Source organism: Mytilus trossulus, chromosome 4 (genome assembly GCF_036588685.1).
Source record: "Mytilus trossulus isolate FHL-02 chromosome 4, PNRI_Mtr1.1.1.hap1, whole genome shotgun sequence".
Taxonomy (NCBI): Eukaryota; Metazoa; Mollusca; class Bivalvia; order Mytilida; family Mytilidae; genus Mytilus; species Mytilus trossulus.
This window is the reverse complement of record NC_086376.1, coordinates 92,256,982-92,329,070: the sequence shown is the minus strand read 5'-3', so window position 1 is coordinate 92,329,070 and position 72,089 is coordinate 92,256,982. Positions and strand designations below refer to the sequence as shown.

The window sequence follows — 72,089 nt, the reverse complement described above, 5'->3', positions numbered from 1 at the left end:
ACTGATAGAAGAAGAGCGTCAAATATTAGAGTAGAATTTACTTGTAGGTCATGCATGCTTGATTAATGCAAAATCTGAATCAAAATAATTTGTGACAAATGTCACAAAAAGAATCTATTTTTAATGCTATAGAAAAACAGTGTTTTGTGTAAAGGTGTTTTGATAATTTTACACTACAACGCCGTAAATTTCTTTTTACCACATAAAACTTACTCAGAGTGGTAATGAAGTAAAGTAGCAATTCCAATACAATATCGATGTACATCCTATACAGGTGATTCTATGATATTGCTTCTTAAAAATGGAAAACTCACAAAGGGAACTTGGAGTCATCAGTGTTGTCCTTAAGTTTAGTTCTCTACTGACTTTGTCGTGAAATCGAGATACAAGTAAAATAAAGCAGACTTTGTTGTATCTAGGGTATCCATAATTGCAAATTCCATGGGATAAATACAATCACAATAGTCACCATACTTTGAACTCTTTTCAATAATTTGTTATATAATACTAGTACATTGTAGGTTTGAAGAAAATCCTCCGTTGTCAGATTTAGAATTTTATATTTTTTTTCACGTTTTAAAAGTTTTTCCTTTCATACATAAAGAATAACAAGCACAAATTTTGTATACATTCCATTCATTAAATTATTGGAAAGTAAGCTAATGAAAAAAGAAAAGATAATTGTACAGGAATGAGTTGTTTCCAATTTGATTCGAAGACGGTTACTTTGACCCACATGATATATTGTAACATTATACTTTTATCTTTTTTCTAAGAAAACCAGACATGTGGTCTTTAATTTATTGTCTTGTCATGGTACCTGTTGTATCAGGAATTTTACAGTTCCGCGAAAAAGCATATATTAAACTACCATACAACACTGCTGGGGATTATAGCATGTTCAAAGATGGAGCGACAAAGGCTAGCTATCATGCTTCGACAAGAATGTTATATGTTATTGGTATGTTTACAATGTAGTTGTGATAAAATTCTTAAAAGCTACATATTATGTCAATGTTCTTTCAAACCTCCTCGGTGGTATCGTGGTTGAGTATTCGCTTCGGGTGCGAGAGGTCGAGGTTTTAAATCTCGATCGGGACAAATGGAAGACTTGCTGCTTCTCCGATAATCACACAAAACTTAGGATTTGTGTAAAAAAGACTGGTCGGCTCAGAGTCAGAATAATGTGGCCGAGTATGGTGGCACGACTTCCGGCAGCCTGTCACTTTGTGAAATACCATATTCAAAATTCGGCTGAATGTGTCGGTCAAGTACAAAACACGTTTAATTTTTATATAACATTAAGATGCTCTCTTCTTCAATAGGCGTTAATGTGTTACATGACTGTAAACAGCAATCCATCATTATCATCAATGTTCCTTTGTGAAGACTATACATTTAGTTTCGCATTATTCTTTTTCATTTTTCCTGGAAAATGTTCTTCCGTTAAATATAGGTTCAAAACTGATATGTTCGTTTTTGGTGCAGAAACGTCAATTATTAGTAATTTAGTCACGAATAACACATGCACATGTCAGAAGTGACAAAAAGAATTTGTGATGGAGATAAATTGTAAAAACAGCATTATTATACAGTTAATAACATTATTCAACCATATAGAAACAGTGTTAGTTTTATTGATAAACGAACAAGTCGATACTAGTTTAATCTGGACACCTTATTGCTAAATGGTCATTTGTGGTGTTACTTTGTTGTCATGAACATGTCGAAATTGACATATATGATCCTACAATGGTCATTTGTGACAAACTAGAACAGAATCAAGGAATTATTAAAGAAGATATTTCAACATATTAAAACATTTTTGTAAAATATATCTTTTAATATGATATTTTTTGAACGAAGCTTTTAAATATCTGCATTTGTTTATAAAAAATAATTCAAAAATTATTATTAATATACAAATTTGTAATAGTCAAATGCACATACTTTTAACGTTAAAAGCAAATATCAAGAATCATAATATATTGTTATTACCTCAAGCCGTATATTCGAATGTTTGATTGACAATAGTTGGTTGTTTAATGTCCAGTGGCAATATTTCATGCCGGTTCAGGACGCTAAATTTGATTAAAACCATTTTTTCTTTCCTGAGTTGTGAATGTTTTAGAAAGGATGAATACGTGTAAAAACGTTTTAATCCCCCCCAAGATAAAATCCTACAACAAATTCTAATTGAAAGAAAAAAATATGACATATATTCTATTTTCCTTCATACAATGACAAGCATTGCTCAATTGACATAAACTTTAGTTTCTGTGTTGGTAATGTTGCACTCCTGAAAATACATATATTTTAGTATGGCGTTCATTATCACTCAACTAGTATATTTATATTTGTTTAGGGGCAAACTGAAGGACGCCTCTGGGTGCGGGAATTTCTCGTTGCATTTAAGACCTGTTGGCGACCTTCTGCTGTTGTCTGCTCTATGGTCGGCTTGTTGTCTCTTTGGCACATTCCCCATTTCCATTCTTAATTGTATATATATTATAACAATTATAGGTGGTTCTTCGTCTACTGTAATTTGTTTTACTTGTTGCTCTTTTCTCTTGGACTCTCGACAGACGAACTGCATCTATGAGAGCTGATTTTGGTATCTTTACATGATGGGGGAAACTAATCTTGAACATCTTGGTGGGGGCCCGGAACTAGCTGGAAACAATGCCTTTGGTGGTGCTTTGCATTGCTGCCGATGTAAAGGCAGGTCGGGCGTAGTTGCCGATGAAGAGACTGGCCGGGATCGACTGACACCTATAAGTTTCAAAATTCAAACTTTTTTAATAAAACAAATAAAAGCAAAAATAACACAAACAACAATAAAGTAAAACAAATATTTTCAATTATTTCCATAACAGAAAACAATTAATATGTTGAATAAACTTTATTTATGATTACTTTTATTGCTAACCCAATGATAGTTTTCCATAGATTCACCTGCAAATTACCTGTCAATTTAAACTTTTGTAAATTCTATTGTCCCAAATAACAAATACAACAGGTATTGTTCTCTGTATAGTTTATTCACCAGGACCTTTAAATTTCTTCCAAGAGAAATCAATCACTCATTGATAAATTTTCCTGAACAACAAATTGAACTGTCAATGATGAAAAAATACTTATACCAATAGTAAGTAGGGACTCACAAAACTGCATGTGGTGTTGTATTTATTCAATACCAATAACTCGTTTTTAATGTGTTCAATATTAATACTGATTCAAAAATTAAAAGTTGACTTCTGATCAAATATTCAATATTTTTGTGTGTTTTATAAATAAAAATTTGAATATTATTATTTTTAAATTAAAGTCTTCATAAACACAAGTCTATAAATTAACAACAACATAAACATGCAAATTCATTGGAAAATACTAAAAATTGTGTCTGAAATAAACTTTTTATATATCATATTCATAGACATATAGTATGTATTATATGTATTATTATGGATTTAATATTGAACAGATTGAAAATATATTAATGATATATTGAATAAATACAATATTGCATACAGTTTATGTGAGTTTATAGAAGTATTTCAATAAAAAAGAAGATAATGTCAGGTAAATTAATCATTGAGTGATAGATTTCTCCTAGAAGAAATTTAAAGGTCCCATCAAATAAACTAAACAGAGAACAACACCTGTTGTATTTGTTAGATGGAACAATAGAACCTACATAAGTTTAAATCGACAGGTAACTTGCAGGCAAATCTATGGAAAACTATCATAGGGTTCGCAATAATTGTCTTTATTTTAGTTAAACTTATTAAAAATATTTTACTTTAAATCGTAATACTTTTAAAATCATGACTTACCTATAAGTTTCAAAATTCAAACTTTGACGTCTCAAAGCAGAATTTCTTCTTATATAGCAATCATTTTATTGATGTTATGCCAACGTGGCTTTCTTTGTTACTAACTAATTAGAAATTACCTACTATGGGTACTGTCCGAAATAAAGTCAAAATGTTGCATAAGTAAATGTCCCATATATAATAGAGAGGTCACTTTGACTTTGGTGATAATAAATAATCTTTAAATGACCAGAGAACTGTTTGCATTATCCTATGGTATACATATTGATTAACAAAATCATTACCTTTCTTTTTAAAATAAAATTTAATTAATATTTCTAACGTCAGCTATGTCCAAAATGCATGTCAAATATCTGTCACAATATATACCAAATGAATATTTATGAAATAAGACTTGTTGAACTTTATATATATTTCTAAACATATGTTCATAGTTGTCTTAAAATAAGGAGATGTCACAGTGATATGATTGTCAATGAGACATACATTAACAAAAAAACCCAAAAGTACAAGAATAACTGTAAAGTTAGATTTTATTAAAATAGCCTCTAATAAGTCATTCAAAAATTAAACTGATAAGGGCTTCATTTGAATGTACGGGATGTATGCATACGCAGCCACGTCCGATCGGATGGGGATGTGTAAGGAGATGGCAAAGCTTTCTCTGTGTTATTAAAGTTATAAAAACCCTTGCAGCATATTTCTGAGGTGTCGGTTAGTGGTTTGTTGCAAGGCAGAATTTCTGACCATATCCTAGCTTTACAAGTACTTATCCATATTATTTTCCAGAGTTCATCGAAATTCCTGCCTCAATAGTAGACCGACCTACCCTGAAGAACCTCCTTAATTAACATGTATCTATTGTTATCTTATTCTCGCCCTGAATATGCCTGCGATTTACATATACAATAGTGGGTCAATGTCATAAAAATATAAACTTTTTTGTATTCGGCACAAAACTGTGAAGGGCGAGGTCCCAGTTTTGAGCCGAATACAAAAATGTTTATATTTTTATGATATTGACCTAAATTAGATATATTGTTTTTTTACTGCAACTAAAATTAATACATTGACAGCTATTTAAATTGTATCACAAATTTGAAATTTATTCTCATCCCTTAATGAACCCCTGATTGTAGAAAAAGTGTTCCATGATGAAATTGACATTGCACAAACTATAGCTGTGTTACTATATTTAGGAAATAAACACAACTAGTTGCAGTTTAAAAAACCAGGTTAAATCCACCATTTTCTACATAAGAAACTATCTGTATCAAGTCAGGAATATGACAGTTGTTTTCCACATGGGATGATTTGTTTGAGCTTTTGATTTTTTCCTTTTGCTTAGCGGCTTTCTGTTTAGAATTGTCCTCAGTATTTTTGTTATTTCACCGTTTTTTTCAGTTTATTTACTGATTCTATGTCTTTGGGGAATATCTCATATTCTTTGTTGTCCTATTATGTTGTATTAAAGCGAATCCAGGATAATACCAAATAACCGGACAGGTGAGGACAGTAAGAACATTTTTCTCATCAATTTTAATTTGCAGGAACTGGAACCAACTTGATGCACATTATTGACTTAACCAATAAGGACAATCCAATCATCTTGCTCACTCACCATTTTAATACGGTTGGTGATGGTCCAATAACAGATGTTGAGGCATGCGCAGACACAATTGCTGTAGCCATTGAGAGTAACACAGTGGCCGCTCATGGACATGTAGAACTATTCCTTCCCTTTACGAAATTTGATTCCCAATTATCAAAAATTGGACGTGTTCCAGGTATGGGGTTTATATAAATTTGACATTGAATTTCACCTAAACATACATTCGAAATGACTTTTTTCTAAGTAGTGTAATATTCCGAAAAAAGAAGTTTAGTTTGTTCATTTATGAATAAATATATTTGTATCTTAATCTTCTACCATTGGTGTCTAATAATTTTACTGTCTACATGTATATTACAACATGTTTCATCTTATATTTAGTCTTATTTCATACTGAAATCATATGTCACGACTTACCTCTTTCTATGTTTTTCTTTTCTAAGCATGAAGTAACTGTATTTGGCTTTTAATGTCACAAACAACCTCCATCCATGTCCTCATTTCTAAGCCTGCAGTACAATATAACTGTTTTATGCGTTAAATGTCGTAAAAGAGGGACGAAAGATACCAAAGGGACAGTCAAACTCATAAATCTAAAATAAACTGACAACGCCATGGCTAAAAATGAAAAAGACAAACAGACAAACAATAGAACACATGACACAACATAGAAAACTAAAAAAATAAACAACATGAACCCCACCAAAAACGTCACTTTCACAGATAACATCCTACCTCGTTTCCTTTTCCATGCCTGCAGTAACTGTATCTTGTGCTTTATATGTCGCAAATAACCTTCTTACATGTTTTCTTTTCCAAACCTGAAGTAACTGTATTTTGCCTTATATGTGTCGCAAATTACCTTCTTACAAGTTTTCTTTTCCAAACCTGAAGTATTTGTATCAGGCTTTATACGTGTCGCAAATTTCTTTCTTAAATGTTTTCTTTTCCAAACCTGAAATTGTCGCAAACTACCTCTTTCCATGTTTTCTTTTCTAAGCTTGAAGTAATTGTATCTTGCTTTATATGTCGCAATCACGGGGGGGGGGGGGGGGTAACTTCTATATTTTTTTGGTAGGGGTGTGCCATTATTGCCTAAAAAAACGTACCCATTTTAATATAACATTCACTGAAATTCAATACCTATAGTTATATAAAAATTTAAGAAAGAATGACATATACTTATATACAATATATATAAAATATATGACCCATGCTTATATAAGCACTAACTCATCATCACTCATAATTCATTAATATACCAGCTACCCTTAAGATTTTATATATAAATTGACATCGTTTGTTGCACATATATTTTATAATGTAAGATTCTCAATTAAGAATATTTATATATGATATGTAGATCATACCCCAAATCAATATACAGAACATCAAACGTAAATGCATTTTAATATAGGGTGTCATTAAAAAGGAGGATCATTCTTATATAAAATCTCGTAAAATTATGACCCATATTTTTGGCACATCCCCGTATACCCAATAATAGGAAGTTGACCCCCCCGTGGTCGCAATATTCTTTTCTAAGCCTAAAGTTACTGTATCAGGCTTTATGTGTCGCAAAACAGGTGCATTCTTCCATGTATCTTTTTCTAAGCTTGGTAAACAACAGAATGCATTCACAAAATGCGCATGCTCAACCATTTCAGCCGGACATACTCCAAAGGATATGGCATTTACGTCCGACTGTTCCAGGTTAGTTGTCGTAAATGAAGGCAGACCAGGATTACTCCACAGTACGTTTGAAGATCCACGTGGTTCAATCTCTGTTATCATAAAAAACGACCAAGGATTTCCTCCAGAAATTAATACTAACTTTGATAGCTTTAATGATAGGTATGATTCTATGCTGTTTGTATCAGTGGTTTATAAATAACTTTTTGTCTAATGTATAAATTATTGAACAGATTTAGTAACGCAGTTATAATCGTACGATATAAAGGCTTGTTTACTAGTACACTGTTCTTGATTTCATCAAAATGAAACACGCATTAACTCGAAACTTTCATAAATGAATATCTAAAACTTGTAAAACTTATGTAAAACTTCATTTAACATTAAAAAGAAATAAATGTATAAAAAAGGATGTAGTAGGATTGCCAGTGAGACAACTTTCCATCAAAGACCAAATGACGTAGATGGTTACCAACTAAAGGTTACAAAATATCGGCAATGAACAAAACACACCGCCCAGCAAGACATATATGGCCACGGAATGACAGAATGACAGATGTTAAACAATGTAAACGAGAAAAACCAATGGCATGAAGTATGTACAAAAGAATAAACAAAAAAGCAAATACCGTATGATATACAGCAACAAACAAAACCACTGAATCTCAGGCTCTTGACTTGGGACAGAAACTTACATATGGTATTGGGTCAAACATGTTTGCAAGATTCCAACCCTCCAAAAACATGGGACAGTGATGTAAAAGCACAAAATAAGAACAAACTATAAAAATCGATTGAATATTCTGTTAAGAAAAATTTATATGCTTGTCTCATTTCCTTAGGTGTTTGCATAATTGTAAGATCCTTAATAGCTTATGCCATCAATGTCCTCGATTATAATAATGTATTTATATATAGAATCATATTTACAGAGTTAACGAATATCTTAGAAACGGAGTCCGTTACATATTCCGAGGGGACCAAAGTGCCAACGTGGAAACCACATTTTCTAAAGATTTAGAACCAGAATCTGTAGCTATAGATCAAGACGACCGATATGCTTACATATCTCTTCAAGTATGTACCTTTGACAATTCATTTTACGTATCACAATATTCGTTGTAATCATAGAGTAATTTTACACAGAAATCGTTGGTATATTTTGTAATGCAAACTACATTTGTTATTTTTACTTCGAACTCTTTGTTTCAGAATTCTTATATTTACAATGGTATGAATTCGTTAGTCGACACTTACCAATTCGCTTCTGTCTGAAGCGTATAATTATGTGTTATGACAAAATGGGCCTCATCACAGTATTGTTACATGCGAATGGATAATATGGCGGCTGTCACTAGTAAAGCGAGAACTGCTGACCCTTCTTAATCACATGGGTTCTCTTCTCGGTGTTTGGTTTAATTTGTGATGTTCAAGTGTACTTTTCTCTGTAAAATGACACAGAAGTACGACGTACGCTAGTTGTATTTCAATAGTTACTCTTATTCAGAGTTACAACGTTGAAACATCAGCGATAAATGCTCGTTACACAATTGTTAACTTCTCCCAATTTTTATTTTAAAGTAAAATGTCATAAACGAATTAAACATATACTGCCACCGAGGAAAATATTATGTTGTTCTTCAATGAGTAAGGGGACGACCATTTGATATTCTGGGGGGGGCCAGGAGGATTTTGAAAATAAATAACTCAGCCTTGATAATCAAAAAAATAAATGGTTTGTTCTGTGGTAGTTTGAAAATAAATAACCTGACTTGCAATGTATTGAAAATAAATAACTCAGCAGGTCTATAGCTTCTTGTGCCTTCAGCGGTTCCAAAACCATTCAAAAAAAATTTTGCCTCGCTCCGCTCGGCAAAGTATGTTTGACAATACTTTTCAAAGAGGCTAGGTCAAACTAGTTCAACTTTAATACTATGTAGGTATGTAATACATGTATATTGCTTGGGAACATTAATGATTCATTATTTGGTGAAGAAAATTATAAAATACTTTATCTAATTATAAAATTGTCTTTTATAATATTATTATTACTATGTATTTGTGTTTCGTTCCTCCTGTATCGCTATGTATTATCTTAAAATGTTGGTATATTATATTGTCGAATGTCCTCTTGTACACATGCAAGTATGTGTCTGAGGTTATCATGGTTATGAATGATATCTTGAATCTTAAAATTTCTGCAGGGGATAATGATATTTTCTGATTAAATGGTACATTATGACTTGACTATACATGTATTGTTCATAACTAACAAATATCTAAAAAAATGTATGTTTTCGAATATCATAAATATTGTTGTGAAAATGAATAATCAGTCCCTTGCTTTAATGAAAATGAAAAATCTAGCTTCAATAGTGCAGAAAATGAATAATCTGTCCTCTCAGGTTACAAAAATAAATAACTGATCAAAAACAAATCCTCCTGGCCCCCCCCCAGAATATCAAATGGTCGTCCCCTAAGATAATTACTGAAGAAAACAAAATATATTTTCTAAATTTCTAAGGCACGGTGTTTAATAATTTTATATTGATAAATGGATCACGTATTGTAGGAAAATAATGCTGTGGTGAAGTTTGATATCACACAAAACAGGATTATAGAGATATATGCACTTGGTGTCAAAAACTGGACGAATTTCGACATGGATGCTAGCGATAGAGACGGAGGTAATGTTGTGAAACTCTCCTTAATTGCATTACATTATGGTTCATTCGAATCCGTTATTTTGATTGGCTGACAACGTTTGTGAGGGTTTACTGTATCAAATTTTATTTTCATATACAAATTCACAGGTATTTTTTTGTATGACTGCACGTGTTACCCGTCAAATATTTAAAACAATCCATGGAAAAGCAAACTAAGGTGGTATCTAACACTACAGGGTGATAACTCTGTAAAGTCAGCTAAACGTTTTAATTACGTTGTTTTGTAAAAAGAATATTAAGCTTCTCAATGATTAAAATTAGTGTTTGTCAAACTGCTATATATGTATTTTTCTGACAAAACGGTTGGTTCAAACATTTTTAAATTTTTATAATTTTGTTAAAGGGTCAAAGTAAATACTTTGACAACATTTTATGAAAATTAAACGATTCAAATTAAGTTTAGTCAAAGTGTTGGGTACCACCTTAGCTCGTCTTTGTCGTGGTTGTTACTCCATACAAATGTTATGACAAGAATTGAATGTTTTTAGTTATAGGGTTTGTTTGCATTGATCGCACGCACATTTTTAGAATGAAGCGTTTCGTGCAATATATGTGCTTTGATCAACGCTTTCATACACAAGGACGATTTCATTTCTTAATTGAAATAAATGTATGCTCGTCATGACTCCCTTTAATGTTGCGACAATATGCCTCCGATAATACATCATTATATAGAGTGTGACTAGTATACAGTGATCTCTTCTAACACAATAAAGTGCAGTGATCTTGAAACAAAGTAATTTATAAAATTATAACGCAATTCGAATCAAAAGGTTATTTACTTTATCGTCGAAGTTTTTGTATTATCTAAAATAATGTTGATTGACACGTGGGTTTGAAAGAATTTGCGAAAATTTTAAAATTGATAATAGATTTGGGGAAAGTATAAAAGATACAAAAACTGGACAAAGGACCAGAACACATCCCAACCACCCATTCATTTTGATTTTTTTTTCGAATTTTACACAAATTATGGTAAAAAAGAACATTTTTAAACTATTATCAGATACTATTGGAATTAAAAATAAATATTGGTATGGTATTGCAGATGATATACAGTAGATTATATATAACGATGCGTATTGCATCAAAATTTTACAAATTTAAAACTTTGCATTTTTGTTTCAAAATTGTATTCTACAAGATTGTTTATAAATTGCTTTATTGTATCACTATGTAAATATTTTATTGTATGTTATGCATATTTTTTTTTTTTATTGTTTTTGTATATTAAAAAAATGTCTGTATTTAACCCTATAGTTGAAACATGTACAAGGGGGATTTGTTTATTGGTTCTACCATATTTTTTCTTTCCTTGATATATACGTTTCGGGCACAGTGCAAGGCGGTTTGGTGCCATGGTATCTCAGTAGTATGAGTACCAATTCCGACCAGGAAAAATTAAAATATTTGCTTCCGCAAATTACCAATCTAACATTGTTGGGATGTTATTTAGACGAATTGTATATAAAAAAATAATTTCAGCCTGAAGGTGATTCGATGGATAACATCTGTCGTAGAGTTGGCACTGGTTCAAAAGTTCTTATAATATAATATGTGACTGCATCCTACATTAATTTTATTTTTTTTGGATTCGAGCGTCACTGATGAGTCTTTTGTAGACCAAACGCGCGTCTGGCTTATGTACCAAATTTAGTCCTGGTATCTGAGATGAGTTTATTTACAAATCACTGGAAATTTAAAGAATTATTTTTACAAATTCCCCAATTTAATTTCATGGATAACCAATAATCAATAGTATTAAATATCCTTTGCTTGACAAAAAAAATTAGTTAAACAAATAAAGACAATAAATCATCTTATTGCTTACTTTTGTAAGGTCTATTCTGACAATTTATCAAATCTTATTTGAATAATGAAATGCACGCCTCAGAAACAAAAAAGTATTTAAAATTGAAATGAATAATATCAACATTCTCAATGATATTGATATTTGCATATGTATGACATGAATTAAATGTCTGCCAACAACAGCGTCAAATGCACTTTCATGTTTTGAATGTAAATGCACTATGCATGTAATTTGCTGTAAAATAATGACGATGTAGGTTATTGAACATCTGTTTGAAGTTTTTTATACTCTAATGAAAAAAAAATCAAATTAAGCAAACTAATTCAACTAACTTTTTGACAGACTAAAAACATTTTCATATGAGGCAAATATTGACATTTTTCATGAAACGTTAAATTTAGCTTTGGTCATACACAAGAAATCAGTTGAAACAAGCAGATTTACTCTTTTTGTGGTACCATTAGATGTTTCTGACGCACACTTTCTTCTTTTCAACGTGAGGTAAAATAATAATTAATTATTTGAAGTCAAAATGGGTGCTGTAAAAAACAATTAGGAAAGGGGAACCTGCAAATGGTTAATGTCATCCACATTTTGTACGCAGTTTTACTTTTAATATTCATTATTCGATAGATGTTTGAATGATTTTACAGATTAAATACTTGAATGAAAATTACAAAAAAAAAAAAAAAAAAAAAAAACAACATTGTAACTGGTTCTGAATCTTTATTTGAATTCTCTGATCCTCTGAAAATCCAAAGTGCCTCTTCTTTCTAGTTATTATGTATAGTTCCAGACACCTTTTTCTAGAGATTATGCATAACTCCTGAAAATTTTAGCGACTAAAGTGACCAGAGATTATACATAATCAATGAACATTTTAGGAATATACATAGTCCTTCATTGTACATATTTACTGTAACATATACATGTATTTCATGTATAGCGATTATTCATACAGTCATATAAATATGATTTTTTGTTTGATATTTCAAAATATCAAAGAGTGACTAATTACTACAAATCATGACATAGTGACTTATATATACTACATGATAACAAAATCCTTCAAAATCAATTTTAGATTTACAAATGAATTCGAAATTAAAATTTACACGTGCCTTTTAAAAGCAAGGACCAATTCTTTATAAATATTGTTACTGATTATCCGGTCTCTTCATATCCTTATTCGCCATAAATCTAATTAAGTTATTTGAAAAAAAACCCAGTGAAATTATTACTTCGAGTATTCCAACACAGGTAAGTTTTCTAGATTTAATGTACTTTTCTCTCTTTTTATTTAAGGTCCAAACATGAAACGTCATCATATATATTCCTTTTACCAACCACGCGATATAAAGATTGGAGTTGTTAACGGCCAAGCATATTTATTCACTGCAAACACTGGTGCTATTAAAAGATTTACTCAGCAAAACGAAGGCTTTGATTTCACAGATGCTGCAAGAGCAAGGACTCTTCATAATAGTAAGTAAGAGAAAAATAAAATGAACTTCATCAAACAGGCAATGCATTGATATTTTGTATCAGTGTTTGTTTTTATGCAATCTTTACACAACAGGTTAAAGGAAGAAATAATGCTTGTTTGCTTTGTTTTACAAAAACATAAATAAATACCAGAAGCAATCTTTACAAAACGATTTTGTGAAGATAAAGAATTAAACGTCTTTTTTACTTTCTTTTCGCAAAAAAAAACCACACAAATATGCCCTAATCAATAAATTACAATTGTGTCCTGTTAAATATTTAAAAACAATGACGTGTGAAGAATACGCTGAAGGTCATTGTCATAATCCATTATTCTGATGTGTGTTTAAGTTTTGTAAGCATATTCAAATTAACTTAAAAATTTGGTAACCCAACATGCAAGTTAACTTCTTCTGTGGTAGACCGGACATAGATCTGCATTTTGAGTAGGGCTGAAGACTTATCAAAACGTCTGCCAAAAACCAGACCTATGGACAGGTCTGCTTTTGTCCAGTCCTGAGTATAGATTTGTTCCAAACCCGACAGGTAGATAGGTATGATTTTGACCTGTCATGAGGACAGGTATCTTGTTGAGGTATTGTCGTGTTTTTCACTTTTCATATAAATTTTTACCTTTGATCATTTTCACGATAACCGTTTTGTTCTATTTTCTTGACTCTATATATACACATACATTCATTCCACATAAATGGATACTTGCATTTGTTGATCGAAAACAAATGATAATGAAGAATTATATTAAAATTACAGGTGGCGCTATTGATGAAGCTTTAGTAGGAGCTGATAATAACTTAAAGATAAAAGACGATGCTGATTTAGGTAAAAATAAATGTAACTGTATATGATTTTTCAACCTTTATAAAGATGTTTATAATCATATTCAGATACTGTTACGTGCAAAGATGAAAACAAAACTAAAAAGGAAAAATGCAGCGCATAATTCAGTTTTATACAGTTAACTAATTTTGAACTGCATATACTTTTTATTAGAACAGCTGTTAAAGGACAGCACAATAAAATATAGTAAGTGATGTAAAGATGTTCAATAGATATGAAGTCTTAACTACTGCGGCAAATTTAGTACTGATCAGACAATTTTCTAGCAATCAATTAAAACCTGTTCAGTTGACGTACAGACTGTAATTTCACTGCACAAATCAACACCATATTATTTTGTGAGAAAAGCTACTGACAAGTACTGAATTAACAACATATTAAAAGTCTAATCAGTTTTGTATCGAAAACAATAAAATAGAAAAACAAATATTAACTCTTTACAAGACTGAACGTTTTGAGTTTTTAAAATATCAGATGATTATCAATCAAATCGTTTATGAATGACGTTCATTTTGCTATTGTTAAAATTGTTTACTAAATAGACCAACTTCATTCCCTTGTTAATTCGTTTTGTTCTTAGTATTTATTTGATTAAAATTCAACAATGCACTTCACTCACAAATAATTTACATTACTTCTTGTGTCGTATCGCTAACTTGTAAATGCAGAAAGAAATTCCGAATAATGACGTCACAACAAAACGAGATAATCGTTTCTGATATCACCAGAAAGAAAACATGACAATGTTTGTTCAAATCTGATTTCAAAAGAATAAGTGCGAAACTATTTTTCTCAAATGCATGACTTACGATACTTTAACTGTCATGTTGTTAATTTTTGTTAAATATCTAAAATTTGGCTATGAGTCAAAATCATTTATAAAAAATGAACGAGTAAAGAAGGACAGGTTTCTAGCTACGACAAATAAAAGCATAACCATGGTCATATCTAACACTGATATTCGATCTGCAAACGGATAATGCAAGCATGATAACATCTTTTTTTCTTCTTAAAAATGATAGTTTTTTTTTGTACAATATGCCTTTAAATGTTAAATGTCAAGGAATCTATAAATAACGTTATAACTTTCCTGCCATCTTGATTTTAAAACAACTTCATTACTCTGAATAATAACGGTTCATAGAACAGTCACAGAGGAAATTACGCAAAACAAATTTTTCGACATGAAATAAGTAACAGTTATGTACTCCCTGTTTTTTTGTTTGTCTATTTCCAAGTTTTATATTATTTAATTTGGAATACCGTGTGTTGACATTTCGGTTGAATATTACGTTATGGTGCATTCTTTTGGTAACTATTACCAGTTTTTTAAACTATAAAATAATATTATAGCATATACAATAACTGCGTTTTTGTTGTGTAAATGTATAATAAGATTCATGATACAGTCTTTTGCAAAAATATTTACTATATTTACTAGGTTAAGGTAAAATAATAAATTATACTGTTAAAAGTATGTACTCCAAAGAGTTTGTAATATTAAAATACAAATCATATCTAGTAATATATCATATCATAGGCCGTTTACATATAAGTGGATTGGATGGTGTAAACAGTCAGGGTCTTATACAGAACCTTCATGCATATGGCGGTCGCAGTGTTTCCATGTGGAATCCAGCCACTTTTCAACGTGTTTATGATACCGGCGATGACCTGGAAAAACAGGCTAAAAACAAGTACTCTTCTACATTTAACGGCGACTGTAACAATTTAAATTTATCACCAGCTGGTGAAATGGATCTCAGGTCGGATGACTATGTGAGTAAATAGAAGCTTCTCAAAGATTGGAACTTGTCACGACGTTAATATATATTACTGATTTATGTTACATGGCGACCACGGTGACTATGTAAGTAAAAAGTAGAAGAAAATGAGCGACTATCTAAATTTGTGAATCTGTTTGTTACATACAAACCTAGATGATGGTGCGAACGAGACCAATGGATACATTCTTGGTTTGTTTTTTTAAGTTTTTTTTTTTACGTAGTTGTAGTCCAATGCTCTTTAAATCAGTGCTTAATTTTTTATTTTTTTTTATTTTCATGGGTTTGAAGGTTACTAATATAGTATTAATGTATGGACTTTTTCATATTGGCCCTGTAACATGCCCGAGGTGTTAATAATGGCCAAGGATGGTTGTAATGGTCCTGAGGCAACGCCGAGGGCCATTACAACTGTCCGAGGCCATTATTAATATCAAGGGCATGTTACAGGGCCAATATGAAAAAGTCCATATATTGATACTTTTATTAACCAACTATAAAGGCAACTTCATTCAAGAACAGTCCTCGAGTCTCGGATACAAAATTATACAGCTATCCACACACTACAACAGGACCAGTACAGAAAAGCCCGTTTCATAACATTTCTTTTTTAAAAATGGTTTTAATTCTTCGATTAAACAAAGAGTAAGAAACTTACCGTGAAGAAGATACAGGAATTTCATAGCTGAACTTCAACTTGTCTTTTCGCATGGAATTTTAGTCAACATTGTCATTGTGACTGTCAGATGTAAATTCTGATTTCTCATCCAAGTACTTAATTTTATGCTATTTAATATCATTTCATCTAGCAAATAAAAAGAAGCTGGGAAGAATAAATCAGACAGTTTAACTATTTAAAGTCTGCATTCTGAGGATTGAACAACGGAAATGAAACAGTGATAATAATCGGAAGTCGTACTCGAAAAAGGCTGTGAAATATTTCCGTTTTAAGTCGTTACAAAACAATGTCAATGAACATCATTTAAACTTGTTTTTATGATATTAAGTTTAAAAAAGAATAAAAAAAAAATGTCACACTTATTTAAAGAAATAAAACGACATTTTGATTTAATCGATGTCCCGTTTCATCTGTTCATAATGCATGACTGTGATTTCGTAATGCACGGGTGTGATTTCGTAATGCATGACTGAGATTTCGTAATGCATGACTGAGATCTCGTAATGACTGGCTGCAGCAATTTCTCCGTTCATAATGACCAGATGTCGAAATTTTCCTTTTATAAAGCATGGGCATTTCTATACATATTGTAGTAAGTTGGTTAATAATGAGTTGTTTAAGACAAATAAACGCGTCTGCATGGCGTACAAAATTAATATCCTGGTAGATTTGATGATTTTTAAGCAGAATATCAACGCTGATGTTTTACCTAAACGACATGATATATATTTGTAATGCGAATGACAAGTAAAGGATCGCAATACATTGAGATAAGATGTCATGTATAGCAAAGGATGCACTTTTATCAGATTGAACCTACCCTTTTGATCGGGAAAAGACTGTACTAAATCAGGAATATCAAAGCTAGTTAACATTCTTCCCCTTGAATGATGAAGAAAGGCAACAGTAGTATATCGCTGTTCTAAATTCATCAATTGATTGAGAGAAAAAAACCTTAAACTGAGGAAACACATCAAATATAAGATAATAGTTATCAAAAGTACCAGGATTATAATTTAATACGCCAGACGCGCGTTTCGTCTACATAAGACTCATCAGTGACGCTCAGATCGAAATAGTTAAAAAGCCAAATAAATACAAAGTTGAAGAGCATTGAGGATCCAAAATTCCAAAAAGTTGTGCCAAATACGGCTAAGGTAATCTACTCCTGGGGTAAGAAAATCCTTAGTTTTGCGAAAAATTCTAAGTTTTGTAAACAGAAAATTTATAAAAATGACCATATAATAGATATTCATGTCAACACCGAAGTGCTGACTACTGGGCTGGTGATACCCTCGGGGACGAAACGTCCACCAGCAGTGGCATCGACCCAGTGGTGTAAATAGTTATCAAAAGTACCAGGATTATAATTTAATACGCCAGACGCGCGTTTCGTCTACATAAGACTCATCAGTGACGCTCAGATCGAAATAGTTAAAAAGCCAAATAAATACAAAGTTGAAGAGCATTGAGGATCCAAAATTCCAAAAAGTTGTGCCAAATACGGCTAAGGTAATCTACTCCTGGGGTAAGAAAATCCTTAGTTTTTCGAAAAAGATAACTACGACACAACACTAAAATGTAACACACACAGAAACCATCTATAATATAACATTGTCCATTTTCCTGACTTGGCGGAGTGTAACGATTATTTGAGTAAGTTTAATGGACTTCCTTCTTGTGAATGTACCTTGAATTTTGGTATTTTATTATACTTTTCTACTATTATGATAATCTTTACACTTTAATATTATTCGACAATATATAATGTGAATGAATTTTAAAGGGTGTTGAACCTACAGCTGTTGTCTTCGGTACCCATAATGGAACTCCACTGATAGTCACAGCATCAAGATCAGGAATGATATATGCGTTTAATGTTATTGGCACAGCTCTATCATTCCAATCCGTACACCGAAGAGGAAGTACAAATCAAGCATGGAACGTGTTATATCAGAACAATTCTACTGGGGATTGTCTCATCACAGATATAGGGTAAATGTTTGGTCACATTAGTCAAAGAAAACGTTTACTGACAAAAATAATGATGACAATGCAGTTTACTAAAAGAAAAATTTGTCTAATCCGGTAGACAATCGTTAGTCCACGAAATATACAGATCACATTTTCAAATAATAAAATATACAAAACGACACACTAAAACACATGAGAGTCAATGAAAACTGCACAACAAACCCGATTCGCATTGAACATAACCAATATCAAATAAAGTGTATACATTGTGAAAGGTGAATTTTGTCATACAAATGTGAGATATAGCTAGTTAAAAAAACAGGTTTCATCCAATATTTTCTTTTGATAATGTCTTAATCAACTCATAAAAATGGAAATTATGATTTACTTGTTCTGTCGAGTGATAGCAGTTGATTTTGTCAGGGTTTTCCGGACATCCTCCTTTTGCATTTACCTTTGAGTTTGATTTTTGTTATACTGTTTTGCATGATTTTTGCATAGTTTTCTGTTATTTAGATATCGATTTTATAAGTAGATTATATATTTTTGACTATATTCATTATAACATTTTTCTGATTAGACTAAATAATTTGAATAAATGTTAATATTTTTTGTCTATATTTCAGTTATGTGGATGGAAGCGCAGCGGGATTAGTTTATGTTATTGGTTCTGGATCCAGCTCTGTTGGTCTTTATGAAATATATGATGACGGCATTACAAAAAAATAAATACACAATAATGCTTTAGTTTTATAAAAAGTTTCTCAATATACCACTAAAAAATACTGAAGTCCAAAAGTTGATATATCGATGTTTAATCTGTCGAAACATTTACTTGACAAACTTTCTCTACAAGTTGTCTCATTGGCACTCTTGTCACATCTTCTTATTTCTATATCCTAACTTCACCATCTCAATCTTTATAGAAGTTCCCTTTTTTCTGTTTTCCTGTATAATTATTGAGTTTATGTGGTAATGTTGGCTTGTTGACACCGAAACTGTGTCTCAATCATATTTTCTTCTTAACTCCATATATTTAAGTAAGCGTTTAATTTTTATTGGAAATAAAAGGAAACACAAATATAAATATACAGTTACAAGCAACAACTGATATACAGGCTTCTGACGTAGGACAGTTCCACAAATGTGCCTTGGACAAAAACCTTTAAAAAAGTCATAAAAGATGTTCCTTTCATGATTTCGTTCAGATGTTTGATTTTCTTTCTAGTTGTATGACAGAAAACGAATATGAAAATAGACTCATCATAGAGACCAGTATTGAAACTCATCATAGAAACCAGGATTGAAACTCATCATAGAAACCAGGATTGAAACTCATCATAGAAACCAGGATTGCAAATTTGTATTTGGCAAGCCGCGCGTTTCGTCTACAAAAGACTCATCAATTAAGCACGAATACAAAAAATTAAAGGTCGGAAAATGTTATTAGTTGAAGAACATTGAGGACCAAAAACTTCTGAATTGAAGGTTGAAAAAAGAATAGATAAAAACGCAAGTCACTTAAATCACTTTTGGACTGCCAATAACACAGTACTTTGATATTATTATGATTTTTTTCTTCCCGTTGAACTTATTAAAACATTTAGAACAATACACCCTTGAAAGTTCATTCACATTATAATCCTGGTACCTTTGATAACTATTAACACCACTGGGTCGATGCCACTGCTGTTGGACGTTTCGTCCCTGAGGGTATCACAAGCCCAGTAGTCAACATTTCGGGGTTGACATGCATATCAATAATGTGGTAATTTTTATAAATTTCCTGTTTACAAAACTTACTAGAATTTTTCGAAAAACTAAGGATGTTCTTATCCCAGGCATAGATTATCTTAGCCGTATTTGGCAAAACACTGATGAGTCTTATGTAGACGAAACGCGCGTCTGGCGTACTTAATTATAATCCTGGTACATTTGATAACTATTAGCTTTCGAATATCGCTAGAGTAATAAACCATCGGTAATAATGCTATCAAGCCATTCATTCATCAAAGAAAAAGCACGTAAATGTAAAAACACAGCTTCATACTTGTTTTCTTTCTCTTCAATATGTTGGTTTTTTTCATATCTATTCAGGTGTCTGATTTTACAAGAGTTAATTATGCTTTAAGTGGTTTTGAAATGAAAGGGTCTTATTTGCTAAAGACGTAAAGACTTACCTTTTGCTGAAGAACAAGACAATGATGGTAAATTCCTATAAATGATACACTTTACAAAATCTGAATCGGAGAAGGCATAAAGTTTTAACCCTTGCCCATCTGTCAGTACGTCCAAAAGTTGGTTTCCGTTCAATTTTTGATTAATCGAAAAAAATAAGTTTTTTTTATTCAAAGGTAAATATCGTTATAGATGTATTTTGCACAACATTTGTACTTTCGGTTTGCAAAGCTTCACAACGTTGATTTGATTTGCCCTTCATAAGTTTTAAAAAGTGAAACCACAAACAAATACTGAACTCGGAGGGAAATTCAAAACGGAAATTCCCTAATCAAATGACAAAATCAAAAGCTCAAACACATCAAACGAATCGATAACAACTGTCATATTCCTGACTTGGTACAGTCATTTTATATGTAAAAACTTCATTATATTGACATTAATGTTTGAACAAAACAAACAGACACAATAGGTAAACATGTCACAAATAGGATCACAGCAAAAACACGAACCCAACAAAAAAGGGGGAACTCTTGGGTGCTTCTGCAGGACAGGCGGATCCTGCTCCACATGTTTAACCCGTTAAATTCAAGTTTCACTGATGAGAGATGTTTTAGGGAAACAATTATAATCAGAAACCGGGCACCTGCGTTGAGCTCTTTGTACATTTCTGGCTTTTAAAATGCTTTCAAACTTAATAATTTTCTTTTAAAGGATGCCAACCAGTACCCGAGTACTCTGTTCATGATCTGATTTGAGTGTTTAATTATTTTTCAATATTTTGTTTTTTAAATAAGTGTTTATATTGTTGTTAACACAATTATTAAATGAAGTAAATAATTAGTTATCAAAGGTACCAGGATTATAAAAGAGGGACGAAAGATACAAAAGGGTCAAACTCATAAATCTAAAACAAACTGACAACGCCATGGCTAAAAATGAAAAAGACAAACAGAAAAACAATAGTACACATGACACAACATAGAAAACTAAAGAATAAACAACACGAACCCCACCAAAAACTAGGGGTGATCTCAGGTGCTCCGGAGGGGTAAGCAGATCCTGCTCCACATGCGGCACCCGTCGTGTTGCTTATGTGATTACAAATCCGGTAAATAGTCTAATTCGGTAGGTCAAATTCATGAAAGGGAAGGGGATTGTAGTTACGACGTAAGGAACATATCCGATATCATTTGTGAAATGGTTATTCCATAACGGTCAACCAACTCGTGATGGCGTCCGTAAAATTTACGAAGGGATGATTTCAACTTCACCATTTGGAACTCTTGATTTAATAGCTTCCTTGTGAGCAGTAACCCTCTATCAAGAAAATCATGATAGGAAATGCAAGCACGGGAATATCGTATCAATTGAGAGATATATACCCCGTATGCAGGTGCTGCTGGAATGTTGCTACTTAGAAATGGAAAGTTCACAATTGGAAAGCTGAAATCATCTCTTTTGTCGTAAAGTTTTGTCTTCAACCGACCCTCATTGTCAATTTCTAGATGTAAGTCAAGATATGAAGCTGACTTAACTGTATCTGTAGTATCCTTTATCTCCAATTCGATGGGATAGATGCGTTCCACATAGTCACCAAATTTTTAATTGTTTAGTGAAATAGCGGAAAGTAGAGTTAAAGGATATTGCTAACTTCTTATCTTTCTTCCTAAGAAGTTCCTGCATGAAGTCAGCCTCATTAAAATAAAGAAACAAGTCAGCAAGTAGAGGGGCACAGTTTGTTCCCATTGGGATGCCGACAGTCTGTTGAAAAACACGTCCTCCGAACTACGCCAGACGCGCGTTTCTTCTACATAAGACTCATCAGTGACGCTCATATCAAAATATGTATAAAGCCAAACTGATGAGTCTTATGTAGACGAAACGCGCGTCTGGCGTACTAAATTATAATCCTGGTACCTTTGATAACTACTTACACCACTGGGTCGATGCCACTGCTGGTGGACGTTTCGTCCCCGAGGGTATCACCAGCCCAGTAGTCAACACTTCGGTGTTGACATGAATATCAATAGCGTGGTCATTATTATAAATTTCCTGTTTACAAAACTTTGAATTTTTCGACAAACTAAGGATTTTCTTATCCCAGGCATAGATTACCTTAGCCGTATTTGACACAACTTTTTGGAATTTTGGTTCCTCAATGCTCTTCAACTTTGTACTTGTTTGTCTTTATAAATATTTTGATATTAGCGTGACTGATGAGTCTTATGTAGACGAAACGCACGTCTGGCGTACTAAATTATAATCCTGGTACTTTTGATAACTAATTAAATAGGTCATTTATAAAATAATAACATTCTACCTACAGTAGTATACGTTTGTTTGATGAAAATAATCCTTTTTTTTTGCACATGTCCGAAATATTTTTTAGATATAATTTTATCACGGAACAAAACAAACGCTATCAAAACTTGTGGCAGTTCTTTTCTTCTATTCAATAAATACAATAACTGTTGTTAACTGTGTAGTATATTCATTGGGACCTTTGAATTTCGTCCAAGTGAAATCTATCACTTATTGATTATTTTACCTTTATTTCCATTCTTTGTAGGTTTGAAGAAATTTGTTTTTTTTCTCACGTATATCAATCAATGAGTGAACAATAGGAGATAAAACTGTGGAAAAGTTTTATTTTGTTTGCAATACACCTTATCGCTAATCCCGGCTGACCCGGCAACTTGAACTTTTGACGCATACAACAATCACTGTTCCATTGTGGCGTCAGATATTTTGTTTTGTGACGTCAAAAATTTACGGGAACCTGTGTGATATCCAGTAATGGGGGACAAATAGCGATAAGGTGTATTATATTATGACTCCCTCAACACAACAAAAATGTGTTTGCTTACACTTTTCTTTATCCATACATGAACACTCGTTTAGTGTAGAGAAAATCATTTATTTCACATGTCAACAATCTGAATAAATTAGTAAAAAAAGAAACAAATATAAATTGAATGTCTCAGCATCCTAGGTTCATGTAACATAATGGCAAACTTAATAATATTTCTACGTCGTCATATCGAAAAAGAATGATTTCCTGAAACTGCATAAATCCATATGCAACATGTGTTAAATGCTCAAAAATCAAAAAGAATAAATTAAAAAGTTAATGAATCTGAAGACTTGATTACTATATCCTTATTTCTTCCATCATACAGTTGGTTTAATATTTCATGTATAATGAACATAATGATTATTACAATAACATATACTTAATAAATACGCAACATTAAAATGTAAAAACCGAATGGCTTAAAAGAAATTGTTTTAATGTAAATCGGTTTCAATGTATCGATGCAGTAATCATACATATGTCATCGTATCAATGTACTTGAATTATGAGAACAATTTTCCTTTAATTATTTTAAATGAATGTGCATTATTCTTATATTAAGTATGTATGACAAGAGTATAATTGAAAAAAGTAACAATCACTTTGAACTTTTTTTTTCGTTTATATATCTTTTTACCTAACTTTATGACTCAAGTGATAATGATATAAGACTGAACTGATCTCATTAAGATACAACAACCTAGGGACAACCAAATTTCAATAAGATTATATAAAAAATTACTTTAGACACCTTATACGTGTAGGATGCAGGTATAAATAATCTACAGGGTCTAACATATAAATCCGCGAAAAAACATTGTTTGTTTTGAGCGCACAAAACCATAATTTGTTCCAACAAATCTCAAACTGGAAGAACTTAACAAAGTACGTTTCTATATTACAGAAATCTTTTATGAAGGAAAATGGAATGATTAAATAAATAAAATCTATAGATTGGATTTCTCACGTGACAATGTGATTTTCTGCTGGTTTTTATGTTCTTTGTAAATCTAGTATGATAGAATGGTCATCATGTCATTATCACAGAACTTGTATACATGTTTGTTTAGGGGCCAGCTAAAGCACGCCTTTTGGTTGTTGTCTCTTAGGCAAACTCTCCATTTACATTCTCAAGTTTATCTAAATCGTTCAGAATCCAAAGGATGTTTCCAAAAGAAAAGAACGTCATTGACAAACAAAATTCATTTAAATTTAAGATCCAATGCGACGAATTTAAGTGTGTGTGTGTGTTGGTCTCTGATGTTTTTCGAGATAGCTACCACAAGCTTGAAATCTGCAGATAAAATTTCCATACAGACTAAAATGATAATTTTAAAGTCGTGGTTGTTATCTACAATTTGAGACTAACATATTAAAGCAAATATGTCAACATAAGGTGATCGCCATCTTTAATGAAATTCAATTAAACATCCCGTTTTAAAATAGACAGTGACGTGTGTCCATGCTTTATATAATTAAAAAAAATTGTGATCACACATACCAGGAAATGTGCATTAAATAACACTTTTCAATTTGTTTAGGAATTTGATATGATGAAGTTTCAATTTGGTCTAAATAAACCACAAACTACTTTTATAAGTATTAAAACATAAACTCATCGTTAAATGCATTGGCATATTTGTGAAAAGATTGATAACTGTCATTTACGTATTCTGTAGGATAACTTGGACGTAAATTTGCAGAAATACTATTAAAATTCTTCTTCCTATTCCAGCTTGCAATCTTTTCTTTTTTGACTGTCGGTGCTATGAACATCTTAAGTTTTGGTGCGAATTGCCCTGTATTTTTTAGTCCTAACATATCTAGACTAAGAACACTTTCTGGTGCCGTATGGTGTCTATCAATATTTAACCTTTGACTACCTATGCCTTTTTCATATCCTTTTCGAAGAAACTGTGATGCCTGCATTGTTGATTTTACTGGTCTTGTATTTGAAATTGGATTAACTCTTTTATAAGTGGGATTTTTTGGCTTGATAAAAGTATTGGTTTGCTTCCCAGGCTTAGGTTCATATAGTGCCAAATTTACAGAATGTTTTGGTTGTACCGTCAAAGATTGTGCATCTATACTTTCACTTTTTATTCTATCAGCATTAATCTTCTCAGCTGTCATATGAAAAGTGTTGATTGACCCAGCAGAAATGCTATTGGCCTGCAAAAGTCCGTCCGTACTTTGTTTTGTAAACTCATCTTGTTCAACAAAGTCTAACGGAGGATCAGTTGGTCTATATCGAGGTTGTTTTGAACGTTTAGGATTTACGAAAATATCACCGCTTGGAAGAGCATCAATCGTTCTATAAGATGGTTGTCTGTCATTATTTCTAGAAGGGTTACCTGACAAATTCTCGCTTAGAACCCTATTTAGTCGAGATTTTCGTCTAGAATTTTTCCTACTGTGGTGACCAGAATTGCGAATAAATGATGATGGGCGTCCAGTTACGTCTGTTTCTTGAAATCTGTTTTGTTCAGGGTTATTCTTACCATCTGTGAATGTCTGAGGAAGTCGTCTTTTCCTTTCCGTTGTAGACGAAGTTGAAGTGATTAGTTTTTCGTTGATCGTTGAATCTTGATGTGTTCTAAGGGGTGGAAATAACATCGATTCACTGTTTCTACTTGACGACACTTGAAAGTTGCTGTTTGCATGATCAATTCCGTCGTTGCCAAACGACTCTGTTTGTGTTTGAGGAGGTCGTCTTCTCTGTTTTCTATTATTACTAGATCTAGTGGAAAAGGTTGACTGTTCCGTTATTCTTGAATCTCGTTCTGGTCGTATGGGTTGCAGTGTTAATGATGTCAATTTATCATTTGACGACAATTGAAAGCTACTGCTGGTACCTTCATTTTGATCTAACGACTCTGTGTTTGTCTTGGGAAGTCGTCTTCTACTTTTTCTTTTTCTTTCTTTCTTATATCTAGTGGAAGAGGTTGCCTGATCCCTTTCCCTTGAGCCTCGTCTTGATGTTAAGGGTTGCAATGATTCCATTTTATCATTTGACGACAATTGAAAGTTACCGTCTGCAAATTGATTTTGATCTATTCCAATGTTACCATTCAACTCTGGTGCTTTATCACGTGATCTCCTTGGAGTTTTAGATCGTGTTCTTGTCATTTGATTACCTTGTGTATCTTCAAACGACCTTCTTTCAACAAGTTTGTTTTTATTTGATCTCACGTCGATATTTCCTGTTATCACAGTATCACTAACAATGTTATCTGCTGTTATCCTGTTTGCCCTTATCCTGTCTGTTTTCATAGTCTTTGCTTCGATATGCTTCGCTATTAATTGTCGTTTTACTCTAAGTCGTTGTTGTGGTTCTTCTTCTTTCATAACATATTCACCTGGATATGCTGTTCCAAAACTATGTACTTCTTCTAGCTGACCTTTAGAAAAATAAATTAATTATTTTATTTTAATAATTTATTAAAACCATACTTCATCACTTTTAAAAGCTTTCTTTTTAACCTCAATACTTTGTTTTGTATGCAAATAAATCAAAATTCATGGTACTTTATTAATATATAATTTGAAACATGTGATATTGGCCCTTTTGGTTCAATTTCTTCCGTTTGTTGATAATTGAAAAATATAAATTATATCAAATTTGCAGGTAATATTCAGTAGCCTTTTCCCCCGTGAAGCATTTAATAAACACGTCTTCAAAAACTTTCTCTGATGGTTGTTGCATAGTTGATTCTTAGGTAAAAGTTTCTAAACTTAGACTTTTCACGAAGTAGGGAAGTTGAATAATGCCGGACATTCAAGAGACAACAGGTGAAATAGTGACCTTAACTATGAGACCACTATGGAAAAATATACCATCATGTCTCTTTTAATTCCCTTATCTGTTGCGCTTTCAACGTGTTGTTCGACGTGTTGTTTTCGGTGTTTATCAATATCGCGATCCGGTAAACTTCTGCCACAAAACTCGATAGTTTATTGCCTTGCAATCAACAACCACTGCATGCAATGTTATTGGTTGATTATACGTTAAAGATGCTTAATAAATGTAAAAACAAAACGTGCATGCATAGTAATTTATCATATACGTATGCATTGGTCCAAATATTTCAATAACATTGAAATTTCAAGAAAGTCATTTACTTTAAACAATATTTATTCAGATAAATCAATATTAAACGATAGTATACAAAGGAAATAAATATAAGGGTTTAAAAAACAAGCAATTTGCTACTACAAATCTGTCTCCTTTTACACAAATAATACACTTATTGAACAAAACGTATATATAAATACTGGCATGCTCTGTGATATATATATGAATGTGTAAAAGATGGAATACTTAGAGAAGAAGAAAAAAGTTATAAAAAACATGAATTTAATTATGTGAACAGAGTGAAGAGCTTGTGTTCCTATTGAATAACGAAGCATAAACATGAATATTTTATCCGAAAAAGTCACATAAGACCATTAAAGTTGTCAAACCAATGTCTCGTCATTAAACTTAAAGATAACGCATTAAAATATCTAAATATTATTCATATGTTAAATTGTGCATAAATATAACCTGCAGGGTCAGTATATAACAAAGGTTAACAATTAAACACCGCTTAACTAAATTGTTATTTGATTTATATGTGTGCATATACTTTTTTTTAAAATTGTTATTTGGATGGAGAGTCGTCTCATTGGTACTCACACCACATCTTCCTATATCTATATAAATAAAAACAAAAAAAAAGTTTGTTTTAATGATGTGAAATTAAAAAAATCTAGCAAACAAATCACAAGCCCTGAATAAAGTCTCAGACAACCATAACCACGATGAACGGTCTCCAACAGTATGCCGATTTTAGAATGGTTTGTGCGTGTGTCTAGGGTGTCGAAATTTTCAATTTTAGAATTTTCTTTAACTTCTATAAAATACTGCAGTTTTCATGTTCTTGTAAATTTATAAAGTTTGAGGGTCACTTTTTTTTTTTTGTTGAGATAATTGATTTTCTACAAGAAACATTAAACGACAGAATTGCGTTAAACATAAAAGGCTTGCTAATTTTGTTATAAAACACAAAAAGCCTAGTTAATTTTGTTATAAACACAAGAAAGGCTAGTTAATTTTGTTTTAAAGCATGAAAGGACTAGTTTATTTTACTAAAACATCATAACATAAAAGGCGGGTTAATTTTTGTTTTTAAGCATAAAAGGCGGGTTAATTTTGTTTTAAAACATAAAGGGCTTGTTAATTTTCTTATAAAGCATAAAAGGCCAGTTAATTTTGTTTTTAAACATAAAAAGGGTAGTAATTATTTAAACATAAAAAGGTTATTAGTTTTGTTTTAATTCAAAACAGAAAAAAGGCTATAGTAGGTTTTGTTTTCAACCTAAAAGGCTATAAAAAAGCAGATGTGGTATAATTGCCAATGAGACAACTCTCCACAAGAGACCAAAATGACACAGAAATTAGAAACTAAAGGTAACCGTACGGCCTTCAACAATGCGCAAAGCAAATTTGGTTTTAAAACATACGATGACTAGTTATTTTTTGTTTTAAAACATAATTATGAAAGGCTAGTTAATTTTGTTTTTGAACAAGCTAGTTTATTTTTTTTAAAAACCTAAAGGGCTGGTTAATTTTGTTTTAAAACATAATAGGCATTTTTTTAAAAACACAAATGCTAGTCAATTTTATTTTAAACATAAAAGGTTAATCGATGTAATCTTGTGACTGATGCCATCTGTTATAAAGTATTCTAAATATAACGTGCTTCTTTAGCTTTTTAAAATAAACACATGCTCGAAATCCAATAAAATTTGTTTGCACATGCGTATATTCACTTCTACAAATAATGAATTTGAATGCATTTCATGTATTTCATTTACTCAAAACTCCTTTAAACTCTTTAAAAAGGATGCACAGGTTGTTATGTATGTATATATTACGACTACAATGTGCCACAATTCACAATTCTCTAGATACGACAACGATCATTCTGTCCGTTCAAAACCCCTCCCTTTGTAAAAACACTTTGACAGTCGTAAGCTTGTAAACAGACAAAAAAGGGAGGTTAATATAAGAGCCTACATGAAAGCTCTACACTTACACACATCGGACATAGAAATTACCATAAGTTTGCTAATCAGAATCGAAACAATTGATGCATGCTATACTTTATTGTAGTATTAACATGGGTATCGTTATCGCTCGGACAAAAAATGATCACGAATATATTGCCTACCCATGTTAAAACTACAATGCAGTATAGCTTGCATCAAATATTTCTTAAGCATAATTAAACTCGACAAGATACATGTACTGTGTTACCGTTTCTACATCATGTGATTACACCGCCATCTTCTTATGCCCTTGATAATTTTTAAAATGCTGTCCCCTTGATATCTTATCCTTTTTTGTATAAATAGATTTATTTTGTTTCATTCAAGTTGATTTGTGTTAAGAATGATTGTGTTAGAGAGAACCATTTCTTGTTGTGTTTTATAACATATTTTTCAGCAAACCGGTAACTCACGGTTATATATAGAAGGATCCCAACGGAAAGTAGTTACCATTTTTTTTATACCCGGTGCACTTGCTTTTATTTCATACGTTTTTGATATTTTATTTAAGGGTAAAATAAACATGTATCAATACGTCTGCTTCAACAGAAATCATTAATATCTTTGTAAAGTTATTCAATTTTATATTTGATACAGGAATCATACCAGACAGTTGGTTATCTGGAAATATACACCCTTTATTCAATAATAAAGGCAATCAACAAGACCCGCAAAACTATAGACCTATCACTATTCTTAGCTGTTTTGGAAAACTGTTTACGTCCATCCTAAATGAACGATTAACGAAATATTTCGACACCTTTTCAATAATACATAACAATCAAAGTGGCTTTAGGAAAAAATATTCAACAACAGATAACATATTTATATTACAAAGTCTATTCGACCTAGCTAGATCGCAAAAGAAAAAGTTATTCTGTGTTTTTATTGATTTTGCTAAGGCGTTCGACACAGTTTGGAGAAACGGCCTATGGTTTAAGATGGCATTGAATCACATTGATGGAAAAATGCATACAGTAATACATAGTATGTACAACAATATAAAATCAAGAGTTATATACAATAATCAAAAATCTGATTTTTTCCCATGTAATACTGGAGTTAGACAAGGAGAAAATCTTTCCCCTCTATTATTCTCTTTATATATCAATGACCTCACTGATTTTTTGCTATCACATAATGTGAAAGGTTTGTCATCAATATCGAACTCCCTTGAAACTAGACTCAATATCTATTTAAAGCTGTTCATTTCATTATATGCTGATGATACTGTTCTAATGTCAGAAACAAAGGAAGACCTTCAAATGCAATTAAATTGCTTCAGTTAATATTGTGATACTTGGAAACTTAAAGTAAATACATCTAAGACTAAAGTTTTAATTTTTTCTAAAGGAAGACAGCCTAATAATATTAATTTAATTTATGAAGAAAATGAAATTGAAATAGTGAAAGAATTTAACTACCTTGGACTATTGTTAACAAGATCCGGATCCTTCAATACAGCAAAGAAAATACTATCAGAAAAAGCAACAAAAGCTATGTACAACGTTATTAAAAAAGGAAGGCAGTGTAATTTATCAATTGAATGCCAATTAGAGTTATTTGAGAAACTGGTGAAACCAATTCTTCTATACGGATGTGAAGTATGGGGATTTGGAAAAAGTGACATTATTGAACAAGTTCATCTCAAATTTTTAAAGCATTTACTACACCTCAAGAGATCTACCCCAAGCATGATTGTGTACGGTGAAACTGGGCGATACCCATTGGAAATAAGCATTAAATGTCGAATGATAACATATTGGTGCAGGCTGCTTATAGATGAAAATAAGTTATCATCAATCTTATATAAATTTGTATATTCCCGATATCACATACACAATGATGATATTTTATGGATAAAGAACATTAAAAATATATTGGACAATGCCGGATTTTCAAATTTATTTTATGTGCAAAATACAGACCTCACCAAATGGTTACCAAAAAGTATCAAACCAAGATTAATTGACCAGTTTAAACAAAGTTGGAATTCAGCTATCCAGAGCACATCAAAATGCATTACGTATAGGCTCTTTAAGGAACATTTTGAATTTGAGAATTATTTCAACATCATAAATGACCGAGATATATATACACTTTGTAAATTCCGAACATCGAATTATTCACTGCCAATAGAAAAGGGGAGATGGTATAACATTGACAAAAGCGATAGAAAATGTTCAATATGTACGAAAAGTGATATCGGAGACGAATACCACTATATTTTTGTTTGCCCGGCTTTACAAGATGAAAGAAGAAGATTTATCCCAAATGAACTAATACCAAGACATAACACTATTGCATTAAACAAACTGTTTAATTCAAAAAAACCAAAGACACCTAGAAATCTCTGCAATTTTATAAGATGTATTAATAGTAAGCTCACTCCTTCTTAACAACCATACTTTATATACCATACCTATACTTATAGGAAGTATTTCTTTATACAATTTTAACTATTACACTTGACTATCAAAATCTATATATATATTCTTTAATATGTTATCTCATCCGAAATTTTTGAATTTTATGCATTTTAAATGCATAATTTGTTTTATATGTATATTATTTTTTCAACTTCTCTGTAACCTTTGTACTTGCATGGTTTTATGAGAATAAACTATCTATCTAATAAAATACTACAATTATATTAGAAGATGATTTTAGCTGCCGAATGCGTATATAGAAAGAACTTTTTTAGTCCTTCCAAAAGTGTTTATTTTATGTGTATCAATAAATGAAAAGGAATATTTAGCCTGGTATTACAAGTGCAAAATTTTCTTTTTTGTCAGTTTGACGAATGAATCTGTTACAATTGACAAATTTGACATACATGTAGATCGATATTTGACTTATATTGACTACATGAATGTTGGGTTAAAGAACAATGGCTTTATTGTAATAGATATTTCAAATTTACTCATATATGTTTTTATAAAACACTTATTATAATAACACCAAAGAAGTCTTTTTAGATAAGGCTATTTATTGTACTTTGATGTTTGCTGTAAGAATAGAAAAGTAAATATTTCAGGTAACGTACGTTGAAACCAAAAGTAAACGCTCAAGATATGTTTAAAGCAGAGACATATATACACATATATATATGTCTCTGTTTAAAGGAAATTATTCTGTAATATATCACTAAATAATAATAAACGGCTTATGCAAGTAAACCTCAACTGCAAAAGTCACATCTCGGCAAATAATATTAAAAAAAATATAATCATTGAAATTGGGAGCCGATCGGAGAGTTTCCGGATAAAGAAAAACATATTCATGGCTATGATTATATATGTGTAATACCAAGGAGGTTATATCTCATACAACCTCCTTGGTAATACTAACCAGCGAGATGAATATCATTCTTTTTCAAATATTTCAAAAAAGCATACAAGTTAAATAACTAAAATACCGAATCCCCAGGAAAAATTTAAAACGGAAAATCCTTTATAAAATGGCAAAATCAAAAGCTCAAACTCATTAAACAATTGATCATTCCGAATAAATATTTCCTTCTTTTCAATATATTATAAATCATTAAGAAATAGAATTTAACGAGATGCTATCCATATGGTTTTTACAGATGTACAAAAAATGTTTCTGCTTTTGAAGGAAAAATAATGAAATTCTTTTAGTAAGAAATGTTTGCAAATGGTTTTGTAGAATGTTATATTGTGTAAGAGGGTGTTCTTTTTTCAAATACCGCTTTTTTAGTATTTTTTTTCAACTTCTGACTTTTTTTTACCTTCAATACAAATGTATCCCACATCATAAAAAATTGTCACACTGCTCTAGTGTGTATTTTTTTATTATTATTATTGTTCTTAAAATAGACTAGACTAAGTAATTTCTTTCCCATTATTTATTTCCTTGTCACTAATGAATGAATGTTGTTTATGATAAGTGTTGGACATTGATAAATCTGTAGTCTTGTGCCAGTTTCTTTAATACTACAATTCTTGTATTCATATTCAGGGTAGACAACATTTAATATTGAGAAATAAATGAAATTTGTTGCAATAAATCATAGGAAGAAGGATTTCGTCTGAGCGATCGATAAAGTTGAACCATATTAGGAAACGACCATTCAACTTCCAAAAGTTTTTTTTTCGATAAAATGAGTCTGATCCCAAATTTGATGAAAAATATATTCTGGTCAAGCAGATGAAATATTCTGAATCTAGATATCCCCCATACCTTATAATGTTAAATCATTTGATTGATAGCTTTGAAAAACTAAGTAAAATTGTTCCTAACTCAGAAAATAAACCATAACCTCCCTTGTAGATCATCGGTTGCTCCCTTATTGGTGTAAAATCAATGGCTTAACCTGTGGCGGATCCAGAAATTTTCATAAGGGACCACTGTATGACTGCCATAAGAGAGGGTCCGCTCCAGTCATGCTACAGCGATTACCTAAATAATCAACCAATTTTTCCCTGAAAAAGGTCCATCCACTCGATCCTCCTTGGGTTTTTTTCCCACAAAAGGCCCATCCACTGAATCCTCCTTGGGTTATTTTCCCCACAAAAGGCCCATCCACTCGATCCTCCTTGGGGTTTTCCCCACAAAAGGCCCGGCAATCCAATCGATCCTCCTTGGGTTATTGTCCCTACCAAAGGTCCATCAACTCGATCCTTCTTGTGTTTTTCCCCACAAAAGGCCCATCCACTCGATCCTCCTTTTGTTTTTCCCCACAAAAGGCCCATCCACTCGATCCTCCTTGGGTTTTTCCTCACAAAAGGCCCATCCACTCGATCCTCCTTGGGTTTTTCCCAACAAAAGGCCCATCCACTCGATCCTCCTTGGATTTTCCCCCACAAAAGGCCCATCCACTCGATCCTCCTTGGATTTTCCCCACAAAAGGCCCATGCACTCGATCCTCCTTGGATATTTCCCCACAAAAGGCCCATCCACTCGATCCTCCTAGGGTTATTTTCCCCACAAAAGGCCCATCCACTCGATCCTCCTTGGGTTATTTCCCCAAAAAAGGCCCATCCACTCGATCCTCTTTGGATTTTTCCCCACAAAAGGCCCATCTACTCGATCCTCCTTGGGTTATTTTCCGCACAAAAGGTCCATCCACTCGATCCTCCTTGGGTTATTTCCCCCACAACAGGCCCATCCACTCGATCCTCCTTAGGTTATTTCCCCCACAACAGGCCCATCCACTCGATCCTCCTTAGGTTATTTTCCCCACAACAAGCCCATCCACTTGATCCTCCTTGGGTTATTTTCCCCACAAAAGGTCCATTCACTCGATCCTTCTTGGGTAATTTTCCCTACAAAAGGTCCATCCACTCGATCCTCCTTGGTTTTTTTAAGATATCTTAAATAATGTGATGTGACTTTGTGTATCTTAATTCATAATTTTGTTATTAAAAGAGACAATTAACGAAGCTTTTCATAACTATGAGGAAATTTATAAAAAATGCATATCTCTGCAAATGCAGTATCGTGTAAAAAAGGGACATCAACTTTCTATAATTGTTCCTCAGGGGGGCACCTCTTTGGTCGGATTATTGTCTCTTTTGCATATGCCCTATTTCCATTGTCAATTTTATTTTCATAGTATACGAAGTAAACATGTTTTTCTGAATGGGGGTAAATATTGAACAAAATTATTAGAAAAAAGTTTGATAAACAAAAATTGATTAACATTGAGCTTTTTAAAGACTACGCCTATTGGTTGTATTTTCTTCTATCGTACAGAATGGACTCTGCAATTCATTGGAAAGAAAATCAAACTTACAGGATGTTATGTGCAAGCAAACAAGACTGTTGTGTTCTATAAATAATTTTGTATACTTAAAATAACGTTAACATCAAAATTAAACATTTCTTTTTTCTAATTTCGAGAAAGTTAGTTTTAGAGTTGACAAACTGAGTGATAAATTAGGATAAAATTGAGAAAGGAAATGGGGAATGTGTCAAAGCGACAAAAACCGACCACATAGCAAAAAAAAATATTGTTTTACCCTAAATGGAAAATTAGTTACATTTAGGCAATGGGGAGAAATAAATATATGAAAAATTACAACTGGAGTTTAAAACAGATACATATTAAATTGAAATTGTCATAAGGCTTAATAGAATGAAAAAAATTGATAAAATAGGTATTACTGTTGATAATTTTAAAGAATCATGCGTGGTGAAATTGTAGGATAGATTTTCGTCAAATTAATAGTTTAATCTATGATATCTGACATATACATATGTATAAATTTAATATAGACTTTATCATAACAGCACGGTTTTTTATCACACAAATCATATTGTGGTTGACATGTTAGACATAGATATTACTTATGTACATATATATCTATCTGCTCAGTGAAGCGCTTAAATTGTTGTTTTTAAATTTTCTGTGAGTATAAGACTAGTGTTTAATTGGTGATGCTTTACTTTCAGTAATATTTAATAAAGATAACATTGTTTCCTTTAGACGATGATTACATATAAAATATCATTTAATAACGGCGAACAAATATCACTCCTCTATTTAAAACATGGTTTTAAATTTTCAGCACAGTTGCCAGGAATTTAGAAAAAAATCATAAAACTTCAGTCAACAGACTTTCCGATTTTTTTTATATCATAGCTTATAACTTATTTAATTTAACGCGTTTTTACAAACACATATTGAACGCGTTCGTGCTATTAGGGAGCTGAATATGACCAAAATCACGTTTAATGGAAGAATAAAGTGAAATGATTAAACTTATGTATTAGAAGAAAAAAACTGTATACAAAGTATAAAGATGAAAGATTTTTTAATGCACACCTTTTTTAAAAGGGAAAATTTAATGAAGTATATTCCTATCTTAAAAAGATTCAGATCATCTTTATCAAATCAAAAATGTGCTTTTTGAGTCATGACAAAAAATTACGAAATATATTAATCTGCGAAATTCCATACATAGTTACTACAATAAATTACTTACCTACAAACACAAAAAATAAAACAACTGACACGAAAATATAGTTATCCATTACTGGTTGGTAAGATATCCAAAATATTACTGCATTCCTATCATTCAAATATGTACTTGTATTCCGGATTCTATTCGTTTCCGGATGGTAGACGTTCGAATATTCTCTTTATACTGACTGGTCCATTATTACCTTTTTAAAGTCATAAGATGTGAGTAATTAATTCTTGTATGATGTTGACAGTAAACCTTATTACATAATATGTTTTTAAACATACAAGGACATAAATAGATCAACTTGAATGCCTCTGTAGAACCTAACCACATGTTACAAGCGATGTGTTCTTCTGCGGTTTACCCAGACCTAACATTCCAGGTGGAACGGTAGTACTTACTTTCCGAGAACTTTACTTCCTCGGTTAATATATTTGAATATTGTGATTAGACTTAAAATACAGTATCTATGTAACATGTTTTACATGCTTACGGATGAATCAGATTTAGAAAAATATAAAATAAATTTACATGGAGGGGAAAATGAATATTTGAGAATTGTTGAAAATTTTGTATTTTCTACACTACACTTTTTGTAAAAGACTTTAAAGCACAAGTAGCCTTAGTAATATTGAGATTATAGAAGAACATGCAGACTTTCATATACATGTATGGCTGAATATTGCAATGAAAGCAGTATAATTACTCATAGTCACTCTTAAACCCTCTTAAAAAGAGAAAAAAATGTAAATTTCAAGGTTAAATTACAGCCTATTGTTTGTCAAATGTGGTCCAACTCATAATTATGAGGAAAACTCCCATGACATAATATCCAAGATCCTCTTATGTAATTGCCCATGATAGTATAACGTTTTGTGTTAACATTTTGTCCCGAGCAACACGAAAATATGAAAATAAATGCAATTATAGAAAATAATAACCCTTACTGTATAAGCAAAATATTCATATACAGTTTCTGTGTTGCTTAGTGTCTTTTATAAATGAAGAAACAAAAAGATTACAGCCGATTTCCATGATTGTGTAGTTAAAGGTAATATCTTTGGTTAGCTTGCTTGCTAGCTGAACCGTGAAATCATTGGAAGGTTCGGTCAACTACTCTCCTCTAAGAGTAGACTAGTCCGACATATGACCAATCTATTTGTCTGCAGGACTAGGCTTCTTCGAAAGGAGGGTAGTATACAATGACTTCGCGGTTAAGCTAGCAAGCAAGCTAACCAAAGATATTACCTTGAGCTACACACAAGTTGAAATCGACTGTAAAATACGTTATTCTAATTCCAAACAGAAATGTTTTGCTACTATACATATGCTTTACAATGAATATTGTATATACTAATTTTGAATCGCTTTGTTTGACCCTTCTTCTGATCAATCCTGTGACATTTCAAATAAAGGAGACAACGATGCCACAGGCAACTGACATTGTTATACCTTTACGGACCCTATGTAAAAGTCTGTCCATATTCCAGAATATGGGTTCAAACTTGAATTCATTAGACCACCTTGCTCAAATTAATAATCAATCCTATTCTGAATCTCATTATATTGGTATTCAGCACTTATCTTTCGGACCAATATGGCGGATTTAACTGTACAGGGGAAAAAGAATTTGAGAACCCAATTTCCTAGTTTTCCTACATTTTGTTGTACATGTGTCCATTTTTATATGGTGTTTAAATTAAGAATTGAATGCTTCTCTTTGTAAATTTATTGGGATGTAAAAGCGTTGACCGAAGTACATTTTGTATGAAGCGCGGAAGCGCTTCATTCTAAAAATGTATGCACGGTCAACGATTTTACAACCCTATAAAGTTACAAAAAGAAGAATTCAATACTTATAATTACATTTTTTAGTTAGATCATGAAAACACGATTTTATCCAGTTTTATTTAATTCACCTTTGCACTTAATTGTAGGACCTCGTGTCATCATGCATGATAAATTTTATTGTCTAATGCAATTGTTTACGAAATAACATGTGATGTGCAGTTAGCCAATCAGAATAACGTATTATAATGAAACTTACATCAAATGTAATTATATGAAAATAAAACTGTTACATATTTGTTTTTCGTTCATTTTTTTACATAAATAAGGCCGTTAGTTTTCTCGTTTGAATTGTTTTACATTGTCTTATCGGGGCCTTTTATAGCTGACTATATGCGGTATGGGCTTTGCTCATTGTTGAAGGCCGTACGGTGACCTATAATTGTTAATGTTTGTGTCATTTTGGTCTTTTGTGGATAGTTGTCTCATTGGCAATCATACCTAATCTTCTTTTTTAAATTTATTAGTTTGCTCGACCGAAGCGCTTTTCGGGATTTGTCTCACCAAGAACGCTCCAACCGAAACATTGTGGATATACATTTCCCAACTTATTCGGTATTCAAGAGCTTGCAGATAATACTCAGTTTTTATAAAACATTACAGTGTCTGTACAGAAAGTTGACAATCCAGGGATATGTCAAGGAACGTCTCGTTCTTTTTCCTTAACAAAGTTCATCGGAAGGTACCAAAACCTTGTTGATAAATATTCCTTGTCAACTTCACAAATGATACACGATGGTTTTGAAGTATATATTTTGGGGTACAGACGTTGTTTATCATCTTGATAACGTGTTAAAGTGTTCTTTTATTTGTCTTTATAAATATCACTATTACTTTCTAATCTGTTATGTTTCAAATAACGTGGATGTGTACTTATAAATCCCGTCGTTATGTTATTGTTCTATGATAATTTTTGTATTCTTGTCTTACATTTTTGCCAATGTTCTTTGTCTATATGTCTTTTTGTGTTTCTTTGATACATATGACGTGGCTCTGTACTTATGATACCTGCTATTATGCTATTGCAAAACATTTTGTCGGGACTTATACATCCCGCCATTAATTGGCAATGAAGATTCAAAACTTAGTATGATCTATTCAATTATTATCATAAAATAATATCCGCTCATGATATTTATGAGATAAACTTCATTTGCGATCAAATTGTAAACAGACAGTCGTCTAACTAGAAATTGATTAAGCTAGAAAATTTTTAAGAAGTAATAGGTTCAGAAGAGATAATAAACATTAAACCTACGACTTATGACTCCAACCCTAAAATCTTACCCTAATTGTAAAACACATTTGAAATTTTGAATTTAACATTTCCCCCCGGAGAAACAATATTCAAGACAAACCGGTATAAATAATTTACACAGACTTTAACAAATTAAAAAGTACAAAGAACAATATTGAAAACTTATTTGAATCTCTTTAAAAAAAAAACTAGAAGTGATCTAAGGTGTTCCGAAAGGGTAGGCTGATCCTGCTGCACATGTGACACCCTTCGTTTTGCTCATGAAAAAAAAACCAAATTAGCGACACGTATGATTAAGTGTTGTCTCAATAGAAGAAAAAAGGACGGATGGAGTATTAAACAAAATATGTGTAATAGTTTATCATGTGACAGCGAAATAAAAACTCACTAAGTTTTAAAACATTTGATCATACTATATTAAAAAAAGATAATTATTATAATACACAAAACCATATTACTAATAGAAATAAAGAAGGAATTACGCTTGTGTTATAGTTTTCTATGTAAATATGTTTTGTGTACTGTTGTTTGTTTGTTGGTATTTTGATTTTGGTCCGAAAGCTTAAAAGTTTCGACAATAGCAATTTAAAGAGGTAAAAATCCCCCCTTTCCGCCTTAAGAAAATTGATAGGTTTCGCGTCTCTTTTAATTTTTTTTTGCAATTTCAAGAGGTAAATATTCCCCCTTTCCGTCTTAAGAAAATTGATAATTTTCGCATCTCTTTTAAATTGTCTTGCAATTTAAAATGGTAAACATCCACACTTTCTGCCTTGAGAAAATTGATAATTTTCGCATCTCTTTTAAATTGTTTTGCAATTTGAAGAGGTAAACATCCCCCCTTTTCGCCTTAAAAAAATGTTTTAACTGATAAATTATATAGATTCAATTGTAAACTTTTATAAATGACATGTTTATGGTCATGTACATAATAATTATGATACGTCACATCAAACACATACATATGAAACTTAAACAAAAAAGACACAATTTTATAAAAATAGATATTTTTTACTATTCTGAAAGGTGAAACTTTTGACAAGAAATGCAGATGAAAATGACTAATCTTATACATCTATATAATAATGTATAATTTGGTTAACAAATGTTTATTAAATTAGTCGTTTATGTCTTGTTTCATTGGCCTTTGTAACTGAAAGTTATATTCCATGACATGCTCGGGCTAAAAATATAAACAAGGATGTCTTCAAAATTAGCAAACGTAACGCATAGTGTCCGGTTAACCAGCATAGTACTAGGAATTTAAGGGAAAAAATAATAAATGTTATTTCAACTTAAAAGTTTAAAAATGTGCATGTACTTCTTTTAAATATATATACCTTTTTGTGTAGAATTCTTTTTGCATGACACTTAAAATATAGCGGTTTGAACAATACGTGTTAAGATTGCCAATGAGACAACTTTCAGTTGCCGTTATGCCTTCAATAAATATAAAAGTCAATATCACTGAGGAAGATATAACATGACAATTGTTATCCAATTTAACATTATTTTTTCAGTGGCAGTTCACCCACCCCCCTTTTTCATCCCAATCGACCTCTTTTACAAGATCTACCTAGTTTTAAGTCCGTAACATGTAATTCAGTGGTTGTCGTTTGTTGTTGTATATCATATTTGTTTTTCGTTGATTATTTGTACTTTAATCAGGCTGTAAATTTTTTGTTTGAATTGTTTTACAATTGTCATTTCGGGGATTTTTATAGCTAACTAATTGGTGTGGTTATTGACTCATTGTTAAATACAGTACGGTGACCTAAAGTTGTTAATTTCTGTATTTTTTTGTTTCTTGAATGGTTTGTCAATCCTTTTGTTGATATACAATTTTGAGGTGAGGTATAATTGCCAGGGAGATATATACTATCAAGGGTAACAATGCCATATATGTTAGCTCTTATATGTTGCCGTTTGAGATACAACGATGGGTACAATACATTCCACACTATCAGCTATTCAGCACAAAATAGGAAACAGTTCCAACGGGAATACCAACGTCCTAAATTATGACAATCAAGAAATTATAAGCAGACATGATAGAAGCCGTCAACGACAACTGCTGAGATGAATTTCTTAGTACAGGTACATATAGCATGTGGCGAGGTTAAACATATTTGCAGATCCAACCTCAACCTAAATCGAAAAGAATCGTAGAAATTAGTTGAAAATTGACAAAACTCATTATAGACTCGAACAAAGCACAAAAAAACAAACCAGCAAAAAAACAAATAACATTAAGACAGTTGCAGTTATGATTTGGCAAAACTTTTAGGAATTTTGGTCCTCAATGCTCTTCAGCTTCGTACTTTATTTGGCCTTTTGAACTTTTTTGGATTCGAGCGTCACTGATGAATCTTTTGTAGACGAAACGCGCGTCTGACGTATATACAAAATTTAGTCCTGGTATCTATGATGAGTTTATTTACAACCACTGGGTCGATGCCACTGCTGGTTGAGATTTATTTCCCCGACGGTATCACCAACCCAGTAGTCAGCACTTTTTGTGCTGACATGAATTATCCTTGATATGGTTATATTTCATAAGTTAACTGTTTACAAAATTTAGAGTTTTTGAAATACTAAGGCTTTTCTACCTAAGGCATATATTACCGTAGCTGGATTTGGCAAAAAATTAAGAATTTTGGTCCTCAATGCTCTTCAACTTCTTACTTTATTCGGCCTTTTAAATAACCTTTTTTTGGATTCGATCGTCACTGATGAGTCTTTTGTAGACGAAACGCGCGTCTGGCGTATATACACAATTTAGTCCTGGTAAATATGATGAGTTTATTTACTCAACAAGTTCCAAGTCAGTTTCGACAAAAACATAAAATTTGATCTCCAAGTCTGAAATTATAGGAGAAATAATCCTCAAAATAGTGAAAAAAGGTTCAGTAAAGACGTCATGGAGTTTCGGGAATTGAACGTCAATAACAGAAGAATCACAATCAATAAAGTAGAGAGTAAAAACCGTATTACTCAGCCCCTTGGTTTCTTCGCTCTTTCAACATTGGAAGCAGTTATAGTTAGTTGAACAAACCCAAAAGACAATTTGACTGTAATTGATGCAGAATCTGCTAACCATTCCGGAACACCTGAGATCACTCCCAGTTTTTGGTGGGGTCCGTGTTGCTGAGTGTTTATTTAGCGTTCTATTATTTGTGTTTTTTTCTTTTTCATTTTTAGCCATGGCGTTGTCAGTTTATTTTCGATCTATGAATTTGACTTCCCTCTGGTGATCTCTGGCATCTTTCGCCCCTCTTTTTTTGTAATTTAATCAACGGTCACTGTTAAGCCCTGTCTTTAAAATCGGAAAAACTATCTCATGAATAGCATATAAGTGTATTGTTACCAAACATAGGACACCGGATAAGATAGTGTGCAAAAACCACATAGCAACTGGACTTGTATATGCAGTCTGCAAGATTGATTTTTTTTTGAGAAATATAATGAATAATATAGAAAAATATTCACACTAAGAGCACGAAAAAGAAACAAAACACTTTAATCAAAATTATACAAATAACATCTAACTTCGAAATGAATATGAAGACAACAGGCAGTAGCATACAAAACACAGTTAAACTGCTGTTGTAATAAAAACTCTGAAGCTAACTACTAGTATATTAATAACAAATGCACTGAATATGACAATTAAACACCAAGAAAAACTCATGATTTCATAATACCTACTCTCATCAGACATAAAGGGTACCATTGTGAAGACAACTCCAATAAAGCATTTTTGTCATTCTCTCTCATGTATATATTTTTCCTTTTTTGCAATAACGATATAACAATGCGAGTAAGTATTGTGATATTTGCATTTTTTTGTATCTTTCTTTAATTTTACATTTATGTATATACCGTCAATTTCTTCTTTAAAATAAATAAATTTTCAAGGACTCGCATACTTCGACTTAAAAGATTACCTCATTTATCATTTCAAGCAACAAAAAAATCATGCGATAAAATAAAAAAAATATGAAGTACACTAGCAAGTGAACGAACAGGATTTTCAAAATTCAATACCAGCTCAATTGGTGTATACACTTTTTACTGTACGGAATGACAGTTGATTGTGTTAAGGATGTACACCTCTGAGGAGCCAAATCTTATTTTGAGTGTATATGACTGTAAAAAAACTTGTTGGTGGAAAAAAAATCATATGATGGAGTGCTTATTATTGTAATTTTGCTAAAGGCCTTTTAAAGTACTCAATTTTTATGATTTTCCTATTTGTCATCAATTTTTACCCATTTTTTGGGCTGATATAGTGAAAAAATCACAGTTCCACAATTAAACTTTTTTCATTCTCTCAATAAAGATGAGGTGGACCAATCTGAATAAAGTCAACTAAAAAAAAACTATTGGTAGGTGTTATTATAAGAAAGTTTTATCATATTTTAATGCTTTTTCCTGTCAAATTTACCATGTTGTCAATTTTGTAAATTTGCGATTTTTCTCTCTCTTTTTAAAGAACAAATTGCATATTTTTCAACTTTCTTGTTATATATGATTGCAAAAATACATATCTAAGAAATATAAAAAGAAAAAGTTATATGGGATGTTTATGTTTCTGGTAAAATCATTTTTTTGTACCCCTCACCCATTTTTGTCAAAATATCAGATAAAAAGACTGCCTTGATAAGTAATAAAATTTGAAAATGTTATTACTAAAAAACTACTTATTGGAAATACACATTTCTTTTACAGAGTTGAGTTTGATTATGCTTATTATCAAATTCTTTACTGTTTTCTACTTGTATCACATGTTTTGGAAATAATTCTAGAACGAGATTCAATGAGACTGAATCGTCAGAAGAATACATCCTTAAAACAGTGTGTTAAAAACGACATACCTCCATAAAACATTTGCTAAAAAAGTAAAATAACAAAAATACCAAACTGCATAGTAAATTAAAAACAGAAAGTCTTATAAAATGGTAAAATCAACAGCTCAGACGCATATAAAGAATGGAAAACATGTGTCATATTGCTGACTGGTGCATATAAAAATAGTAATTGAAACTTAACATGCTAGTCTATAATTTAATGTTAGCGCATATCATTTAGCTTTCTTATATTTGAACATTTTTTTCCTATAACACCTTGACGTATACATTGTATACTAGATCTAACTTTTCTTCATCACAAAATTGACTGGATGCTTTTTTACTTCTGGATTTGACTGTATACTTTTTTGATTTATGATCGTTCTATTTTGTTCGATACCGTCTTCGTCTTCGTCGGAATAATATTCATAATCATTGTAATATTCCTGATCGTCTTCGTAATATCCATCGTAATACTCATCATCGTTCTTTGTAGTGGAAACTGTTGGAGGTTTAATAGTTTGAACACTCATATGGTCCTCGTTATATTCCGATTTTTGTGAGTTTACTTGTAGTCTTTTTATTTCAGCCAAGTAATTCTGATAAGCAATGTGACGTTTGCCATTTTCTGCAGCCAGATGGCGCTGTAGATCAATCGTTCTTTTTCTTTTCACTGATTCTAAATATCGTTGAAAAGCAATGTAACGTCGAAGTTGTTGTTCATCAATATTCAATGGGCTATTGGTCGCTTTAAAATTGACAGGTTTATTGGTTCCGGATCCTGTAAGACCTTCCACTTGCTGTTGTCTGTTTGTAAACATCTTATCAGAATTCGTATAAAGGCTGTTTGATTGCAGGTGAAAAGGCTGTATATTTCCCTTTCGTTCGATACTATTGCTATTGTCGACATTCTCAAAATTGTCATTCATGGCATGCTGTAATTTTTTATAAAGAGCCTGTTTCAATGAGTCATGAGTATATAAATCTCCGCCTGATAAAAGTTCATTAGATTGGAAATGATGCATCATTTTGTTAGATGTTAAACTAGGCTTGCTTTTGATAGCGTTATTCATGACCTGTTTTCTGGAATTTTGTGACGGCATGTTATTGAAGTCATCATCCTCGTAGCTTTCAAAGCTATCAAAGCTATCGAAGCTATCAAAACTATCAAAGCTATCAAAGCTACCAAAGCTATCAAAATCTTTGTCCTCGTTTTCATATTCATCAGAATAGTATTCATATGTTATGTCATCATCATTATAATTGCCATTATTTGTTGATTGTAAATGAGAATGCTGTTTACTCGTCATTTTGTGTTGTTGTGCCATCAGCCGATTTTGGTACGCAGTGTTTTTGTCTGAATCCTTTTTCTTAAGATGTGATAAAAATAGAACGCCCTTTATTTTTTCATCGTAATCAGATGATATATCGTCGTAATATTCGTATTCCCCATCGCTTTCGGTCTCATACTCGTAAGATTGATCCTCTGAATGTTTTTGTTTAATATACGATGATTTCAAACTTTTTCGCGTTGATACATTTTTGTTTTTATTCGTCGTTTGGGAATCACTGAACATGCTCCTCTTTGGTGCAATTAAAGAATCAGTGACTTTACGTCCTGTCAGCCTTTCTTTCTTTATAACATGGCTGTTACTATCAAGACCTTCATTCAGGTCTGGTACTATTGTTTCTTCATGATTCGTGAGTTTCGACTTTTTTGTCTTTACGAATTGCAAGTCATATTCATCTGACGTTTGTGTATTGTACACTGAGTCTTCATCATATATATCCTTTTGTTGTTCATTTGGTACTATCGAACTTGTTTCTTGAACCAATGGAATAAAGGTGGTAGTTTCGAAAGAATTAAAGGGTGATTTTGTTTTTAACAAAGCATTGATAGTAATGTCATTAATTTCGCCAATTACAACATTATAAGAGGATGATTTTATAGCTTCTTCTTTTATATTCTTCGGCTTTATGAAAGGATCAATAAATTTGTTTATTTCTTCATGATTTATCTTAGACTCATTTGTTATAGACTTCGAATTATAAGCCGTTTCCTGAAGTGTTGGAATATTAGTTGAAGTTTCGAAAGAATTAACGGGTGATTTCGTCTTTGAAAAAGCTTTGAAATCAACGTTATTAACTTCGTCAATTCCAACATGATTATAGGTTGGGTTTGAAGCGTCTTTCCTTTTATGTTTTGGCCTTATGAACATATTTGTAAATTCGTTTTGAACGTTATAATGAATGCTTCTCATTGACTCATTTTGAATAGATGTCCATTTATCATTAATTTTCTCATTTGTTGATGATGTGTATGTGTCATTAACAGAGTCTTTGTCCTTTTGTTGTTGATATGGTACTGTTGAATTCGTTTCCTGAACTATTGGAATATAGGTTGTAGTTTCCAACGAAGAAACGGGTGATTTTACCGTTGTAATATATTCGGTAGTTATGGTATTAACTTCTTCAATTGTGATATGATTATAGATTGGTTTTGAAGCTTCTTTCTTTCTATATTTCGGTTTTATGAACTGATCTTTAAATTCGTCAATTGGAACATGATTAGAGGTCGATTTTGTAGCTTCTTCTTTCCTATGTTTTGGTTTTATTAACTGATGTGTTAATTTGTGTCTATAATTAATATTAGCAATAGACCCATCTGGTGAAGACGTCCATTTATCAGCCGTCTTCCCATTTGTGGAAGAATCCTTTGACATTAAATTAGTATCATTTGCATGTCTTTTGTTATTTTGATTTATCATCCGCTGGTTTGAATAAATGTCTGCCATTGGCATGGCAAATGCTGGTGTTGTTATATCTGATTGATTGCTTAATGAACCATCATTGAAATTCCTTTCAGGATTTAGTTCAGATGATGTAATATATGTATGATTCTTGGAAACGGTATCACTCTGGGCAGAGTGTAATGTGTCTATTTCGGGTTTATGTCTAATATTTCCTGTTTGAAAAGTATATAAAATAGGCCCATCTGTTTCTTGCAATATATTTATATTTTTGTTTCGAATTTTAGATTTAACATATGTTTCTTGTCTTTTGTATTTTGTGGAATTCCTAGTATAAGTGTGTTCTGTGTGGGATTCATCAACTGGAGATAACTTCATGTCTTCATTAGCGATGTTGTAGTTTAAGCCATTGCCCTCGGTATCGTGTTTTGTTTTGTTTTCCTGGTGTTTGTTCTTAATGAAGACTACACTGCCATCTGTCGAAGTATTGTCATTTTCTTGCATATTTTGTTGAATTTGAATAAGACTTCGGGAAGTTTGACTTTCGTGTGGATCGTTGGTGTTAGATGTATTATTGTGCATCATTGCTGTAACCATAGCGGATTTGTCTTTTGTTGACAAGATACTGAAAATAACTAACAAATACAAACAATTTTAACAAAAATAACAATCAAAGAGCAGTTCAATGATACATAAACCCAAAGGTTCTATATTTATGTCTTTTGCGTTGTTTTTATTAATCTTTACATCGTTTACTTGTATTTGGTTTTCATGTTATATTTGTTATTCTCGTGGTGTTTTGTCAGATGCTTGGTCCGTTTCTGTGTGTGTTGCGTTTCGGTGTTGTGTCGTTGTTCTCCTCTTATATTTAAGCGTTTCGCTCGGTTTTGGTTTGTTACCCCGATTTTGTTTTTTGTCCATGGATTTATGAGTTTTGAACAGCGGTATACTACTGTTGCCTTTATTTACTTAAAAGAAGCTGTAAAAACTAGCATCAACATAGGAATATATATAGAATAACCATACAGTGTCTCGAAATATCAATGTTATTTGTACAAGGCTTAGAACAGGTAGAAAGCGAGGCTGTGCCGAGCAATTAAGATATAAATCATGTAGCAATTAAGATATAAATCGTGTTGCAATTAACATATAAATCATGTATTAGTTAAAATTATTGTGGTTGCAATTTAACTACGTTGGAGTGTATGGATGTAAACATCTTGTCATTATTAACACTATGACTTTATTGCACTTAGATTATTGTGATTTGGCTATTTGTTTATGTTTCTTCAGTCCATATATCTTCTCAACTGTTTTGGATCTTTAACATTCCTATCTTTCATATATTCGGCTTTAAGCGTTCCTGGTGAAGGTAAATCCAGGAAACGTTTCGAACTCATGGAGTTCATAAACTCTTGTTTTCCTTTTATTTTTTATAGCAAATGTCATTATAAAATGGTTTATTCATTGGCATAGATTATGCTCATTTGTGTTGATCCATTTTTCATTTCATTTGCTTTGATATTGAAATATGTAGGATATATTACCTATAGATGCATCAAGTCTATAAATCGAGACTTAGGAAGATTGATCAGCACCTTATTGAATTGGATGAGATACACAATATGTCTGTTTCTTTATTACAAAGTGGCGTTAAAACACCAATAAAGCAAATCAAATTAACTCAATAAAGACATGATTTTGCTGTTATAGATCTTTAGATACCAGAATAGATATCAAATTTGAAATAATATCGATTTTGTCAAGTTCCCAATTTTGTCAATTCGACTGAGTTTTGATTCGTAAAGCGGTTGATGCAAGCATAACATGATTAATTTTAATTTCATTCTGTCGACACATCCGATCATAAGGGTTTATGCGATTTATAGTTTGGTGTTTTCTTGATTAGTCATCGGAGATGTGAACATCGGTAAACAAAATGATAAAGATAGGAACCTACAATGTAATGCCATTTCTCCATTTTACTTACATGTTCGACGTTTAAAGGTGGATCATCGGAATATATATATATCCTCAAATAGTAATATATTATTCTATGCCAAAATGCATTTAACTATAATTTATTTTCAAAAATGGAATAAAAAGTGTCGATCACTTTTTTTTTATTTTCCAAGCTACAAGTCGTGAAAAATTGCCAAAACTTGCAGATTGTTGAAGAAAAATCACATTTTTTTATTTTTGTGTATCCAAAAAAATCTACAAGAGAGAATTTCGAAATGAAATATGAGAAGATAGGATTTGTAATATGCTTAAGAAAAAAGAACTTTTATATTTTCCTGCTACAAGTAAAAATTGAACATTTCCTTATCATTCCGGTATATTTTTGTTACTAAAGGTGTTATCTCAGCTGAAAAAGCAAAGTTGAAAATTGATTCTTATAAACACAAATATTTGATATTGGTTTCAACATTTTGGATAATGCAATTTATAACTTGTTTTACTTCATACACATAAAACGTGTTATTCATAAATTACAAATCTGTCTCAAAATTTGGAGATTAAGGCAAAGAACTAGATTTTGTACTGCTATTGTACAATACAAAATGGCGGTATATTATAAATCTATTTTAATAATGCATCAATTTCAGAAACAACTTCAAATCTAGTGCATTTAAAAATATCTCATTAACTTAAGTGTAAAAATATACGTGACAAAAATAGCAAAAATATAATTGGTTGTTTTGTATGCAAGTGAAATATGCACAAGAAAATATGTTTCTTAGCTATATAATGTTCCGGTCTTGTGAGCATAGTAACAAGTGCTATTTCATTTTAAAACATTTCAGTTTCAGTTATTTCATCAGTATGCTATACTACTTCAAGAACTGTGATAGTTTAATCAAGTTGAGCTATATGGTATAGGACGATGTCTGGATGTAAAAGTTAAATGAAGTGTTATTTTCATAACAGAAAAAGCTCATATACATGGAATAGTACTTAGTTTGATGTCGCAACTTAAAATAAAAAATAGCATCAGCTCAACGTAATTAACATAAAACACAGTGCATCTAGATGTCAAAAGATCTTTTTATGCAATTGAACAAGAATATTTTCATAACTTGTCGTATAGACATACGTATTACATTGATATAAAATACTACTCACATAAAAGATAAACAAAAGTTGTATACATGTTACATTGATGACACAAGAATTCCATTGTTATGCACGAAAAACGTAAATATCACGCTGCAAGTGAAATGAAATATTTTCATTACATATTAATGTTAATTAAGTCCAATAGTTAATTGCGTGTTAAATACATACAACTAATGAAATATATTTGATATGCGTATTTACAGTTTTAAACTGCGTTATGTGGTTACAACTCATTACTACATGTTGACCGGAACATGTATATGCCATGTTCATTTTGAATAATCTGCATCTAAAATTTCTAAGTTAAATTTTATATCCTAAATACATTAATGCCATTCAATGCACAAAAAACTATAAGGTAATATTACTAATTTAAAACAGTCACAGGGCTTTCATATTGACGTATTGACAACTATTATGTTTTTTTTTAATTTCAGAGATACATGTATCAATAGGTTTTTATAACTTTTCATGTCACAAAATTAAAGATAATTTAAACATTAGAATTCAATTTATGCTAATCAGCACTTATACTTTCCCTTTGACCTTTACGAATATGAACGTTTAGTGCTCCTTGTGCCCAAATACTTTACCTTGTATGAATAATTATGTAATTTTTTTTAGATATTGACTCAATAGCTGTGGCATTGAAACAGTCTTCCATGTGCCAAGACGCTTTTATTTATTCCATTAATGAGAGTATGCTTACAAATGCATATTATATCAACACATGCTTTGTTGCAATGATTTTTTTTTCTTTCTTCAATTTAAAACACTTATTAAAAAAAGTACAGTAGTAACTGTGTGTTATATTGTTGAAAATACTGATAGAAGAGAAGCAACTCTTATAATTTATGTATACGTACATTAGTATACACACAGTATACATTCTGTTAACTCTCTTTGGGGAAATGACTAAACACCCACAAACTTTAATGTCGATGGCTAAGGCTGACAATTATTGTTTTCCGTCGTCTGTTAGAATTCCAAATTACAATTTAAGATTCTAACACTGTTGCTGTATTACATCTTCTAATATTTCGTTCCGTGCTCTGATGGTTTGTTCAGATAGATGTATACATTTGTTAATCAATTGTGTTTTCATGAATACAGAATAAGAAACTACAGAAAATGTTTACAAATTTTAACTGCAAATATATTGAATTCATGTTCATATTTGATTTAATAATTTCATACGTTCGTTTAGGGGACTAATTATGTTTAACCATTGTCCGTACGTCAATTTGTCCGTCCATCCGTTATCAAAGAGGGACGATAGATACCAAAGGGACAGTCAAACTCATAAATCTAAAACAAACTGACAACGCCATGGCTAAAAATGAAAAAGACAAACAGACAAACAATAGTACACATGACACAACATAGAAAACTAAAGAATAAACAACACGAACCCCACCAAAAACTAGTGGTGATCGCAGGTGTTCCGGAAGTGTAAGCAGATCCTGCTCCACATGTGGCACCCGTCGTGTTGCTATGTGATAACAAATCCGGTAAATAGTCTAATTCGGTAGGTCACATTTATGAAAGGGAAGGGGATTGTAGTTACAACGTAAGGAATATATTCAATACCATTTGTGAAACGGTTATTTCATAACCGTCAACCAACTCGTGATTGCGTCCGTCAAGTTTACGAAGGGATGATTTCAACTTCACTATTTGGAACTCTTGGTTTAATAGCTTCCTTGTGAGCAGCAACCATCTATCAAGAAAATCATGATAGGAAATGCAAGCACGGGAATATCGTACCAATTGGTAGATATATACCCCGTATCAAGGTGCTGTTGGAATGTTGCTACTTAGACATGGAGAGTTCACAATTGGAAAGCTGAAATCATCTCTTTTGTCGTAAAGTTTTTTTCGACCGACCCTCATTGACACTTTCTAGATGTAAGTCAAGATATGAAGCCGACTTAACTGTATATGTAGTATCCTTAATCTCTAGTTCGATGGGATAGATGCGTTCCACATAGTCACCAACTTTTGAATTATTTAGTAAAAGAACATCATCTATATAGCGTAAAGTAGAGTTAAAGGATATTGCTAACTTCTTATCTTTCGTCCTAATAAGTTTCTGCATGAAGTCAGCCTTATAATAATAAAGAAACAAGTCGGCAAGTAGAGGGGCACAGTTTGTTCCCATTGGAATGCCGACAGTCTGTTGAAAAACACGTTCTCAGAACGTATCAAATATGTTGTCAATCAAGAAATCAAGCATCTTGATAATATCAGTTTCAGAGGAATTTTTGTTGAATCATAGTGTTCCTTTACAAAATAAGATTTATCCCTCCCTAAGACAAGATACTTGTATCTACGTTGGCCATTCCTTTTTATGAAGCAAAGCAATACCAACTCTTTCAATTTGTCTTTTAGTTTGGAATGTGGAATACTTGTGTGTAAAGAGTAGAAAAGTCAAATGTGTTAATACTGTTACAAAATGATAGAGAGTTAGATTGTATGTACTCTAAAAGATCTTTGGAATTTTTAAGTATCCACATCTGATTCACGCCACCTCTAGAATAGGCAGTTTCACAATAACTTTGAAGCCCGCCTCTGATTGCACTTCAGACAATTACACTTCAGACAATTACTCAAGCACGCTTTTAGTATTTTCATGAAACTTTGGTTAATTGTGCCTATTGACATAAGTTCCCTTGTCATTTTATAAGTTCATAAGTTTTTGATTCTATGTTACAGAGTTATGGGACTTTTTCATACACACATTCTGGCTTTCAAGAATTTGAAAATAAGGAGATGTGGAATGATTGCTTATGAAACAACTATCCACCCAAGATCAAATGACGTGCACACCATTCTACATGTGTTTGAATGTTGTTGTTTTTCAAACGGTTTTCTTTAAGGGTAAGGATATAATCTACTATAATCGAAAGATGTGAGGAATTAAAGAGACAATGTGTATGGATCTTGAGATTGTTTATTTAATTGATGGCTATTGATAATATCTATACATTTGTAGTCTGTGTTTTATATATCAAATTTTGAAAATAAAATAAAAATGAAACATGCTCCTTTTCTTTTAGTCTATAAACATGATAAACAAAGAAAAAACCTCGTCATGGTTAGAAGCTTAAATAAAGTATCTTTATTAGATGTTAAATGCACTATGTCAATTCAAATGGTATCTATTACTATAGCTAATCGTATGAAAGAGATTATGTTATTCAGGGCATATAACGTTTTTTAAGCCAATTCGTTTAATTTGTATTTGAAATTTAATCACAAAAAGATAGAAACTAAGGACATTGATGAATGGAATGGTTTAATACATGGACTTAAACAAAGTGGCAAGAGGTAATGATTTAGCTTAAAATGATGAAATCTCTTATTTATTTTTGCACTTTACCTGGATTACCTGTTCAGGAAGTACACGTATACCATTGTATACGTGTAAACGTACCATCATTGGTTCTCTTTCATGAACTTACATTTTTTGCATTATGGTGAGCAGATTTTGGTACGAACATAAATAGACATCTAAAGATTATTCAAAAAAGTTTTGAGTGAAAGAAATCGGGTAAGTTTGTCAATTACAAATAGCAATTTTTCACATTGTTTAATAACTAAAAAAAAAATAAAACAGTTTTCCGTAATACGATCACTTAGAAAAATAACATGTGTTGCATGTGAAGTGGGATGGGATAGAATAGGGTACACTTAGATCTATTAGTCTAACTAAATGGTTTTGTGTTTTTGTCGCAAGGATATGTTGCCGAAAGATTTAGTAAGCAATGTTTTTATTACAGTTTTTGTATTATACTCAATAACCATTATTTACTTTTAAATGAATATAGTAAAAAAGATATTTGTTTTTTGTAATAAAATATGTATTATTATCAGCAATTGTAATGGGACAGTCTGAAAGTGTGGAAGTTCCATCTCTTGTGAATGGCTTGTTGGGATTTCCAGATAATATCAATACAAGAAATATGATATCCACAATGGCAGAAATGAGAAAATGTCAGCAGATTCACACTTCACCATATACCATTGTAAGGCAAAGTAAGCAACGTTCTACATTTAAGGTTTACAATATTGTTAGAATACACTCACTACGAAAAAGATACTTTTTTATTTTTATTTATTTGATAATCCAAAAAAAATTGGGTATGTCTTTCTTTGCAGCACTGTCTCAAATTGGTCCCTTTATGAAAATACGAATTAAAATGTGACATATTTTCATTTTCATTGAGTGGTGAAATCATTGTCTTATGTTAACGACTTTTCTTCATTTGTATCTTATGAAAATATATTAAATACAAAAATAAAACATACAAATTTATTTCAATTGCAAAACTTTTAAGTCTACAAACATTATCTGGTATGGTCTGTTTGTTTAATTTATGAACTCAAGACGACAGAAGTTACAAGATTAAAAGTTAGCACAACCATATTCATTCTTTAGTATTTGAGATTCATAGCTGATAAATATAAAAAAATGTTCTATTTAAAGCATTGATGCAGATTAATATCTAAAGTTAACAATACAATAATTGTGCTACTGATCAATGCAAAAAAAAAACCGTTGTAATAAACGGAATAGTATTAGTTCAAAGTGTACATCAATTAACCAATGTTTGAAATATTGTATATTTTTTGACAAGAGCAAATAAAACATGTATTTTCATCTTGTTTTGTTATTTTTAGAGCACCGGTATATAGATATGCAAAAAGGTAATCTTAAAACTACTCCATCTTGTCTTTTTAAAAAACAAACAAAAACATTAAGGAAATGGAATTTCCACTTGATATTTGCTAAGTCTTGGGCTCAAGTTGAAGTAAGCCCAGAAGAACGTTCTGCAATCAAAACAATTGTTAAAAATACATGGAGGAAGCAGTTTGCTGAACACGGTCGCGATTTGTGGGGACTAAGCACTTCCATACAGTTAGAAAGAATCGAGAAATGCCAATCAGCAGAACGGCATTTCGGAAGCAGAGAAACAAAACTTCATAAGATTGGAAAATCAGAAAGAACGTTTGCAAAACATAGGGATATATCATGTGAAACAAGTGGAGCTCTGTTTACTGCTGAAAAGGCGAGCACAATCTTATCAGGCGACATTAGAAATATAGTGAATGAGCATTGTTCATCTAATGGTACAACTGTTGGATTTATAGAGGATAAATCGGATAAGGGTTTTGAAAACAGATGGACCCTTAACGGTATGTTTTTTTCAAACAAAAATTATCAAAATGAAGGTCAGTACATTTTAAAATCAACATTCATGTAGAACTTGTCGAAATAAAAAGACAAACAAACAAACAAACAATTATTGATTTTGCCAATCATGGCGCCCAAAATGAGCAGAATAATTTTTACAATATAATATAACATAAATTTGAAATAGGTTTAATAAACTACATAATATGATTGATTTTGATTTAATTGATTAATATGAAAAATGAAAGCAAATGAAGTAAACAATTTGTAATGATAAAAATATATGAAATATCATGACCACTTGTCTGTTACTCTGGTTCCTTTATTGGACAGCATACCTCATAGTATACTAATAATTTATTAAATTTAAAAGAAATAACTCTGTTAATGCATACATTATCATACATATCATTCTACAACCTTTATACAGATTTAAAAAAAAAGACATGTATTGTGTATAACATGCTTCGGTATGGCGATATTTATTGATCAGAAATCATTTAATTATTAGAAAGAAATTTTAAAAATAAATGCATTGTTTAAGGACGTAATCAATCACTGTTAGCCTACAAATATACAATATGATTTGATTTTCAATTTTTTTCAACATGATCATATGCAATTATTATGTTTGACCCTTTTTTGCTTCATATCAACATTTATATAAACTTCTGTAAACACTAATTTAATTATTGGTATGAAAAAAATCACAGCCCGTTTTTAGCTTCTAAATAATTGCTACCGATAATCAATTTCCCAAGTAATAAAGACGACAATCATGATCGAGTCGTTATTCAACTACCCCAAGTTATTTTGCAACTCTCATGTTTTGTTTGAATTAAAAACAAATATATCCGTTCGCACAAAATTTAACAATTCTTGGGATTGCATTTAAACTAGTTAACAGGAATTTCTATTTAAAATAAATCTATCTGTTAGATCTTTTTATTCACGTGAGTGACAGTAACACAATGTGGATGTGGTTGTCCTTTGTTTCTGACCTGTTTAACATTGATAAATTAACCACCCCAAAACACACGTTATTTAAATGAAACGAATAGTTACATTCTAGCTGGAAATATTTCTATTGTGTTTTTGCAACTGTCGAAACTAAGTACTGCCATTTAGGGAAAGATAAAAACTTAGTACCAATAGTATTTGTAGTCTCTATATAGATGTTTTGTGCATCCGTCTGAATTGTTTTATTTTCATAGCCAAAACAACTTTTTGTGTCAAAATGCAGGATTTTTATTCATCTTGAATTGTCAATGTTTATAAAAAGAAGTCAAAGTTGGTATCAGACTGCTCTGAATTTTAACTTTTTTTCTCATTCTCTGTCTTTTTTTCTCAAGGGCGAAGAACATAATGACACCAATTTCATTAACATCTTAAGTTTTTTGTATACTTAAAAATATTTTTGCATTATCTTGCTTTATTTCTTCACTTTTGGTTTGCTACTACCAAAAAATTAATGTCTTGACTTTAAGTATGCTCGAGTTTGTCTTTTAAATGATTTGAAATAATCAACATGATTTCTTGCCATTAAAAAAAATCATAAAGGGTGTTATTGTATAATTCATTGTCAGTTTCTGTTGTTTATACTTCAAAGATGAACCCATATAAGATGCACATGTAACACGATATATCTTTGACATCTCCACTAGATAGGGTGCAATAATTCTTCTGCTTTGATCATACTTCGTTGTGTCTTTCGTGAGTTGAAGAGGTTTTCTTCAATGACCATTGTATTGTTTTTTATTCTAGCAGATATACTAGGAAATCGTTTTGAAATTAATCGTATGTTTTTTTGTGATAACTAATCATCTGTATATATTTATTAAAATGTTGCTGTCTTATGAAGCTTTGTGGCATCAGTTGCAGATTGGTACAGAAATAATCTCAAAGAATCTTTAAATTAAGCAGAAAATTGTAATATAATTAAGGCAAAAAAACTTCGCCTTTTATCATTCTTGTGATATTACTATTGATACAAAATAACAAATGTTTGGCTTATTACATTAAAGATTCCGAAGCTGTGGTCACTTAATTATGAAATAGTTTTGCTGTATCGTCAGTTGTTGTTTGTCTATTCGTCTATAATTTAATGTTAGTTTTAGCATTATTTATTGAAGCAACAAACTGTTATTTTTTATGTCTAAGGAATATATAAACCTTGGCTCATTTGAAATCAGAATATTTGCAAATACAAGTAGAATTGCCTAAAACTGTTTTAATGTAGGATAAGTTAGACTGTTGACATGTTCCAATATGTTCTAGGGTAGAAATGTTTGAAACTGTTCCAAAGGAGAACAGCTCTTAATGACGTTATCTTATCAGTCTTTCTGATTCTGATTATTAAGTGATTTCAGTCATGAAAGTATTTATCAGTCCGTTTTTTGCTCCATATTAAAGACATATTTCAATCTTAAATCATTATATTAATATTTTTTTTTTTTTTTTTATAGAAGAGTGCTGTAAAAGCAGTGAAGAAATATACTTTTCATATTTTCAATATAGTATTAAGAAAAACAATTTACTTATTAAGGTTTTGGAATACTTTGGAAAATAAAAATCTGAAAAATGTAACATGTATAAATTTATTTATAGTTGTTTTGTTTTTATTAATATTAATTGATTTCAAAAACAATTTACACATATATTAAAAGAGGGACGAAAGATACCATAGGGACAGTCAAGAGAGGTCTACTAAAAAAGTAGTTGATTTTTTTGGGTTTGTTTACCACCAATTAAATTTGTCATTACTAAGACATTTAAACAGAAATATTCATTACTTAAAGATAATTACATGTTCAAAGTTGCGAATGAATATGCTTACCCTGCCTGACACATGGGATCTGTCCCTATTTTTAATTGGTTTCGTACTAGACAGTCTGCAGTATCTGATGTATCGTTTGTAGTAGTGTTTTCGTTGCCTAAGTAGAATTATCAATATCCCTTTATATCTTCCACCTCTTTTTTTTTTATTGAGTTTAGATGTTGTGCCTATTGGTCATTCTTTAGTTTCAAGGTAGACCGTCGTTTGTCATTTGTCAATTTTGTTTTATAGGTGTCAGCTTTCGTTGACGTGTAAGCTTGATTGTTCTCGTGATATATTTTCTTTTCCTTTTTGCTCTTGAAATTTTATTACTTTTTTCTTTTGAAAGAGCGCATAAATGTTTCACAAACGCATCGAGAAATGAAAAGCGTGTTAAAATCTCAGATACTATTATAACATAGTCAAATTCCTGTTCACGTAACATAATTTTTTTTTTCTGTAGATCAATTCACCACATTTCGTGAAGATGTACGAAAAACATGGTCTTCTCCAAAACCAGCATCGACTGCTAAACGGAAGAACTCCGAATTCTTTATTGAAATTGGTAGTATCTCTGTAAGCATCATATCTGGTAACTTGGAAGAACAAGAGGTAACTATCTGAGTATAAATCTGGTTCGCGGGAATTTCTCGCTACATTGAAGACCTATTAGTGACATTCTGCTGTTGTTTTTTCTATGGTCGGGTTGTTGTCTCTTTGACACATTTCCCTTTTCCATTCTCAATTTTATTCATCTCTTTCCACTAAACTGAATTATCATTTGATTATTGCCTTTCAATTTGTTTCCAATATTTTACATATTTTTTTTTCAAACATCATTAACAAAAGTGACTGACAGTAAATAGGTGTTTAAAATGATACACATTAAATTTAAATGTTTGATGTTATTATTTGAAATGATTGATTAAAATGCAGATTGTTTGCGTTTTTACCTTTGTTCAATTTTTATAGATACCTATTACTTGTATATTAACTATAAAATGTAAGATTTCTTAGCACGATTTTCTTTCATCTTCCACTGTGCGTTAAATTGCTACATAGTTCACAACACGGTAAATACCATGTATGTCGTCCTTGCAAACGTTTTTATAAAACTTAACAATGAAAATTGGGAATTTGTTCAAGAGAAAACAACCTGACCTAAGACCAAAAACATGCCTTCTTGACAATCTGTATGATGTTGAATATTGTTCCAGTCAACCATACAAAGGACGACGTCACATGAAACCTTTACCTGTAAAAGGGGTTGAAGATTCACAAGCCCAATAGTTTTGGCTGAAATAGTTTCAATAGATGCCTTTCTTTGGTGTTTCAATAAATATGTAATACTTATTTCAGGCTGACATTATAATAAACAGCGTTGCTCCTGATCTCGACTTAACAAAATTTGCTGGATCAAATGCCATTTCTGAATTTGGTGGTCCAGAAATACAGAAGGAATGTTATGAGAAATATTCAGACGGGATATCTGTTGGTGATATAGCTATAACTTCTGGAGGGAAGCTTAAGTGTTTTAAAATATGCCATGTAACACTTCCAAAATGGAATGAAAATGAACAGGTATTGAAAATACTTCATTTGCCAATTCAAACTGCGACATGAAGTTTTTAGATTGTTAACTTGTACAATGAGGTTCATTGTAGAAAATTGCATAATACAAAGATATTCTCGCAGCAGTTGTTATTCATATAATTGGTTATGTTTATTTATTCGACAATAAATATTTTCTAAAATTGAGCAAACACATTTATCACATACATTTCATCGACTGATTGATTATTGTTGTACATGTTTCTCTAATCCACGAAACAAGAAGAAAAATGCAGATACCGAGGTGAGCAAAACTAATTATCTATTAAATACAAACAATAACATGGACAAATGAAGAAAAAAAACCGAACAGAGGAACAATAATTCAATTAAAATAACACACAGTAACTCACCCAAAATCTGGAATCAAGTCTTTCTATTGGAAGGCGTTATCAGTAGAAATGTCTGCCAAACTAATCGGCCTTTTATTTGTATGGGTTTATTGTTGTTTGATATACATCCACCCAATAATTGTCTTTTCTTAGGGAAAAGGTAAATTCACTAAAATACTGAACTCCTAGGGAAATTCAATCGGAAAGTCCCTAATCACATGGCAAAATCAAATAACAAAACAATTAAAAAACGAATGAACAACAACTGTCATATTCCTTACTTGGTACAGGCATTTCCAAATGTAGAGAATGACAACATAACGATCATGTTATTCGAGATCTACGCATTCACAATTCGTTTTGATGCAACTTCATCGACTTTGTTTTGATGATGCATATTATTGTACCATTTTGGAATAAATTCATGCATCCTTTGCTTTTAAATATTCGGCTTGAGCCTGATGAATGTAATTACAGAAAAGCGCTTCGAAAGCGTGAATGAACAATTTGATGATTTAAATTTTATATTGACTAAATGTTAACATTTGGGTTATCTTGGGTTATTTTGTGTTATTCTCTGGAATACTCTTCTTTGATTCTTTCAATATTATAGTTTGTGTATTTAAGGAATTACAACAAGTCATACACAAATGCTTCGATTCTATTAAGAAAGAAAAGATAAAAAGTATTGCAATGTCACCACTTGGTCATGGTTTTTCGGGATTTCCAGACTTTATCATTGCACGAAACATAATATCTACAATTGCAGAATTGGGAGAAGATTCACAAATGCGCTATTTGTCAGTAAATATTGTATGTCACAGAAGGGAACATTCCGTATTGAAGGTGAGCATATTAAGGTTCCACTAAAGTCAAAATATAGGACACTTCATAAACATCTAAACTTTGCCTGTATTTTTCAACCTATAATGAATAAAGTCATAAGCTATGAAAACATATGTTCGTTTAAACATACTTTACATATACACATTGTATAAATTGTAAATAAACTTGAAATTGTTATGTTGTGGCCAAGCCGGTTCTTGGGGTGAACACTAAATTTTCAAAAAATTCTGGAGGCCTGCAAGACGACTTAATTTGCTTAAAATTGGTATGGACGAATACTATTACATGTAATGCAGGGCAAGCTCATGTTGATTTTTTATAAAATGTATTGATTTTCGAGTTACAGTTAATTTCGTGTATCTAAATGAACGGATATCGAAGGTACAATACAGAAAATCGACAAATATGCCATTAAAACATATGTATGTGCACAAAACAAGAACAAACTATAAATCAGTTGAAAATGTCTTTTAAGATCAACTTGATACAAAGCAAAAAAAATAAAAACTGTCTTAGAAGGGCTTCAATTCATTGATAAAAAAAATCAATATTTATACCGATGAAAACAACATTCAAAGATTTAATTACAGTGCTGAATTGGTTACCATTTATAATAGATGTATATAAAGGGTCTATAAGTCAATTTACTAGAATTGTATCTCAATCCAGGTGCTGAGAGAAGAAGTTAGAAGGTTAACAGGTAAAGAAAAACAGTTTTATTCATAATAAAATTGAAAATGGAAATGAATATCTCAGTTGCAAATATATAATTTATAAACAAGGTGAAACGCAATTTGCATGGTTCTTTGTTAGATATTAAATGCAAATTGTTTGTTAAGGAACTTTTGCATATTATGTAGCTTGGATGAAGGGTCCAATGCGTCTTCCATATATAGAAACTTAATCATGATTATGATTAGGAGAACTGATTGTTTATATCACTATCCAAGTTTGCAGCTACTAACCTGTCCCTCCGTAATTGCTCTTTTCCAAATCATTTGACAAACACTGAAACGAATGAGTGCAATAAGGAGGAAAAAGGAATTATTGATAAAGTAATAAGGAATGATGTAAATAAATAGTCACGCCTGTTTAATTTAACCCTTTTTTAAATTTGTTTGTTAAATTTCAATTTTTAGGAATATGTTTTTTTAAAGATATACGAGATAAAGCTCTCATTTGCACTCATACCACATTTTCTTTGAAAGCTTTTGTTATTTTCAAAACCCCAGTATACACTGATATTTCGCAACCAATCTACACTTCTTTCTCGGCAGGGACATGCACATACACCCGACAGATTTAGCTATTTCAATGAATAACAATACACTCATTAGTGTTAATATATGGACGATATCGCAGTTTATTATGATAAAAAAAATATGAAACAATGTCACCTTATTTTTTTTGTACGTCTAATGTAATTTGATGCTTATGCTTTTCAATTGCATAAATTTCCAGATATTGCATAATAAACGGGCTGGGAGTAGTACAGATGCTTGTTTCAATGCCTTTTCAGTTTACAATCTGTCATAGAGAAAAATGCAGAGTCGGCTGTATCTCTACAACAAATGTGTGATGGATAAACGTAAATTTTTTAAATTGTTTCAGAAAATATGTATCTCAATTAAGAGAGAAATGCGGTGAATGAAATTGGTAATGATAAAATTTATAATCGTAAATGCTGTTTCGCTTATAGGAAATGAAATAAACTCATCATAGATACCAGGATTAAATTTTGTATATACGTCAGACGCGCGTTTCGTCTTCAAAGGACTCATCAGTGACGCTCGAATCCAAAAAAGTTAAAAAGGCCAAATATAGAACGAAGTTAAAGAGCATTGAAAACCAAAATTTCTAAAAGTTTTGCCAAATACGAATTTTCATAAAGACCCTAAAATTAGACCCATGAATTACCCTAAGGATAATTCAAAACGCTACCAATGACAAATCTCAGGTGCTCCGTATTTGCATGAAAAAAGGGAAAAAGGCCAAAAAAGTACTTAGTTGAAAAGCATTGCGGGCAAGATTTCAAAAAGGTTGTGTCAAATACAGTTACGTTAATATATTCCTATACACAAGCCCTTTTTTCTAACGATAATATTTTATTCAATCATTTCCTGATATATAAATATCTAAGTATCCCCGGTCGCACACGTAACGGCCTCTATATTTGAACAGCCATACTTTGCCAGGAAAAACAAAAATGGGTTTAAACTAACAACAGTTTTGCATATATATATATACAAAAAACAATACCATTGATTTCAACTGATAGACATCACTATAATACATAATCATTATCATATATCACTGACTAACATGTGTTGATTTCAACTTGAAAACTGTATTTTCGATTTACAAAAGTGAGAGTTATAATTTGAAAATAAAAGAATAATATACATGTGCTTAGAACTAATAAAGTAAGACGCATGATATATGTGGTACATGTAATTTACTAATAAACATAATATACACATGCATAAATTAAAATACCGATTATAATAAAAAAAAAAAAAAAAAAAAAAAACAAACCGGAAAAAATAACATATTGTTCACTACGTTCTTCCTAAGAAACAATAAGATTACGCCATTAGTCGAAAGATGGAAACCTAGGATCAATCTACCATTTTCGACATTAGAAAAAGTTCATGTACTAAGTCGGGAATATGACAGTTGTTATCATTTCGTTTGATGCGTTTGAGCTTTTGATTTTGTCATTTGCTTTATAGGGGCTTTCATTTTTGATTTTCCCTCGGAGTTTAATAATTTCGGGATTTTACTTTCTGATACGGAATTATGAATATCAAGTGGACGACATTTCAAAAACTATTCTGATTTTAAAATTCAACAAATAATAATACAGTTTTGTAGTTCACTATAAGTACTTGTTCTATATAATACATTGAAGAGTATATATATCATTTAGCTTTTTTTTTTTAGAACAATTGTATTTGAAAATGTATAAATCTGATTCCAAAGCACCTTTTTACTGGACAATGTGCGACCATACAAAAACCTTAAAGGAAATGATCTGCCAACCGATAACGTCAAAGTGTTGGGAAATAGTTCAAGTCAGCAAACGTGAACGTTTTGCCATTGAAAGTCTTGTTAAAAATACATGGAGAGAGGATTTCGTTGGAATAGGTCGTGATTCACACGGACTTGATGTCTTAAATTATAGAGATATACAAATTCTTAATGTAGAAAGAATTGAAAACCCTTCAGTTGCAGACAATTATTTCCAATGCAGAACAAGAATGTTTCATAAAGTTGGAAAGTTGAAAAGGCATTTTCCGAAACTCGAAGATATACGATGCTCAAGTGGTCCAATTTTAACTTCCCGTAAAACCAACAACACATTAAAACGTGGAATGATCCACATGGTAAACGAACATTATTTATTTCATGGTACAACTGTGAACCTGATACATACTATAGCAAATCAGGGTTTTGATCAAAGATTGAATAACAGTGGTATGCTTGGACCAGGTATATATGCAGCTGAGAGTCCTACTAAATGTGATCAATATACAGGTAGGTACATTATTTCCATTTTTATATTTGTAAAAACCACAAAAATGGGTGCCACTAATGCACAAAGTAAAATCATAAAGATACTGAACTTAGATAATGAATTGTTTTACATTGTCTTATCGGGGCCTTTTATAGCTGACTATATGCGGTATGGGCTTTGCTCATTGTTGAAGGTCGTACGGTGACCTATAATTGTTAATGGTTGTGTCATTTTGGTCTTTTGTGGATAGTTGTCTCATTGGCAATCATACCACATCTTATTTTTTATATTAGTTTGAACTCCATTATTCATTACAAAAGAATGGTTAAACCTGTCTTTTGAGCTCTGTATCATAACTTTATTTAATTTAAGATCAACGGCTTATGGCGTTGACAAATCTCGGTGCATTCGTATTGCTCATAACACTGTACAGACTTCGTTAACAAGGGTGTGCTCCTTACACAAAAACGGCGTCAACAGAGTAAAGAGGAAGAACTGAAATCTACAATACACATTTTTAACGGGTAACTAACACGAAGTTTTGGTGTTTTAACTCATTAGTGACATGTTTCACGCGATCAGATAGATAAAAACTACAGTAACTATTGTGTTGATCTTTGAGTATGATCTATATGTTCATAATATAATGTTTTCATTATTTGCTTTTCCTTTCTTTTAGCTTGCCTGCTTCGATTTATGCATGTTTGCCTTGCTATTATATTATGCATGTGTTTTATTTGTATGTGTAGTCTGTCAAATGTGCTGATAATTTGTAAATTGTTATTTGTTTCAAATATCAAGTCGGTCAAGAGCTCTACAGAGCTCATGTTTACCTTGTTGAATTGTACATATCATGCCCGACTATAAATAAAATTTACTTACTCACTTACTTACTATCATAACAGAAGAAAAACTTCCAAAACTCAATGTCTTTTCACATATTCTAGATCCCAAAAGGCAGCGAGATAAGCAGTCAGAAAAGAAAATGATTCTTACAAGAGTTCTTCTAGGAGAGATTTACGTGACAAACTCGCCACATCCGTTTCGAAGACCACCATGTAAAACCTGCAGGGATGATAGATGTTATGAATCGTTACACAATTCTCAAGGAAATGGATTTTATGATTCTGTAGTTGCTGATGGGCAGTGGAATTTTAGAGAATGTGTTGTTTATGACAGTAGGCAGTGCTACCCAGAATACATAATCACATATAAAAGAAAATAAAAAAACATAATTTTAGTTGGAGGTTTAAACAAGAAAATAAATACGATGCCATAATCAAATTTGTTTAGGTCGTTTTTGGTCGTTTGGTTGTTTTTCTTTGTTTTGCCATGGAGTATACTATTTGTTTCTGAATAACAAGTTGTATATGACCCATCTTTTGTCTCTCTTCTATGAAAAATATAAAACATTAGAGATCTTATAAAAAAAACTGAATATTATATGTAAAATAATTACTTTTTGAGAAAGACGTTTGTTGCACTAACTCAATCTCGTCTTAAAATTTTATTTATTAAAGGGGCTCCGATTCAGAGAAGGAAAACTAGGATGTACTAATTTTTTTTATCCCTTTTGTATCTGATAAAAATCGAATATACATACTAAATTTTATCATCGGTATAAGGAAATTATTCGTATATAAAACCTAACATGCATCATCAACATAAGAAACTGCTCCAACATTGAAATGAAGAGGAACAACTGAAATTGACACTCCATAATATTAACGTTCACGGGTAAGAATTGGTTAATTACCCAATGTGTCGTTACCTCAACCTACTAGCGATATGTGTTATGAATACTTTGAAACTTGAATTTCAGTATGGTAGTCTTATCTATAACTTTGCCCATTGTGTCCTTTTTCCCGATTGTGAGGTTTTGACCGAGTTAGAATTCGCATAGGGTATGTTGCATGCATAGATGGAGAACAAAGTCTTTTTCGCTCCTTTTGGAGTTTATGCAATAATGTTCGCTTTTTGTCTTGATTTGTCTCTCCGTAAATAATTTACGAGATTTTAATCGGTTTGATACTGTTTTTTATATATGTTTATTATATTGGATGTTGAAATATGAAGATCTAAGATAAAGAAAGATGCTGCTTTATGGGTGGTATCTCCAGTTGTTGGTAATTACGAATTATAATCTAACCCGAATTCAGTGGTGTTGCAAACGGTGGAAAGAATGCAAATGTCATTACGTTTCGTGGAATATATCGGTGGTAATCTTTGACACTTTAGTTTAAACATATTTTATTTGCAAAAGTAGCAAAAGGGATTGGACACAAGTTATAACAACATTAGAGACGTCCTCTCCCAATATAAATATAAACACAAAGTACATTAGATAATGGCGAAAAAGAAGGAAAAAAAACCAACAACATAGTAGTAATGCATTTTAAAATACATACTTCAAACAAAAATTAGAAATAAAAAGAAAAAAGAAAAAAAACCCAATATAATAAGGAATAATAATGAAACAACTAGACTGGAGTGAAAGGTTGTAAAGTAAAAATTTAGAATGTTAATTGATTGTTTTAAATCTTTGTGTTATTCTGATTTAAGATTGTACGGACTCAAAAATGTCTTTGTTTTGCTGAAAAGAAAGGTCACCGTCACCAGCCAATATAATCTCAATGGATATAACATAATTTTCTAATTTTGAAAACAGTATTTCTCTTGCTTCGTTGTGAAGAGCGCACTCTAAAAAATAGGTTATACTATCCTCAACAGGGTGGCCACAGCTGCATGCGGGACTTGGTTTAATATTTACACGATGTAAATCTGAATTTAAAGAACTGCACATATTTCTCAAACGTGTATGAATGATATTAAGTTTTCCATCCCCACAACTAAAATAGAAAGGTGACTGTATCAATTTGGACTTCATCTTTCTTTTAAAAATATTTATGTTTTTGGACATACGTATGTCGGGGGGAAGGCTATTCCATTCAATCGTAGTGGATGGGAAAAAGGATTTTCTAGTTATGTCTAGTCTATAACCGGGAACTACATAATTATTACTGTTTCGCAAATCGTAGTTAGATACTTGACCAACAAGCAGGGGCATTAAATCATAGAGATAATCAGGGGCAGTCCCATTATGAAAAGAATGGGACATATTGAGCTTTCTGGATTTTCTTCTGTCCACAAGCAATTGCCAGCCAGTTTCAAAATATATAGCTTCCCGACTAGCAAACACGGGCAACCCAGTTACTAACCTCCCTGCTTCTAACTGAACATGTTCTAAATTGTCGGCTTCTTGTTGAGTACAACCATCCTATACCTCACATGCATATTCCATAACGGGTCTTATAAAAGTTGAATATATACGAGCAAGATAATTTCTATTCAATACATATTTCAATTTTTTGAGAACATTTAATCTTGTTCTTGCACACTTTAAAATATTTTCTATATGAGTATGGAATTTACCATTGGAATCAAAAGTAATCCCTAAGTGTTTGACACTTGTACTCCATAAAGTTCAATCAAATCATGATATTAACTTCAGTCATACAGTTAAACGGGAATTCACTCCTAACCTCCGACGTGTATGGCAATTGTTTATAGTGCAGTTATATTGACAAAATGGTGTGAACACATCGTAAAAGTTGTGTTTAGAAATTAAACAAAGTGTGTTACATGTTTAGATCTAAACTTGTTAAGCATTGTATTTAATTTGTAAACATATGTCTCAGTTAGAACATGATATTTAAATAGGACTTGACTTTAAGCACTTTTCATGAGTTTTAAAATGAAAGTGTTTAGAAATAAAACACATATTTCTAAGCTTAATACGATTCTAAACACAAAACCTAAACATATTGTACTGAGACACGTTTAGACCTTAACATGTAAAACAAACCACAAAAGATGTGCTTGGTAAGGTGTCTAGGATCTAAACACGATTTTCATAGTGCACGGTATGTGTTTTTCTTTTTTTCGAAGGAGTACATTGATCTTTTGTTGTTTACACCCTTGTTCTCTGGTATTTAGTTGATTCTTTTATTCGACTGTTGTCACACTGACAATCGTATCACATCTCCTTATTCTTATATAAATCTAACATTCCAGAAAAAGTAACACAATCGTGTCACATCTCCTTATTCTTATATAAATCCTACATTCCAGAAACAGTAACACATCTCCTTATTCTTATATAAATCTTACATTCCAGAAACAGTAACACATCTCTTTATTCTTATATAAATCTAACATTCCAGAAAGAGTAACACCACGCCTGTTCTTTTTTCATTATTTTATTACATTAATAAAAAAAGTTATATGTACAATTCAAACATTAATTTTGGCATATAATTGTTTTTCCATTTCAAACTACCAAAATGTTTTCTACCAATTCAATCTCGTGAATACATTCAGCAATAAGTTTCTGAATCATTGGCACTACAACTGCATCTTCCTGTTCTTTCTTTTCTGTGTTTTCGTGCTTGTCATTTTCATGGGCTATAATACATTGATTATCCCCCTGTCCTCTAAAATCGTCAGAACAATCGGTTATTTCAATTGTTGGAATAGCTTTGAGTGATGGTACAGATGGCACATCTACTGTTGATGTTGTTGAATTTTCTGATGTCAGGAAATAAAACCCCCATTTCTTCCATCTAAAGAGTGCATTTTGTCTACACCAACCGAAACCAACTTGTCCTTCCATTAAAGACAATTTTAATTTTACTTGGTAACCTGTTTTAATAAAATAAAATATAAGCTACATAGTACAAACTAAAATATGTTCATTTATGTTTATTTACTGGCAACTAGAGTTATTTCAATTGCAATCATACCATATCTCCTTATTTATATACGGTACCATATTTAAAATTTGGCAATTTATCTAAATGAAGGAAAAAAGTTGATAAATTCAACTTCAAATGTAGTTTTTCAAAACTTTTGGTTCTGCACTTTGAACAATAAAAAAGATGCTGGTTTTTAGTCGCGTATTTTTCTGTAAGAGGAATCATGAAATAAGGAATTGGGATGATGAGAACAATTTATTCTTAGTCAAAAATTAATTTATTTTGAAAATTGGTTTAATGATTCGATTCTGATATAATTTCAATTGGTCGGTTGGAGCATAAATTGTTTAACAAACCTGTTTTGATGTTGATACGACTCTCTGTGTTTTCAAATAAAGATTTTTTCTCAGTCATTAATTTTCCATTTTTCATTCTTAGTACTTCACAATCACACTCCTTGTAGTATATCTCGGCCAATTTTTCGTCGAATCCATTGGCTTGGATATAATCCTAAAATACGAATCTTAAATATTATCTTCCATTAAATCTGAAAACTGATGATACTTAAAAAAAAACAAAAACATAAGATTAGAAGTTATTTTACAGTAAACGTTTTTGATGTAAGAATTTGATGTATAACTGTACAATACGTTACATTTATAACAAAAAGTCATTGCTTACTGGTGTCCAATTATCCGAAATATATCAAATTTAAACACAGTGCTTCATGAAAGAAATTTCATTTGTATTCTCATTCATGTAATCTCCGAACTTTATGTAAAATGGGGTGTGACGCTCTAGTCATGCTTCAGTAATTCCCTATACAAACAACCAAGTTTTGCCCACAAAATCGGGACGGGCCTCCCCTCCCCCTGAATCCGTCTATATAAAAACATACGACCTTTATGGAATTAACTTTGTATCTGTGTGAATTATTACATAATGTTAAAGTTAAGTACTTCGGAATCGTACTTGAAGTATACAAACCTCAGGTACTGGTGTGTTGTATGTGGCTGATGTTATCTCATATAACTTCTCAACGATGCCATTAATATTAACTGCTATTAGTTGTTGATCAACCAAGTTAAATCTGAAAAAAAAATCATCATCGCATAAGATCAAATTCATCAACAATTCCATGCATGAAACTGGAGGTCTAACTGATTTTATTGCACTCTTTTTTTTTTATATATATATATCAAGTTACATTGTAAATTGAACTGATATTTTTAAGGTTTGTTCATAGAAAGCATCGAGTTGAGACATTTGTCAATTGGTCAGTTACATTAAAAAATTATGAAACAACATATTTAAGCATACTAGAGATAGATCAATACAAAATAAGTTCTACCACTTTCACATCCTATTATAAAGGAAATTATCACAAAAACAATGAAAGTTCAAACCCGTCTTGTTCCTTTGCCATGTATGCAGCCTGTATCATGTCACTGTAGGCATGGGAAAAGCTCTCTTTCATGACAGATGACAACTTTTCTCGGATGGCGTCCACTTTCTGTAATAAAACAATAAGTCTGAAAATATGTGTTTTGAAAACAAAAATATTGATAAATATAACCTAAGAAACTTGATAGTAACTAGCGAACTCGGAAAGAGTTACAGGAAACCGTTGGTTATGGACTTTCCTATGGCAAATGATATGTGTTGACTGATGCAGTTCCATTCATTATTTACATTCGTTTTTTGTGAGCCTCTATCTCACTCCCTGGCTCTATTCGATAATAATGATACCGACAGTGGGATAACATGGAAGAATGAATCTAATACATGTTGTTCCTTTTAATACTAATATAAAAAAAGAAGATGTGGTATGATTGACTATGAGACAACTGTCCACAAGAGACCAAAATGACACAGAAAATACAATATAAGAAATAGATTAATCATGATAATAGAATAAGAAGAAAGCTCTCTCACAAGCAAAAATACCCTAACTGAAAATCAATACCAGTTAATTTTATGAAGACTTTACATTCGGCTCCCTTTTATTCCGATCATTTGTACAAAAAAAAGTTGTGCTGAAATTACGATTTTAGTTGTAAAACAAAAGTTGATATGCACTGTATATTTTGGCTTAATCTCTTGAAAACCTTCTTGTTTTTAAATGTATAAAAAATATACAGCAAAATAGAAAAAATGTTCTGAAAATGCAGGACCAGCAATTCTTCGATGAGAGTTCTGAACACTATATTTGTCAGTGTCCGGTGTTCCTAATGGCAAACTGACAAACAAGGGTTTCTTGAACTCTATGTTCAACAATGTCATTAAAAGTAAAGAAAAAATAACATACTTAAGTTACCTTGTGAGCAGACCATTGATGTACAGAGCTCTAATAAACTTAAACACATTTTACCTGCAAAATAACTGTCTTCAGTTTCTTCTCATCACCCACTTTTTCTTGGAAGCAAATCAGTATTGCTCTGTAACGTTTTGCTGCCTCACTCTGCTTTAATACTAGATTATCATATTTGCTTTGGAGTGTAGTAGTAACAGCTTGTCCTTCATCTTTGTTCTTCGTCAGGAAAGAGTCCAATCTATTATTCCTGTGTTTTAGGCGTTTTTCCCAGAACCAACAATCCTAGAAAGAATAAAAATCAAGCACTGAACATAAGTTTAGGAAATAAAGGTTTTATCCAAATATTTGCATTTATGTATAT

The 72,089-nt window shown here is 31.6% G+C and overlaps 4 protein-coding genes across 5 annotated transcripts in view; 1 reads left to right on the top strand and 3 right to left on the bottom strand.

Annotated features, from left to right (window-relative positions):
- LOC134716311 (mesenchyme-specific cell surface glycoprotein-like) overlaps positions 1-19,206 on the top strand; it is a 19,462-nt gene extending 256 nt beyond the window's left edge. Inside the window, exons 2-11 of one of the 2 annotated variants that reach the window (XM_063579210.1) lie at positions 777-961; positions 5,387-5,623; positions 7,116-7,302; positions 8,073-8,217; positions 9,713-9,827; positions 12,985-13,164; positions 13,936-14,004; positions 15,563-15,801; positions 18,272-18,480; positions 19,086-19,206. In XM_063579210.1, the coding sequence (XP_063435280.1) occupies positions 787-961; positions 5,387-5,623; positions 7,116-7,302; positions 8,073-8,217; positions 9,713-9,827; positions 12,985-13,164; positions 13,936-14,004; positions 15,563-15,801; positions 18,272-18,480; positions 19,086-19,188 (1,659 nt within the window). In that variant the 5' untranslated portion in view covers positions 777-786 and the 3' untranslated portion in view covers positions 19,189-19,206. The remainder of the gene's footprint in view (positions 1-776; positions 962-5,386; positions 5,624-7,115; positions 7,303-8,072; positions 8,218-9,712; positions 9,828-12,984; positions 13,165-13,935; positions 14,005-15,562; positions 15,802-18,271; positions 18,481-19,085) is intronic. The other variant, XM_063579211.1, reaches the window with a different exon arrangement.
- A 5,674-nt stretch (positions 19,207-24,880) lies between these two features.
- LOC134716310 (uncharacterized) lies at positions 24,881-36,785 on the bottom strand. The gene is made up of 2 exons (XM_063579209.1): positions 36,538-36,785; positions 24,881-26,895 (listed from the first exon to the last, which is right to left on the bottom strand). Exons 1-2 carry the CDS (start codon positions 36,584-36,586, stop codon positions 25,097-25,099), a joined length of 1,848 nt encoding a protein of 615 aa, XP_063435279.1. The 5' UTR covers positions 36,587-36,785; the 3' UTR covers positions 24,881-25,096.
- Positions 36,786-44,774: 7,989 nt separating this feature from the next.
- On the bottom strand, positions 44,775-50,447 carry LOC134716914 (uncharacterized). The gene is made up of 3 exons (XM_063579932.1): positions 50,349-50,447; positions 46,088-47,857; positions 44,775-45,958 (listed from the first exon to the last, which is right to left on the bottom strand). The coding sequence occupies exons 1-3, from the start codon at positions 50,401-50,403 to the stop codon at positions 44,775-44,777; spliced, it is 3,009 nt and encodes a 1,002-aa protein (XP_063436002.1). The 5' UTR covers positions 50,404-50,447.
- Positions 50,448-68,952: 18,505 nt separating this feature from the next.
- LOC134716308 (uncharacterized) overlaps positions 68,953-72,089 on the bottom strand; it is a 7,188-nt gene continuing 4,051 nt past the window's right edge. The window contains exons 4-8 of the mRNA XM_063579206.1: positions 71,786-72,010; positions 70,821-70,927; positions 70,402-70,504; positions 69,771-69,924; positions 68,953-69,361 (exon numbers count right to left, since the gene is read on the bottom strand). Coding sequence (XP_063435276.1) covers positions 68,991-69,361; positions 69,771-69,924; positions 70,402-70,504; positions 70,821-70,927; positions 71,786-72,010 — 960 coding nt within the window. The 3' untranslated portion in view covers positions 68,953-68,990. The remainder of the gene's footprint in view (positions 69,362-69,770; positions 69,925-70,401; positions 70,505-70,820; positions 70,928-71,785; positions 72,011-72,089) is intronic.

What these genes read in the sequence shown, in the direction of transcription:
- LOC134716310 (XM_063579209.1), bottom strand. Translation starts at nt 36,586, where the DNA reads ATGGATAACTATATTTTCGTGTCAGTTGTTTTATTTTTTGTGTTTGTA. An exon ending in TTTATTTTTTGTGTTTGTAG is followed by an intron (nt 26,896 to 36,537) that starts GTAAGTAATTTA and finishes ATTTTTCTAAAG; the next exon opens with GTCAGCTAGAAGAAGTACAT.
- LOC134716914 (XM_063579932.1), bottom strand. Translation starts at nt 50,403, where the DNA reads ATGGAATTCTTGTGTCATCAATGTAACATGTATACAACTTTTGTTTAT. An exon ending in AACTTTTGTTTATCTTTTAT is followed by an intron (nt 47,858 to 50,348) that starts GTGAGTAGTATT and finishes TGTATTTGTTAG; the next exon opens with TTATTTTCAGTATCTTGTCA. An exon ending in GAAAGAAAGGCTGACAGGAC is followed by an intron (nt 45,959 to 46,087) that starts GTAAAGTCACTG and finishes AAAAACATTCAG; the next exon opens with AGGATCAATCTTACGAGTAT.